General features: G+C 40.0%; 17 pseudogenes; 12 read left to right on the top strand and 5 right to left on the bottom strand.

Moving 5' to 3' along the window:
• Positions 1-9482: 9482 nt before the first annotated feature.
• Positions 9483-9601, bottom strand: LOC128646195 (uncharacterized; annotated as a pseudogene).
• A 360-nt stretch (positions 9602-9961) lies between these two features.
• On the bottom strand, positions 9962-10079 carry LOC128646177 (uncharacterized; annotated as a pseudogene).
• An 833-nt stretch (positions 10080-10912) lies between these two features.
• Positions 10913-11031, bottom strand: LOC128646207 (uncharacterized; annotated as a pseudogene).
• Positions 11032-11799: 768 nt separating this feature from the next.
• Positions 11800-11918, bottom strand: LOC128646256 (uncharacterized; annotated as a pseudogene).
• A 360-nt stretch (positions 11919-12278) lies between these two features.
• Positions 12279-12397, bottom strand: LOC128646245 (uncharacterized; annotated as a pseudogene).
• A 1074-nt stretch (positions 12398-13471) lies between these two features.
• LOC128646204 (uncharacterized) lies at positions 13472-13590 on the top strand (annotated as a pseudogene).
• Positions 13591-15360: 1770 nt separating this feature from the next.
• LOC128646165 (uncharacterized) lies at positions 15361-15479 on the top strand (annotated as a pseudogene).
• A 357-nt stretch (positions 15480-15836) lies between these two features.
• On the top strand, positions 15837-15955 carry LOC128646162 (uncharacterized; annotated as a pseudogene).
• An 816-nt stretch (positions 15956-16771) lies between these two features.
• On the top strand, positions 16772-16890 carry LOC128646194 (uncharacterized; annotated as a pseudogene).
• An 833-nt stretch (positions 16891-17723) lies between these two features.
• On the top strand, positions 17724-17842 carry LOC128646168 (uncharacterized; annotated as a pseudogene).
• Positions 17843-18663: 821 nt separating this feature from the next.
• LOC128646226 (uncharacterized) lies at positions 18664-18782 on the top strand (annotated as a pseudogene).
• A 358-nt stretch (positions 18783-19140) lies between these two features.
• Positions 19141-19259, top strand: LOC128646235 (uncharacterized; annotated as a pseudogene).
• Positions 19260-20078: 819 nt separating this feature from the next.
• Positions 20079-20197, top strand: LOC128646254 (uncharacterized; annotated as a pseudogene).
• Positions 20198-21036: 839 nt separating this feature from the next.
• Positions 21037-21155, top strand: LOC128646160 (uncharacterized; annotated as a pseudogene).
• A 355-nt stretch (positions 21156-21510) lies between these two features.
• Positions 21511-21630, top strand: LOC128646222 (uncharacterized; annotated as a pseudogene).
• Positions 21631-21987: 357 nt separating this feature from the next.
• Positions 21988-22106, top strand: LOC128646413 (uncharacterized; annotated as a pseudogene).
• Positions 22107-22478: 372 nt separating this feature from the next.
• LOC128646259 (uncharacterized) lies at positions 22479-22597 on the top strand (annotated as a pseudogene).
• Positions 22598-60948: the final 38351 nt, after the last annotated feature.

The following is a 60948-nucleotide window of genomic DNA, read 5'->3' as shown; positions in this document are numbered from 1 at the left end:
TATTGTTACAATGTATTTCAAATTGCAATGTCGTACATAATCGTGTAACCTTAAAATATTGTTTTCATGTCTATTTAAAACATGCTGCTTGCTAAATAGTTTAGTTAAAAATCCTCTGCTTCTAATGAAATATCTCCTTATTTTCTATAATGTATTCTATTTCATATATCACAGTATTTCGTTATCTAGCGTGACATTCCTAGATAGCAATATAGACACATACTAGTTACTAAAATATAAATACGTTTCTTATTGATATGCCAAGCCATCAACTGAGTCCTTGTATTGGCTGATGTTTTTCATCGATCTCTGATGCGCCATGTTGCTTAAGACGTCACCTGCCAGGCTGTCCAATGATTCCTTGTATTGGCTGACGTTTTTACGTGATCAAGGATGCACCTTTTATTGGATGGCGTATTTACGCGATCAAGGATGCGCCTTTTATTGGATGGCGTCTTTACGAGATCAAGGATGCGCCATGTTAATTAAGACGTCACATGCAAAGGTGTAAAAAGCGTCTGATTGTATTACGTAGTCCCGCAATATTTGATTTTGCACGTAACACACGTTTGTGAATGAGAAGACAAGTTTAAAACCATGGCGAGTATGGATTGTGTGCATCATGTAACATTGTTGACCCATAGCTGATAAAGAACACAACATTCTCTTTTGATGGATGTCTGGTTGAATAAACGAATGAAAGCAAAAGGTTTTCATGCATAAGATATTTCAAGGCAAGTGCAAATCCCTAAATATAGTCTATCTTGTTTAATATGTTTGTCAACAATATGTTCCTTTTTATGAAAAATGACTGTGTTGTGTTTAATTTTCAACATATCGAATTCATAAATATGCGCTATTGTATTAGAATAAAGTAATCAATATGCATTTATCTTTATCATATGCTAAATATATGAAATGCCGACTTCTTCTAGATGTTATTTCGTCGTACATTTTATTAAAGGGTCATTATACACTCACATGAAAAAACAAATATGTTTTATTATCTCTAGTTATATAGTCCATTTTTTACCAAATACATGTCTACTTTTGCTTATGTTCAAATAACATTTAAGTAATTTTCAGACTCCTCGCCAAGCCTCAAAGTTTGATGTGAGTACCATCTCCAGCTTGCTCCTGTTTGTGTAAAGGGTCTTTTCATATGCTAATGAAGGGGTATTGTCTTGTTTTACACTTGGAATGGGCTTTACAGCTATCTTTTCAATATAGATAAACCGATTTTATTTGAAAGTGTTTAAAGCTTTTTCATATTGATTTTGATATCAGTATATGTTAATCTTGTGGTTTCTAGTAGTGTCTATTACATGCAGTTCTCTTAAAAAGATTGTATACTGTCCCTTTAATGCAAATGTTGATTGTTGTATCATGTATGAGTTCCACATTGGTTAATCTCCAATTATATTATTGTGAGCATATATTTGTTTATTCACTCCTAAAAGGACTTTAAACCATATTCCTTGTTAAAACAAATATATTTCTAAAATAATTCAAACACAATAATGTCTCTTTAAGAAAATAGACTTTATTTAACACGTCAATAGAAATCAGATTCAAATATTTATTGTTTGAACAAGTACATGTAGATATACCAACAATCACCAAATATTAGTATATGTTAGCATATGTAATTTTTTAAAGGGACAGTCTAGAAAACAAATAATGATTTGCATTATTAAAAAAGCAATTTTTAAAATTAAAATGATATCAAACGTTTCTCACCAATTAATCATTTTTCCCTGGTTATTCTTATTTGCTAGCTAAACCTATGAGGTTTGTGTGCTCATTTCTTAGAGCTTGAAGAGTGCATGTAATCAGAATGCATTTTGACCACTAGAGGGCATTTTGATAGCATTTGGATATTGAAAACCTTGAGCTCATACAGCATATTTACCCTGTATTGATCATTGATTGTCTAAAATGTTGTTATGTCAGAACAACAAATAAGTGGTCAGTTTTCATAGGCATAGATACAAGGGTAAGCACATAAGTCACACGTATTTCTCCATGTTTTTGTTTCCAACTTGATCATGCGTAATACAGGGTTTTATTTGGAAACAATAATGTTCTGACTGTCCCTTTAAGCTGTGTTATTGTCATTCAAACAGTAATATGCCATCATGGATAATTGTAATGGTCATTTTGTTTGAGATTAGGGAAACAGTTTGGACATCACATCACAGAAACCAATCAATATCATGAGCAAGGATAGGTATGTGATGATTTGGTGTCCACACACTTATAACCCACACTCTGCAAACAATCTGCCTCCATGGACCCGGTCCCATAGTAGCAGATTATATACAGAGTGTGGTCCACAAGTGTATGAAAACCACATCATCACATACCTATCCATTACACATTAAAGCAGCACAGCAAATCACAATAATAAATCTTACAACATTAAAGGGGCATATTCATGTATATCTGCAAATGTGGTATACATGATACATTGCACTGCATGTGAAATGGGATGCTATATTGGAGAAACAAGCCAAAAACTGCACCTTCGAATGAACTTACACAGACACTCAATCAAAAACCACTGTGAAACAAAATACTGCACCCCTGTTGGTCACTATTTCACCCAACCTGACCACTCCATCCAAAACCTCAAAATCAAAATTCTCAGAGGCAACTTCAAAAACACCATGGAAAGAAAAACCTTTGAAATGAAAATGATAATGCACTTCAACCTGTTTAATTCTGGACTAAATGTGGACTCTGGATTCTTAACACATTATCAAAATTTTTTGTAATGTACTTTCATTTAGTCAATTACATTGTATATTCCACATTCCTTATACATAGGTACACAGGTAAGCCTATGTCCACACTTTTGTCTTTTCTTAACTTTTGTATTCCCCCTGTATATACAATTTCACATCTCTATAGATATTGATTCAATGTTGATATATAACTTTATGTCAGTATATGGTCTATGTAAAGCTAAATATTTCCCCTGTCTGTTCTCCTACACTGGACACTGTCTGCCTGTTACCTAAGCCCCCCTCATGATTTTTACGACACCTCCTCCTCTCCCTGCACTGTCTTCTTAGCTATTCTGTGTTTTAAGATACAATCTGTAAATTCCATTGAATTGGTTAGTATTGCTTCAGACTTGATAAAGGAAGGAACTCTTCCAAAAGCTTGTCATCTTATAAATGTATAGTTAGTCCAATAAAAAAAGTATCATTGCTCAATGCAATACTCTTGTTATTTTGATATCTAAATCTCTGGACTAACATGGCTACTCCAATCAATGTGACTATGGAAGATACTGAATATAGCCACAATAAGAAGCAAATCATGAAACTGATCACAAAAGAAACACAGATCAACAGTGATATATACTTCCTATCATCCTGCAAAAAAATGAATCTCATTCCAAATGGACTGAAAATTAAGAAAAAGAACACAATATTCACACCTGCACCAGGACGCAACACAAAATTGGACAGCTATATTGAAAGCTTCCGGTTGAGAACTGCATCTCTGCTCAACACACAGCAGAAAAAAGTAATGTATAACCTCTCACACTTAGAAAAAAACGCTATAAAAAACTTAAGAAATAATGAAAACATTACCATTAAGCCTGCGGACAAGGGAGGAGCAGTGGTGATCATGAATACACAGGACTACATCACAGAGGGAAATAGACAATTATCAGATCAAACTTATTACAAAAAACTGGAAAAGGACCCCACCCAGGAATATACTTTGCAACTTAGAAAACTAATTAAAACATTCCCTAAACACACGCAACATAAACTGGACAAACTGGTGCCCTCTAACCCAAGCATAGGGACATTCTACATGCTCCCAAAAATCCACAAACCAGGGAACCCAGGAAGACCAATAATAACAGGCATGGACACTCTGACTGAGCAACTATCGGGCCTAGTGGAGAATATTCTTAAGCCCTTAGTTATTAACACCACTAGCTTTATAAAAGACACCACTGATTTTCTTAACAAAATCAGCCAGATAACAGAATTGCCAGAGGATACTATACTTGTGACAATGGATGTGGAATCCCTGTACAGCAATATTCCACATAAAGATGGTATTGATGCCTGCTTAAACTTTCTTTCCTGCAACAGCCTTAACCAGACATATAGTGCTTCTACAGTCAGTAAACTTACAGAATTTATACTTACTCACAATTATTTCATCTTCAACCACTCCATCTACTTACAAATCATGGGAACAGCCATGGGCACCAAAATGGCACCACAGTACGCAAACCTCTTCATGGCTGACTTAGAACAGAGATTCCTAGCCACTCACCCTCACAAACCATTCAAATACTTTCGCTACATCGATGATATTTTCATCATATGGACAGAAGGAGAAAAAAACCTTGAACATTTTCATAAATCATTTAATCTATTTCATGCATCAATCAAGCTTAAAATGAACTTTTCTAGAGACTGTGTCAACTTCCTGGATACAACAATATCCATCACAAATGGCAAACTGCACTCATCTGTATACAGGAAACCAACAGATAGATGCAGCTACCTCCACAGCTCCAGCTCCCACCCCAATCACATTAAAAAATCCATAATCTACAGTCAGGCTACAAGATACCACAGAATTTGTTCAGATACCAAGGACCGTGACAAACACCTCATCACATTGTCCCAATCATTCAAGGAAAAAGGTTACAAAACAAGGATTATAAATAAAAAAATTAACTCTGCCCTCAATACCCCACGTGAACACTTACTACAATACAGGGAGAAGAAAAACATATCACGTATACCACTAGTAGTCAAATACAACCCTGCTGTGGAAGGGATACGAAAAATCATAAAAGACTTACAGCCACTACTCTTAGAGGATCCCACACTCAAAAAAATCTTTCCAAAACCCCCAATCCTGGCATACAGACAAGCACCTAACCTAAAGCAGAAACTGGTACATAGGAAGCTACCCCTTGAGAAAAAGAACACTCAGAATGGAACCAAGTGCTGCTATAAAGCTCGCTGCAAACTGTGTCAACACGTTTGTGAAAGCAGCACAGCAAATCACAATAATAAATCTTACAACATTAAAGGGGCATATTCATGTATATCTGCAAATGTGGTATACATGATACATTGCACTGCATGTGAAATGGGATGCTATATTGGAGAAACAAGCCAAAAACTGCACCTTCGAATGAACTTACACAGACACTCAATCAAAAACCACTGTGAAACAAAATACTGCACCCCTGTTGGTCACCATTTCACCCAACCTGACCACTCCATCCAAAACCTCAAAATCAAAATTCTCAGAGGCAACTTCAAAAACACCATGGAAAGAAAAACCTTTGAAATGAAAATGATAATGCACTTCAACCTGTTTAATTCTGGACTAAATGTGGACTCTGGATTCTTAACACATTATCAAAAATTTTTGTAATGTACTTTCATTTAGTCAATTACATTGTATATTCCACATTCCTTATACATAGGTACACAGGTAAGCCTATGTCCACACTTTTGTCTTTTCTTAACTTTTGCATTCCCCTTGTATATACAATTTCACATCTCTATAGATATTGATTCAATGTTGATATATAACTTTATGTCAGTATATGCTCTATGTAAAGCTATATATTTCCCCTGTCTGTTCTCCTACACTGGACACTGTCTGCCTGTTACCTAAGCCCCCCTCATGATTTTTACGACACCTCCTCCTCTCCCTGCACTGTCTTCTTAGCTATTCTGTGTTTTAAGATACAATCTGTAAATTCCATTGAATTGGTTAGTATTGCTTCAGACTTGATAAAGGAAGGAACTCTTCCGAAAGCTTGTCATCTTAAATGTATAGTTAGTCCAATAAAAAAAGTATCATTGCTCAATGCAATACTCTTGTTATTTTGATATCTGTATCTACAAAACAAACATATCTCAAAAAATACTTACTTCCTCTTCCTTCCCCTCTTCCTACGAGGCTTAGGCTAAGGCTCTGGGAGGGGCAACTGCCCCCTCCGACGAGTTCTCATCGGAGACGTTGTGGGAAGAGTGGAAGGAGGAGTACTGGGATGACCAAGGTGAGGATATGGAGGAGATGGCCCAGGAGGAGATGGCCCAGGAGGAAATGGCCCAGGAGGAGATGGCCCAGGAGGAAATGGCCCAAGAAAAGATGGCCCAGGAGGAGATGGCCCAGGAGGAAATGGCCCAGGAGGAGATGGCCCAGGAGCAGATGGCCCAGCAGCAGATGGCCCAGCAGCAGATGGCCCAGCAGCAGATGGCCCAGCATGCGCCTCCCGGAAGAAATTGAACATAGCTTCTTGTAGCTGGAAACTCCGGTTTTGTCCTTGTTCTATTCTTGTAAGAATCTCTATAATTTGTGTTTGTCCTTCTCTAATGCCACAAAGCTCTTCGATAATCCGAGTTCTCCCTTGGATATTTTCCATCCGGGAGGTACGCATCTGTTCAATGTAGTCAACTAGCACACGCACCTCGGCTATCTCCTCCTGTTGTGCACGGCGGCCTGCCCGTGTACGGTGGCCTGCTGGTGCACGGTGGCCTGCTGGTGCTTGAGGGGCCTCTTCCTCTGCTTCAGGGGCCTCTTCATCTGCTTCAGTGGGGGCCTCTTCATCTGCTTTAGTGGGGGCCTCTGCTTCTTGTGCAGGGGGGGCCTCTTCTCTCCGAGGTGGTGATTCATCCCCACCACTCTCATACCGGGGAAAAGGAGGAGCCTGTAGTTGGTGTGCTGCCTCCTCCCCAGTATATTGGAAAAATAAAGAAATGTATATATTAGCATATTTCCAAATAAAGATGTAAATGATTTTGCTTACAATAGAATTACAAATGCAGCCTCATTAATCCACTTTGAAATCTAACAATCAATACGATTTCCACATTTTCCAAACCGTGTTTCTCTCTGGTCAATCTGAATGTTTTTGCATTTGTTTTCAGTCTGTTTAAATGCACACCTAACCTATAGCCTAGATACTAATGTAATCGCAAAGTAATTTTGAATGCGTTTACGTAATAATGTGTTAAACCGCGTAATAGCATTAATCTTATCCTTAAATACATTCTGATGTTAATAGATTCTTAAATGAGCTTACCGTCAGATGAGAGTGGCAGGTTCCCGGTATCGATTCCTCCGATCCCGACTATGGCCACCTCGGAGATGCTGGGACGCAACATTTCCTCCCATCGGGAGTACTCAACAATCAGTGCAGGCCCGCCACCGGTCCCTGTGGCATGTTGGTACTCCCTGGTTATTTTCTTTTTCAGCTCCATCTTTCAGTCCCGGTAACGATGTTTAATAGAGTCCATATCTCTGTTACGGCCCCCCACTGCATCCCTTATCTCCCACCAGAGTTTCCTCTTGTCACTTGGGGTGGTCTTCTGAGCCTGCAGCCTCTTATACCTGCCCATATAGGCTTCTATGAGGACCTCCTTCTCCTCCATAGTAAACCTCACCTCCCTAGTTGCCTTGGCCTTCCCCTGTGATGGTGCCCTCTGTTTCCCAGACTGTGAAGCCCTACTCTGTCCGCCACTGGGCCCAGCCACTTGTTCATCTTGAACCAAGTGGCTGGGTCCACCCACCACTTCCACCCCCGCTTCCTGCCCCCCTTTATGTCCCCCTTCCTGCCCTGTTCCTCTCCCCCCTCTCCCTCTCCTCCCCCTCTACCTCTCCCCTGACTAATCTCCTGCCTGCCCTCCTCTTCCATCTCTTCCCTAAACTAAGCCCCAACTACTCCAACAAAAAGTGAGTGTGCCCAAATGAAAGGGGGTCAAAATAAAGAACTAAAAAGACCAAAAAAGTGCTGAAAGTGTGAAAGGGATATAAATAAAAGAGGGTAAGGAGTATTTAATCAACCAAAATGTATAAGAAGACTAAAAGGAGGATATGTAAACTAAATGTAACTAGGGGATGGGGATGGGATTAGAGGGAAAGGGGTATGGGAATAGAGGAAATGGAATGAAAGGGAATGGGATGAAAGGGAATGGGGTATGGAGTGTAGTATGAGAGGGTATGGGGTATGGAGTGTAAGTAGTGTTATTGATAAGTGTATGTATGTATTGAATGTGTTTGCGTGTAAATGTGTTAAGTATACAGAAAAAGCACTCGCACACTCACCCAAACCAACTGTCACTCACTAACGCTCTCTTACTAACTCACGCTCCCACTAACTCATGCTCCCACTAACTCACGCTCCCACTAACTCACACTACCACTAACTCACGCTACCACTAACTCATGCTACCACTAACTCACACTACCACTAACTCACGCTCCCACTAACTCACGCTACCACTAACTCACACTACCACTAACTCACACTACCACTAACTCACACTACCACTAACTCACTCACGATAACAATAACTGACTCTCTTACACTAACACTAACTCGCACTAACTCTCACAATAACTCACTAAATCTCAAATCTCCAATCTCCAAAAACCCACCAGCAACACAGTCAAAGAAGCCATGCTTGTGTGGTGCTTATATACCCTGTGTAAATGTTTAATGATGTACGGGTTTGCGTTGTAAATTGTGTTCAGGTGTGCTTTGTTAGTAATTAGTATGCGTGCAATGTGTATTAGTTGTGTGAATTTGCGCATGCTCATTTAGAGTTAGTATTTGTGGAATGTGTAGAATGCGATGATGTCATAGTGCTCGCTTTATATAACATTGTCCCATAGTATTATGTGTGAATGTTAATTTGCGATGGTGTTGTATATGTGAAGTGTTGTATATGTATGTTTGTCCTAATATTTCTTAATGTTGAATGCGAGTATTTTGCTTGTGTATGAGTGTGCATTTATTTTTCCTTTTTGTTATTTTCCGTATTTCCGTATCGTAAAGTATGTGCGTATTCCCTTTATTTTGATTTTATTTTTTGTGAATGTGTAATGCGTGTGTGCTTTGTTTTGTGATTGTTGTTCTGACATTTGCAGTGTGTTATTGTTGTGCATTATGTGGTATACGTCATATGACCGAGCAGTGCGTATTTCTCGCGAGATCGAGTGTTAGGTGCAAAAAGCGTGTTTGATTTGCCATTGATCTCTATGGGAGACTGTCTAACACGGGTGTGATTCCGCGTCTGAAATATACGCGTTAGGAGTAGCGTTAGAAGGTTGTTTATAAACTCTAAATACCAGCGTTAAAAACTCAGTGTGTTAGAAATAAACCACGCGTAGCTAACGCACCCCCTCTAATGCAAAAGTCTAAATCTAGGCGTTAGATGGCAAATATATAAATAAATTAATAAATAGTGCCAGTACAGGCCCAGAATCACTTGCTGACCAATGACAAAAAGTATACACAGATAAAGAGTTTCCTGCCCCTCTTTCTGCCTGCCTGCCTGTCTGTCTTGACAAAAGATCTTTAATACAATGGACATCTATTTTTTAGTATTTGCAAGATACAGTTGTTTCAAAGAATATTGCTATTATCAGTAAATATGAAGCATGCTTCACTGCTTTAAAAATGAAAAAAAAAATGCCTACCGCACATGGTGTTCCCAGGCGGTCTACCATCCAGGTACTGACCAGGCCTGGCCCTGCTTAACTTCCAAGATCAGACGGGATCAGGTGCATTGAAGGCAGTGTGATGGCAGACACTTAGTGCCTCTTCCCAACGTGTTTTGTTCTTGCTCATGCTGTCATTCACAGTCTGTAAAAAATTGAAGAGTTAAAACGGGGTTAAAATTTAGATGGCAAATATATAAATAAATTAATAAATAGTGCCAGTACAGGCCCAGAATCTCTTGCTGACCCATGACAAAAACGTATACACAGATAAAGAGTTTCCTGCCCCTCTTTCTGCCTGCCTGCCTGTCTGTCTGTCTTTACAAAAGATAATTATCTTTAATACAATGGACATCTAATTTTAAGTAATTGCAAGATACAGTTGTTTCAAAGAATATTGCTACTATCAGTAAATATGAAGCATGCTTCACTGCTTTAAAAATGAAAAAAAAGCCTACCACACCTGATGTTCCCAGGTGGTCTCCCACCCAGGTACTGACCCGGTCTGGCTCTGTTAACTTCCGAGATCAGACGGGATCAGGTGCATTCAAAGCAGTGTGGAAGTAGACATTTAGCGCTTCTTCCCAAAGTGTTTTGTTCTTGCTCATGCTGTCATTCGCAGTCTGTAGAAAATTAAAGAGTTAAAACGGGGTTAAAATTTAGATGGCAAATATATAAATAAATGAATAAATAGTACCAGTAGAGTCCCAGAATCACTTGCTGACCCATGACAAAAAGTATACACAGATAAAGAGTTTTCTGCCCCTCTTTCTGCCTGCCTGCCTGTCTTTACAAAAGATAATTATCTTTAATACAATGGACATCTAATTTTTCGTAATTGCAAGATACAGTTGTTTCAAAGAATATTGCTACTATCAGTAAATATGAAGCATGCGACACTGCTTTAAAAATGAAAAAAACGCCTACCACACCTGATGTTCCCAGGTGGTCTCCCATACAGATTCTGACCAGGCCTGGTGCTGCTTAACTTCCGAGATCAGATGGGATTGGGTGCATTCAAGGAAGGTGGCGGTAGACACTTATTTCCACTTCCCAACGCGTATTGTTCTTGCTCATGCTGTCATTCACAGTCTGAAAAAAAAAATTGAAGAGATAAAACGGGGTTAAATTTAGATGGCAAATATATAAATAAATTAATAAATAGTGCCAGTACAAGCCTAGAATCACTTGCTGACCCATGACAAAAAGTATACACAGATAAAGAGTTTCCTGCCCCTCTTTCTGCCTGCCTGCCTGTCTGTCTGTCTTTACAAAAGATAATTATCTTTAATACAATGGACATCTGATTTTAAGTAATTGCAAGATACAGTTGTTTCAAAGAATATTGCTACTAGTAATAAATATGAAGCATGCTTCACTGCTTTAAAAATGAAAAAAAAAAAGCCTACACCACCTGGTGTTCCCAGGCAGTCTCCCATCCAGGTACTGACCAGGCCAGGCCCTGCTTAACTTCCGAGATCAGACAGGATTGGGTGCATTCAAGGCAGAGTGAAGGTAAACACTTAGCGCTTCTTCCCAACATATTTTGTTCTTGCTCATGCTGTCATTCACAGTCTGTAAAAAATTGAAGAGTTAAGACGGGGTTAAAAATTAGATGGCAAATATATAAATAAATTAATAAATAGTGCAAGTACAGGCCCAGAATCACTTGCTGATCCATGACAAAAAGTATACACATATAAATAGTTTCCTGTACCTCTTTCTGCCTACCTGCCTGTCTGTATTTACAAAAGATAATTATCTTTAATACAATGGACATCTAATTTTTAGTAATTGCAAGATAGAGTTGTTTCAAAGAATATTGCTACTATCAGTAAATATGAAGCATGCTTTAAAAATGAAAACAAAAAAGCCTACTGCACCTGGTGTTCCCAGGCGATTTTCCATCCAGGTACTGACCAGGCCTGCCCCTGCTGAACTTCCAAGATCAGACGAAATCTTTCTCATGCTGTCATTCACAGTCTGTAAAAAATTGAAGAGTTAAAATGGGGTTAAAATTAGATGGAAAATACATAAATAAATTAATAAATAGTGCCAGTACAGGCCCAGAATCACTTGCTGACCCATGATAAAAAGTATACACAGATAAAGAGTTTCCTGCCCCTCTTTCTGCTTGCCTGCCTGTCTGTCTGTCTTTACAAAAGATAATTATCTTTAATAAAATGGACATCTGATTTTTAGTAATTGCAAGATACAGTTGTTTCAAAGAATATTGCTACTATCAATAAATATGAAGCATGCTTCACTGCTCTAAAAATTAAAAAAAACATCCTACCGCACCTGGTGTACACAGGCGGCTTCCCATCCTGGTACTGACCAGGCCTGGCCCTGCTTAACTTCCAAGATCAGATGGGATCGATTGGATTCAAGACAGAGTGGAGGTAGACACTTAGTGCCTCTTCCCAACGTGATTTGTTCTTGCTCATGCTGTCATTCACAGTCTGTAAAAAATTGAAGAGTTAAAACGGGGTTAAAATTTAGATGGCAAATATATAAATAAATTAATAAATAGTGCCAGTACATGCCCAGAATCACTTGTTGACCCATGACAAAAAGTATACACATAGAAAGAGTTTCCTGCCCCTCTTTCTGCCTGCCTGCCTTTCTGTCTGTCTTTACAAAAGATAATTATCTTTAATACAATGGACATCTGATTTTAAGTAATTGCAAGATACAGTTGTTTCAAAGAATATTGCTACTATCAATAAATATGAAGCATGCTTCACTGCTTTAAAAATGAAAATAAAAGCCTACAGCACCGTGTTTTTCCAGGCGGTTTCCCATACGGGTACTGACAAGGCCTGGCACAGCTTAACTTCCAAGATCAGATGGGATTGGGTGCATTCAAGTCAGTGTGGAGGTAGACAGTTAGTACTTCTTCCCAACATGTTTTGTTCTTGCTCATGCTGTCATTCACAGTCTGTATAAAATTGAAGAGTTAAAACGGGGTTAAAATTTAGATGGCAAATATATAAATAAATTAAAAAATAATGCCAGTACAGGCCCAGAATCACTTGCTGACCCATGACAAAAAGTATACACAGATAAAGAGTTTCCTGCCCCTCTTTCTGTCTGCCTGCCTGCCTGCCTGTCTGTCTGTCTTACCAGGTGTGGGTAGGCTTTTTTTTTTTTCATTTTTAAACAGTGAAGCATGCTTCATATTTACTGACAGTAGCAATATTCTTTGAAACAACTATATCTTGCAATTACTAAAAATTAGATGTCCATTGTATTAAAGATAATTATCTTTTGTAAAGACAGACAGGCAGGCAGAAAGAGGGGCAGGAAACTCTTTATCTGTGTATACTTTTTGTCATGGGTCAGCAAGTGATTCTGGGCCTGTACTGGCACTATTTATTAATTTATTTATATATTTGCCATCTAAATTTTAACCCCGTTTTAACTCTTCAATTTTTTACAGACTGTGAATGACAGCATGAGCAAGAAAAAAACACTTTGGGAAGAGGTGCAACGTGTCTACCTCCACACTGACATGAATGCACCTGATCTAGCAAGTTAAGCAGAGCCAAGCCTGATCAGTACATGAATGGGAGACTACCTGGGAACACCAGGTACGGTAGGCATTTTTTTTCATTTTTGAAGCAGTGAAGCATACTTCATATTTACTGATAGTAGCAATATTCTTTGAAACAACTGTAACTTGCAAATACTAAAAATTAGATGTCCATTGTATTAAATATAATTATCATTTGTAAAGACTGGCAGGCAGGCAGGCAGAAAGAGGGGCAGGAAACTCTTTATCTGTGTATACTTTTTGTCATGGGTCAGCAAGTGATTCTGGGCCTGTACTGGCACTATTTATTAATTTATTTATATATTTGCCATCTAAATTTTAACCCCGTTTTAACTCTTCAATTTTTTACAGACAGTGAATGACAGCATGAGCAAGAACAAAACGTGTTGGGAAGAGTCACTTACTGTTTACCACCACACTGCCTTGAATGCACCTGATCCCGTCTCATCTTGGAAGTTAAGCAGGGTCAGTCCTGGGCAGTACCTTGATGTGAAACCGCCTGGGAACACCAGGTGTGGTAGGCTTTTTTTTTCATTTTAAAACCAGTGAAGCATGCTTCATATTTACTGATAGTAGCAATATTCTTTGAAACAACTGTATCTTGCAATTACTAAAAATTAGATGTCCATTGTATTAAAGATAATTATCTTTTGTAGACAGACAGACAGGCAGGCACTCAGGCAGAAAGAGGGGCAGTAAACTCTTTATCTGTGTATACTTTTTGTCATGGGTCAGCAAGTGATTCTGGGCCTGTACTGGTACTATTTATTAATTTATTTATATATTTGCCATCTAATTTTTAACCCCGTTTTAACTCTTCAATTTTTTACAGACTGTGAATGACAGCATGAGCAAGAACAAAACACGTTGGGAAGAAGAACTAATTGTCTACCTTTACACTGCCTTGAATGCACCAGATCCTGTCTGATCTTGGAAGTTAAGCTGGGCCAGGCCTGGTCAGTACCTGGATGCGGTAGGCATCTTTTTTTCATTTTTAAAGCAGTGAAGCATTCTTCATATTTATTACTAGTAGCAATATTCTTTAAAACAACTGTATCTTGCAATTACTTAAAATCAGATGTCTATTGTATTCAAGATATTTATCTTTTGTAAAGACAGACAGACAGGCAGGCAGGCAGGCAGAAAGAGGGGCAGGAAACTCTTTATCTGTGTATAATTTTTGTCATGGGTCAGCAAGTTATTCTGGGCCTGTACTGGAACTATTTATTAATTTATTTATATATTTGCCTTCTAAATTTTAACCCCATTTTAACTCTTCAATTTTTTACAGACTGAGAATGAGAGCATGAGCAAGAACAAAACACGTTGGGAAGAGGTGCTAAGTGTCTACCTCCACACATCCTTGAATGCAACCTATCCCGTCTGAACTCGTAAATTAAGCGGGGCCAGGCCTGTTCAGTACTTGGATTGGAGACCGCTTGGGAACACCAGGTGTTGTAGGTTGTTTTTATTTATTTGTGAAGCATGCTTCATATTTATTGATAGTAGCAATATTCTTTGAAACAACTGTATCTTGCAATTACTAAAAATCAGATGTCCATTGTATTAAAGATAATTATCTTTTGTAAAGACAGACAGACAGGCAGGCAGGCAGAAAGAGGGGCAGACAACTCTTTATCTCTGTATACTTTTTGTCATGGGTCAGCAAGTGATTCTGGGTCTGTACTGGCACTATTTATTAATTTATTTATATATTTGCCATCTAAATTTTAACCCCGTTTTAACTCTTCAATTTTTTACAGACTGTGAATAACAGCATGAGCAAGAAGAAAAACGTGTTGGGCAGAAGCACTAAGTGTCTACCGCCCCACTGCCTTGAATGCACCCGATCCCATCTGGTCTCGGAAGTTAAGCAGGCCCTGGTCAGTACCTGGATGTGAGACCGCCTAGGAACACCAGGTGTGGTAGGCTTTTTTTTTTTAATTTTTAAAGCAGTGAAGCATGCTTCATATTTACTGATAGTAGCAATATTCTTTGAAACAACTGTATCTTGCAATTACTAAAAATCCGATGTCCATTGTATTAAAGATAATTATCTTTTGTAAAGACAGACAGACAGGCAGGCAGGCAGAAAGAGGGGCAGGAAACTCTTTATCTGTGTATACTTTTTGTCATGGGTCAGCAAGTGATTCTGGGCCTGTACTGGCACTATTTATTAATGTATTTATATATTTGCCATCTAAATTTTAACCCCGTTTTAACTATTCAATTTTTTACAGACTGTGAATGACAGCATGAGCAAGAGCAAAACACGTTGGCAAGACACGTTAAGTGTCTACTGCCACACTGCCTTGAATGCACGCGATCCCGTCTGATCTTGGAAGTTCAGCAGGGTCAGGCCTGGTCAGTACGTGGATGGGAGACCGCCTGGGAACACCAGGTGCGGTAGTCTTTTTTTTTTCATTTTTAAAACAGTGAAGCATGCTTCATATTTACTGATAGTAGCAATATTCTTTGAAACAACTGTATCTTGCAATTACTTAAAATCAGATGTCCATTGTATTAAAGATAATTATCTTTTGTTAAGACAGACAGACAGGCAGGCAGAAAGAGGGGCAGGAAACTCTTTATCTGTGTATACTTTTTGTCATGGGTCAGCAAGTGATTCTGGGCCTGTACTGGCACTATTTATTAATTTATTTATATATTTGCCATCTAAATTTTAACCCCGTTTTAACTATTCAATTTTCTACAGACTGTGAATGACAGCATGAGCAAGAACAAAACGCATTGGATAGAGGCAATAAGTGTCTACTGCCATACTGCCTTGAATGAACCCAATCCCGTCTGATCACGGAAGTTAATCGGGGCCAGGCCTGGTCAGTACCTGGATGGGTGACCGCCTGGGAACACCAGGTGCGGTAGACTTTTTTTTTTTCATTTTTGAAGCAGTGAAGCATTCTTCATATTTTCTGATAGTAGCAATATTCTTTGAAACAACTGTATCTTGCAATTACTAAAAAGCAGATGTCCATTGTATTAAAGATAATTATCTTTTGTAAAGACAGACAGGCAGGAAGGCAGAAAGAGGGGCAGGAAACTCTTTATATGTGTATACTTTTTGTCATGGGTCAGCAAGTGATTCTGGGCCTGTACTTGCACTATTTATTAATTTATTTATATATTTGGCATCTAAATTTTAACCCTGTTTTAACTCTTCAATTTTTTACAGACTGTGAATGACAGAATGAGCAAGAACAAAACGCATTGGGAAGAAGCGCTAAGTGTCTACCGCCACACTTCTTTGAATGCACCCATTCCCATCTGATCTCGGAAGTTAAGCAGGGCCAGGCTTGGGTGGGAGATCGCTTGGGAACGCCAGGTGCGGTAGGCTTTTTTTTATTTGTGAAGCATGCTTCATATTTACTGATAGTAGCAATATTCTTTGAAACAACTGTATCTTGCAATTACTAAAAATCAGATGTTTATTGAATTAAAGATAATTATCTTTTGTAAAGACAGACAGACAGGCAGGCAGGCAGAAAGAGGGGCAGGAAACTCTTTATCTGTGTATACTTTTTGTCATGGCTCAGCAAGTCATTCTGTGCCTGTACTGGCACTATTTATTAATTTATTTATATATTTGCCATCTAAATTTTAACCCCGTTTTAACTCTTCAATTTTTTACAGACTGTGAATGACAGCATGAGCCAGAACAAAACACGTTGGGAAGAGGCGTTATGTGTCTACTGCCACACTACCTTGAATGAACCCAATCCCGTCTGATCTCATAAGTTAAGCAGGGCTAGGCCTGGTCAGTACCTTGATGGGAGGCCGCCTGGGAACACCAGGTGCGGTAGAATATTTTTTTCTTTTTTAAAGCAGTGAAGCATGCTTCATATTTACTGATAGTAGCAATATTCTTTGAAACAACTGTATCTTGCAATTACTAAAAATTAGATGTCCATTGTATTAAAGATAATTATCTTTTGTAAAGACAGACAGGCAGGTAGGCAGGCAGGCAGAAAGAGGGGCAGGAAACTCTTTATCTGTGTATACTTTTTGTCATGGGTCAGCAAGTGATTCTGGGCCTGTACTGGCACTATTTATTAATTTATTTATATATTTGCCATCAAATTTTTAACCCCGTTTTAACTCTTCAATTTTTTACAGACTGTGAATGACAGCATGAGCAAGAACAAAACACGTTAGGAAGAGGCGCTAAGTGTCTACCTCCACACTGCCTTGAATGCATTCGATCTCGGAAGTTAAGCAGGGCTAGGCCTGATCAGTATCTGGATGGGAGACTGCCTGGGAACCCTAGGTGCGGAAGGCTATTTTTTTTATTTTTAAAGCAGTGAAGCATGCTTCATATTTATTTATAGTAGCAATATTCTTTGAAACAACTGTATCTTGCAATTACTAAAAATCAGATGTCCATTGTATTAAAGATAATTATCTTTTGTAAAGACAGACAGACAGGCAGGCAGGCAGAAAGAGGGGCAGGAAACTCTTTATCTGTTTATACTTTTTGTCATGGGTCAGCAAGTGATTCTGGGCCTGTACTGGCACTATTTATTAATTTATTTATATATTTGCCATCTAAATTTTAACCCCGTTTTAACTATTCAATTTTTTACAGAAAGTGAATGACAGCATGAGCAAGAACAAAACGCGTTGGGAAGAGTCACTAAGAGTCTACCGCCACACTGCCTTGAATGCACTTGATCCCGTCTGATCTTGGAAGTTAAGCAGGGCCAGGCCTGGTCAGTACCTCGATGGGAGACCGCCTGGGAACACCAAGTGCGATAGGCTTTTTTTTTCATTTTTAAAGCAGTGAAGCATGCTTCATATCTACTGATAGTAGCAATATTCTTTGAAACAACTGTATCTTGCAATTACTAAAAATTAGATGTCCATTGTATTAAAGATAATTATCTTTTGTAAAGACAGACACTCAGGCAGAAAGAGGGGCAGGAAACTCTTTATCTGTGTATACTTTTTGTCATGGGTCAGCAAGTGATTCTGGGCCTGTACTGGCACTATTTATTAATTTATTTATATATTTGCCATCTAATTTTTAACCCCGTTTTAACTCTTCATTTTTTTACAGACTGTGAATGACAGCATGAGCAAGAAAAAAACACGATGGGAAGAGAGGCATTAAGTGTCTACCTCCACACTGCCTTGAATGCACCCGATCCCATCTGATCTCGGAAGTTAATGGATGGATCTGGATGGGAGACCGCCTGGGAACACCAGGTGCGGTAGGCTTTTTTTTTTTCATTGTTAAAGCAGTGAAGCATGCTTCATATTTACTGATAGTAGCAATATTCTTTGAAACAACTGTATCTTGCAATTACTAAAAATTAGATGTCCATTGTATTAAAGATAATTATCTTTTGTAAAGACAGACAGGCAGGCAGGCAGGCAGAAAGAGGGGCAGAAAACTCTTTATCTGTGTATACTTTTTGTCATGGGTCAGCAAGTGATTCTGGGCCTGTACTGGCACTATTTATTAATTTATTTATATATTTGCCATCTAAATTTTAACCCCATTTTAACTCTTCAATTTTTTACAGACTGTGAAAGACAGCAATAGCAAGAACAAAACGCGTTGGAAAGAAGCACTAAGTGTCTCCCCCCAAACTTCCTTGATTGCGCCCGATACCGTCTTATCTTGGAAGTTAAGCAGGGCCAGGCCTGGTCAGTACCTGGATGGAAAACCGCCTGAGAACACCAGGTGCGGTAGGCTTTTTTTTTTTCATTTTTAAAGCAGTGAAGCATGCTTCATATTTACTGATATTAGCAATATTCTTTGAAACAACTGTATCTTGCAATTACTAAAAATCAGATGTCCATTGTATTAAAGATAATTATCTTTTGTAAAGACAGACAGACAGGCAGGCAGAAAGAGGTGCAGGAAACTCTTTATCTGTGTATACTTTTTTTCATGGGTCAGCAAGTGATTCTGGGCCTGTACTGGCACTATTTATTAATTTATTTATATATTTGCCATCTAAATTTTAACCCCGTTTTAACTTTTCAATTTTTTACAGACTGTGAATGACAGCATGAGCAAGAACAAAACGCGTTAGGAAGAGGAGGTAAGTGTCTAGCGCCACACTGCCTTGAATGCAAGCTATCCCATCTGATCTCGGAAGTTAAACAGGGCCATGCCTGGTCAGTACCTGGATGGGAGACCTCCTGGGAACACCAGGTGCGGAAGTTTTTTTTTTCATTTTTAAAGCAGTGAAGCATGCTTCATATTTAGTGATAGTAGCAATATTTATTGAAACAACTGTATCTTGCAATTACTAAAAAATAGATGTACATTGTATTAAAGATAATTATCTTTTGTAAAGACAGACAGGCAGGCAGGCAGAACACGGGGCAGGAAACACTTTATCTGTGTATTCTTTTTGTCATGGGTCGGCAAGTGATTCTGGGCCTGTACAGGCACTATTAATTTATTTATATATTTGCCATCTAAATTTTAACCCCGTTTTAACTCTTCAATTTTTTTACAGAAGGTGAATGACAGCATGACCAAGAACAAAACGTGTTGGGCAAAGCAGCTAAGTGTCTCCCGCCACTCTTTCCTTGAATGCATCTGATCTAGAAAGTTAAGTAGGGTCAGTCCTGGTCAGTATCTGGATGGGAGCCCGCCTGGGAACACCATTTAAGGAAGGATTTTTTTTCATTTTTAAAGCAGTGAAGCATGCTTCATATTTACTGATATTAGCAATATTCTTTGAAACAACTGTATCTTGCAATTACTAAAAATTAGATGTCCATTGTATTAAAGATAATTATCTTTTGTAAAGACAGACAGGTAGGCAGGCAGAAAGAGGGGCAGGAAACTCTTTATCTGTGTAAACTTTTTGTCATGGGTCAGCAAGTGATTCTGGGCCTGTACTGGCACTATTTATAAATTTATTTATATATTTGCCATCTAAATTTTAACCCCGTTTTAACTCTTCAATTTTTTTTACAGACTGTGATTGACAGAATGAGCAAGAACAAAACGCGTTGGGTAGAGCCGCTAGATGTCTACCGCTACACTGACTTGATTGCACCCGATCCTATCTGTTCTCGAAAGTTAAGCAGAGCCAGGCCTGGTAAGAACCTGGATGGTAGCCCACCTGGGAACACCAGGTGTGGTAGGCTTTTTTTTTTAATTATTTTTAAAGCAGTGAAGCATGCTTCATATTTACTGATAGTAGCAATATTCTTTGAAACAACAGTATCTTGCAATTATTAAAAATCAGATGTCCATTGTATTAAAGATAATTATCTTTTGTAACGACAGACAGACAGGCAGGCAGGCAGAAAGAGGGGCAGAAAACTCTTTATCTGTGAATACTTTTTGTCATGGGTCAGCAAGTGATTCTGGGCCTGTACTGGCACTATTTATTAATTTATTTATATATTTGCCATCTAAATTTTAACCCCATTTTAACTCTTCAATTTTTTACAGACTGTGAAAGACAGCAATAGCAAGAACAAAACGCGTTGGAAAGAAGCACTAAGTGTCTCCCGTCAAACTTCCTTGATTGTGCCCAATACCGTCTTATCTCGGAAGTTAAGCAGGGCCAGGCCTGGTCAGTACCTAAATGGTAAACCGCCTGAGAACACCTGGTGCGCAAGGCTTTTTTTTCATTTTTAAAGCAGTGAAGCATGCTTCATATTTACTGAAATTAGCAATATTTTTTGAAACAACTGTATCTTGCAATTACTAAAAATCAGATGTCCATTGTATTAAAGATTATTATCTTTTGTAAAGACAGACAGACAGGCAGGCAGAAAGACGGGCAGGAAACTCTTTATCTGTGTATACTTTTTTTCATGGGTCAGCATGTGATTCTGGGCCTGTACTGGCACTATTTATTAATTTATTTATATATTTGCCATCTAAATTTTAACCCCGTTTTAACTCTTCAATTTTTTTACAGACTGTGAATGACAGCATGAGCAAGAACAAAATGCGTTAGAAAAAGGAGCTAAGTGTCTATTGCCACACTGCCTTGAATGCAAGCGATCCCATCTGATCTCGGAAGTTAAGCAGGGCCAGGCCTGGTCAGTACCTGGATGGGAGACCGCCTGGGAACACCAGGTGTGGAAGGCTTTTTTTTAATTTTTAAAGCAGTGAAGCATGCTTCATATTTTCTGATATTAGCAATATTTATTGAAACAACTGTATCTTGCAATTACTAAAAAATAGATGTCCATTGTATTAAAGATAATTATCTTTGTAAAGACAGACAGACAGGCAGGCAGGCAGAACACGGGGCAGGAAACACTTTATCTGTGTATTCTTTTTGTCATGGGTCGGCAAGTGATTCTGGGCATGTACAGGCACTATTAATTTATTTACATATTTGCCATCTAAATTTTAACCCCGTTTTAACTCTTCAATTTTTTTACAGACTGTGAATGACAGCATGACCAAGAACAAAACGTGTTGGGCAAAGCAGCTAAGTGTCTCCCGCCACACTTTCCTTGAATGCATCTGATCCCGTCTGATCTCAAAAGTTAAGCAGGGTCAGTCCTGGCCAGTACCTGGATGGGAGCCCGCCTGGGAACACCTGGTGCGGTAGTATTTGTTTTCATTTGTGAAGCATGCTTCATATTTACTGATATTAGCAATATTCTTTGAAACAACTGTATCTTGCAATTACTAAAAATTAGATGTCCATTGTATTAAAGATAATTATCTTTTTTAAAGACAGACAGACAGGCAGGTAGGCAGGCAGAAAGAGGGGCAGGAAAATCTTTATCTGTGTATACTTTTTGTCATGGATCAGCAAGTGATTCTGGGCCTGTACTGGCACTATTTATTAATTTATTTATACATTTGCCATCTAAATTTTAACCCCATTTTAATTCTTCAATTTTTGTACGGACTGTGAATGACAGCATGAGCAAGAACAAAATGCGTTGGGAAGGAAGCACTAAGTGTCTACCACCACACTTCCTTGAATGCACCCGATCCCGTCTGATCTCGAAAGTTAAGCAGAGCCAGGCCTGGTAAGTACCTGGATGGGAGCCCACCTGGGAACACCAGGTGTGGTAGGATTTTTTTTTCCTTTTTAAAGCAGTGAAGTATGCTTCATTTTTACTGATAGTAGCAATATTCTTTGAAACAACTGTATCTTGCAATTACTAAAAATCAGATGTCCATTGTATTAAAGATAATTATCTTTTGTAAAGACAGACAGAAAGGCAGGCAGGCAGACAGGCAGGCAGAAAGAGGGGCAGAAAACTCTTTATCTGTGTATACTTTTAGTCATGGGTCAGCAAGTGATTCTGGGCCTGTACTGGCACTATTTATTAATTTATTTATATATTTGCCATCTAAATTTTAACCCCATTTTAACTCTTCAATTTATTACACACTGTGAAAGACAGCAATCGCAAGAACAAAACGCGTTGGAAAGAAGCACTAAGTGTCTCCCACCAAACTTCCTTGATTGCACCCGCTTCCGTCTTATCTTGGAAGTTAAGCAGGGCCAGGCCTGGTCACTACCTGGATGGGAGACCGTCTGAGAACACCAGGTGCGGTAGGCTTTTTTTCATTTTTAAAGCAGTGAAGCATGCTTCATATTTACTGATATTAGCAATATTCTTTGACACAACTGTATCTTGCAATTACTAAAAATCAGATGTCCATTGTATTGAAGATAATTATCTTTTGTAAAGACAGACAGGCAGGCAGAAAGAGGGGCAGGAAACTCTTTATCTGTGAATACTTTTTTTCATGGGTCAGCAAGTGATTCTGGCCCTGTACTGGCACTATTCATTAATTTATTTATATATTTGCCATCTAAATTTTAACCCCGTTATAACTCTTCAATTTTTTACAGACTGTGAATGACAGCATGAGCAAGAACAAAAAGCGTTGGGAAGAAGCACTAAACGTGTACCACCACACTGCCTTGAATGCTCCCAATCCCGTCTGATCTCGGAAGTTAAGCAGGGCTAGGCCTGGTCAGTACCTGGATCGGAGACTGCCTGCGGTAGGCTTTTTTTTTTCATTTTTAAAGCAGTGAAGCATGCTTCATATTTACTGATAGTAGCAATATTCATTGAAACAACTGTATCTTGCAATTACTAAAAATTAGATGTCCATTGTATTAAAGATAATTATCTTTTGTAAAGACAGACAGACAGGCAGGCAGGCAGAAGGAGGTGCAGGAAACTCTTTATCTGCGTATACTTTTTGTCATGGATCAGCAAGTGATACTATTTATTAATTTATTTATATATTTGCCATCTAAATTTAAACCCTGTTTTAACTTTTCAATTTTTTACAGACTGTGAATGACAGCATGAGCAAGAACAAAATGCATTGGGAAGAGGTGCTAAGTATCTACTGCCACACTGCCTTGAATGCACCTGATCCCGTCTGATCTTTATTTCAGGCCTGGCCCTGCCTTAGAAATTGGCTCTTTGGAATTGATTTCAGGAGATGGGGAGGATGAGCCGATTGGGCATATAGGATGGTATTGCCGGCAGTGGGTTTTCTATAAGTGCTTGATACAATGGTTCCATCGTCTACCTCTCCTTCAAGTGTCAAGTCCAAAAAGTTAACTGTAGAAGTGTTGGATTCACCAGTGAATTTCAGTTGGCTAGTGTTAATATTAAGATATTCTAAAAAACAAGCAAGTGAGAAGCCCCTTTGCCCCCTATTTTCAATTATGAAAATCATGTCATCGATAAATCTATTGTAAAAAATTATGTGATGTATAAATAAATTTTGATGAGAATAGATGTGTTGGAGTTCCCACCAACCCACATATAAATTGGCATAAGAGGGGGCAAATTTCGCCCCCATTGCCGTTCCACAAAGTTGGAGGTAAAACTCTTTAGCAAACATAAAATAATTGTGGCTTAGTAGGAACTCCAAACAGTCACAGATAAAGATTTTCTCTTCTTGTTTGTAGGCAGTGTCTCTATCCATGAACCATTGTATGGCTCTGACTCCCTGATCGTGGGGGATGCATGAATATAATGATTCTATATCAATGACTACCCAATTAAAGGTGTCCTTCCATTTTATACTTTTTATGTTGTCTAGTAAATGACTGGAATCCCTAAGATAGCTGTACAGGTTCACTACAAGTGGCTGTAGAATGCAGTCTAGTCATTCAGACACAGGCTCCAAAAGAGAGCCTATGCCCGAAACAATGTGCCTGCCAGGAGGGGAGATGACATCCTTGTGGATCTTGGGTATGTGGTGGAAGATTGGTATGACTGGGGACTTAGGTATTAAGAGTTCAATGTCCTTTCTTTGTAAAATTCCCAGAGACAGACCATCCTCCAACAAGTCCCCAAGGCTACTTTTAAAAATATTGGTTGGATCTGTAGGCAGTTTGCGATAGATGGATGAATTCACAAGTTGTCTATTGGCCTCTGTTAGGTAAGAGCTTTTGTTCATAAGAACAATAGCGCCACCCTTGTCGGCATTTCTCAAAATCAAATTTTTATTGAGCTGTAGTTCTTTTAGGGCAATAGATTCTTTACGTGTCAAATTGGTATGGTGATGATGTTTTTTTTCTTTTATACTGTTAGCCAATTCTAACAGATCTCTTTCAACACTTTGTTGAAAGGCATTAATGTATGGCCCTCTAACTTGTATGGGATAAAAATCCCTATTTTTTTGTTATAGGAGGAGTTATAATATGCGTTCCGAGACTATTAAATTGATCCCCACTGCAAGATAAGTCTCTCATAACCTCCAGAGTGCAACAATCTTTAAAGTCTCTCAGTTCTTGATACTGACCCAAAGATGGGTTATGCTCCTGATTGATGTTAATTTGGCTGTTCTCATCAGAAGGTTTGTCTAGGAAGAATTTTTTAAGCGTTAATGTTTTGGACAAATTTATTAACATCCAAGATGGTCTCAAAGACTGAGAACTTATTGGATGGAGCGAAGCCTAGTCCTCTTTGTAGGAGTGATCTTTCTTCATCTGTTAGTTGGTAATCCGAGAGATTGACAATATTCAAATTGTTATCAATTATTTCTTGTTCTTGCGCATGGATTTTTTGCTGACTGTTCCGCCTTTTGGATCTTCTTGTCCTACGCCTAAAGGGCCACTTTTCTTGGCAGCAGTTGGTAATATATTAGTTGATGTTTCTTCATCTGAATCCTCTATAGAGGAAGCTGAGGTAGAGCCGCTTTCAGGTGCCAAGGAGCTAATGGAATTTGATTCCTGTTCTGAGGATTCCTGATCTGTAGAAGAAAAGGACACTTTCTTTTCCTTGTTTTTTTGCTTGTTTTTTAGTATGGACTTTGGAGTGTCTTTATCTTTGACTTCTTTCCTTTGTCCTGTTAGGTGCCTGTATCTTCTATTGCCATATTGAGGCCAAAAGTAGACTCTGTTGTTCTCATAATCTTTGCGGTCTCTATCAAACTTGTTTCTTTTGAACTCAGCCAATTCAGCATCCAACTTTTGTATATGTTCTTTCATTTGAACCTTTAAATTGGTGTAAGCTTCATTGTTTTTATGGCTTTTGAGTGCAATCTTAGCAGTTAAGATGGTGTCTTTTAGTTTGTCCCTTCTTCTCTGCTTATCTTTAATGATAATTTTTATAAGAGAATTAGAGCAGAGGGTAAGGGTGTCATTCTACTCGTCTCTGAGGTCCTGATCTTCCAGCTGGTATGTTGGGAATTTTCTTAGTCGCAGGCCTTTAGGGATTCTATTGGACTCTAGGTAGTGATCAAAAGTGACAATATCCCACATGAGTATTAAGTCTGTGGATAACAGTTTTTCATGGATAGTGAACTGTGATTTAATGTCTGAAGTTGATTCTATTCCATTACTTTGTTTATTGAAAACAGCATTAAAGTATTCCTTTCGATTTTCCAAATCAAGAAAAGTTGCCCTTTAGTCGTAGGACAAGAAGATCCAAAAGGCGGAAGAGTCGGCAAAAAATCCACACGCAAGAACAAGAAATAATTGATAACAATTTGAATATTGTCAATCTCTCGGATTACCAACTAACAGATGAAGAAAGATCGCTCCTACAAAGAGGACTAGGCTTTGCTCTTGGACGTTAATAAATTTGGACGTTAATAAATTTGTCCGAAAATTAATGCTTAAAAAATTCTTCCTAGACAAAGCTTCTGATGAGAACAGCCAAATTAACCATCTTTGGGCCAGTATCAAGAACTGAGAGACTTTAAAAATTGTTGCACTCTGGAGGTTATGAGAGACTTATCTTGCAGTGGGGATCAATTTAATAGTCTCAGAACGCATATTATAACTCCTCCTATAACAAAAAATAGGGATTTTTATCCCATACAAGTTAGAGGGCCATACATTAATGCCTTTCAACAAAGTGTTGAAAGAGATCTGTTAGAATTGGCTAACAGTATAAAAGAAAAAAAACATCATCACCATACCAATTTGACACATAAAGAATCTATTGCCCTAAAAAAACTACAGCTCAATAAAAATTTGGTTTTGAGAAATGCCGACAAGGGTGGCGCTATTGTTCTTATGAATAAAAGCTCTTACCTAACAGAGGCCAATAGACAACTTGCGAATTCATCCATCTATCGCAAACTGCCTACAGATCCAACCAATATTTTTAAAAGTAGCCTTGGGGACTTGTTGGAGGATGGTCTGTCTCTGGGAATTTTACAAAGAAAGGACATTGAACTCTTAATACCTAAGTCCCCAGTCATACCAATCTTCCACCATGTTCCCAAGATCCACAAGGATGTCATCTCCCCTCCTGGTAGGCCCATTGTTTCGGGCATAGGCTCTCTTTTGGAGTCTGTGTCTGAATGGCTAGACTGCATTCTACAGCCACTTGTAGTGAACCTGTACAGCTATCTTAGGGATTCCAGTCATTTACTAGATAACTTAAAAAGTATAAAATGGAAGGACACCTTTAATTGGGTAGTCATTGATATAGAATCATTATATTCATGTATCCCCCACGATCAGGGAGTCAGAGCCATAAAATGGTTCATGGATAGAGACACTGCCTACAAACAAGAAGAGAAAATCTTTATCTGTGACTGTTTGGAGTTCCTACTAAGCCACAATTATTTTATGTTTGATAAAGAGTTTTACCTCCAACTTTGTGGAACGGCAATGGGGGTGAAATTCTCCCCCTCTTATGCCAATTTATATGTGGTTTGGTGGGAACTCCAACACATCTATTCTCATCAAAATGTATTTATACATGACATCATTTTTTTACAATAGATTTATTGATGACATGATTTTCATAATTGAAAATAGGGGGCAAAGGGGCTTCTCACTTGCTTGTTTTTTAGAATATCTTAATATCAACACTAGCCAACTGAAATTCACTGGTGAATCCAACCCTTCTACAGTTAACTTTTTGGACTTGACACTTGAAGGAGTGGTAGACTGTAAGGATTCCATTCCACTTCTTACTTCCTTCCTCCAGTCACCTGACTCTAGCTTTACCTGTATTTAAAGCATCATGTGACCACAAACAGGTGCTTGATTATTAAACTAACCTAGCTAAAGTCTGTAGCTGCTATTTGAATCACCTCTTGAAATTACCTCTGAGAAGCTTTCTAAGTTTTGCCTTTTCCGGAATTGCTGAACTCATAAGGATAATTTCTTTTCAAGCTTAAAACAAATAACGGTCATATCCGTTATTCAATTTAAAGAAACCTTCCTCCTGCAGTCTTATTGTCGTGCACGCTTTAAGTGAATCTGACAACCTGCTTCAGACGCTCAGTCACTCTCTCACCGCTCACTCAGAGCTACTTGGAATTGCTGACAGTTTGTTTCACTGCAGCGTAACCAGACTGCTTTCCCCATCCTCTTGCATACAGTGCTGAGTTCTCCTGCCCACTATCCGGAACCTCTGAAAGGTACTGTGTGCGCAACCTGTTGTATCCTGACGAAGGGGGTAAGAACATCTGATATTACAAGTAGCTGGACTGTTTGCTTTTCACATGTGTTGATAACATTTGCATGCTTACTACGCTACACTGCTAATGCACTAAGACTTCACTCTGCCTGCATCATAATAACAATACTGGTTAATGACAATTGCTACTGTGCTTATATTTGATTTATACCTAAGAGACTGCCATTTCAGTTTATCCTATTCTTCTTGTTGTGAAGTTTAACAACAATTCTGACTTTGTTTTCTGTTGCGTGACAAACCTTATCTCTGCAACGAATTGTTTCCTTTATAATAAATTCACTGAGCGCAGCTTGGTTTATGCTACATAAATACTCCAATTGCCAAAGTGATACATCCACTTTATACAGACTCTCTGCAGTTGTGATCCTTTGCAACCTAAGCTAAATCATTACAGAATAATCAAGCCCACCTATGGATCCAGCAGAGCTCCCACAGTTCGTCTATAGTCTGTCTAAGAGAGTAGATGAACTTACTCAGGGTCTTAGAGACCTAAAGGTTGAGAATGAGACTTTAGGAAAAATAATTAAAGATACTACCTTACCTAAATCACAACCTACTTCTACTTTTCTGGAACCTCAGATAGCAGCACCTGACTTATTTAATGGTGATAGGAATGTTTATCGCCAATACAAGAATGCTTGCCTTCTCATGTTCAATTTGAAGCCATTAACCTATCCCAATGAGAAGATTAAAATACTCACTATGATTAGCTATCTAAGGGGTGAACCCCGAATTTGGGCTGACACTCTGTTTGAAACTAATGACCCCATATTATCCTCTTTAAGTTCCTTTTTGGCGGTCATGGATGAACTTTATTCTGATTCTAACCTACAACTGACCGCTGAAAGTAAGATGAGAAAACTCAGACAAGGTGTCATGAACTCCTCAGTTCCACCTTAACTTATGTTACTACATCTCACATACCACCTTAAGAATCAATTATCTGGCTCTCTTTTCCTTTAAAAGCTTTCCATTTCCCATACACCTTTGCTGGTTTATTGAAGGTTGATACCCACTCACTCTCCAGCCTTTCTTGTTACTTGTATAAAACAGAGTATCACTTGTTCTGTGATTAGCTCTGTCTCCTTCAACTGAAGCTACCTCTCATCTAAAGCAGAAGTCACCTGTTGCAACTGCAGCACGCACACCGCTCTAACAACTTCCAGCTTAACAGACACAGGCCGCAATCTGCAGAGAGGATCAGAGAAGCTGCACGCACACAGCTGCTAGAGCCAGGTTCCGTATACAAGTGTTAGCATTGCCGTTAAGACTGTGAACTTATCTTTACCGTATGGTGTAATGTTTAACAGCACAGCAAGCTGATACAGTATTCTTAACACTGCTTACAAATCTTTACTGCAAGGTGTATTATTTAAAGGCCCAGCAAGCTGAAACAGTAAACTTAACACTGTGAACTTATCTTTACCACAAGGTGCATTATTTAAAGGGCCAGCAAGCTGAAACAGTAAACTTAACACTGTGAACTTATCTTTACCACAAGGTGTATTATTTAAAGGGCCAGCAAGCTGAAACATTATACTCCACACTGTGAACTTATCTTTACCGCAAGGTGTATTATTTAAAGGCACAGTATTACCTTAAAGGGGACCTCACTTATCTGTCACAAACCTATATAAACTGCTACTTATTATCTAAAAGTTTACATAGTACAAACTTATCTCTGGACCCAGATATAATTCACCTGATCTTACTACTTATAATTTTGAGGTGAATATTCCAGGCTACATTAATCCAGGTGATTAAGACTCTGTCTCCTCACTAGCAGACAGACTTAATCACATGATACATACAAACTATTTACCAGAGAATACTCATAATCAGACTAAAGAAACAGCAATCGAATTGCTGATCATTACATAATAAACCAGCCATAAAATCTATATTTTATAATGGAGCCCAGTGACCTGACATCACAAATCCATACCCTAAATCAGCGTTTGGATAGTCTGACACAGGCTTTTAGAGAGCTGCAGGTAGAAAACCAGAGTCTCAAAGCCTGTTTAAGGGAAGCATTGTCAAATAGGAACTCTGGAACTGATCATCAAGCAGAACCCCAAGTCTCCTACCCGGAGAAATTTTCTGGAGATCGTTTCACATTTAGGCAGTTTAGGAATGCATGCCTCTTGCTTTTTGACCTTCGTCCTAGGACATATGTAACTGATAGGTCCAAGGTTCTAACCATACTCTCCTATCTCAGGGGAGAACCCAGGGCCTGGGCCGACTCCTTTTATGAGACCCAGGACCCCATTCTAAATTCCCTGGATGCTTTCCTAAAGGCATTATCAGGCCTCTACGATGACTCCTACCGTCAAATAACTGCAGAAAGTAAACTCAGGAACTTAAAGCAGTCTAAAGCACCGGTAGAAGAGTACATTACCAGATTTAGAATCTGGGCTAGAGATTCCCTCTGGAATCAGGTATCTCTAAAAAACCAATACCGTCTCGGACTTGCAGAGGAGATCAAGGATGAGCTCGCCAGGATTGGTATACCGGATCGTCTTGACGACCTTTATGCCCTCACGATTACAATTGACAGACGCCTTAGAGAGAGGAAGCAGGAAAGAAGCCCATCTACAGCACCTGTTCGCAGGGTACTGCCAACTCCTCCAACCGTTGGTCCACCGTCCGACCAACCCATGGACATCAGTTTTATTAGGGGTCCACTTTCCCCGCAGGAAAAGGCTAGACGCTGAACTGCGAATTTATGTATGTACTGCGCAGGTACTGATCATGCAGTTAAGGAGTGCCCTCTATTACTAAAGCAGAAGATAGGTAAGATCCATAACATAAAACATTGTTTCCACACAAAAACCACTGCTACAGCTTACCTTACCATTCCCTTGCTTTTGCAGTGGGACCGACACAGGATAGAGTGTAACGCAATCATCGATACAGGCGCTTGCGCCAACTTTATTGATTTACGTTTGGTTGAATTAAATAAAATACCCTTTCAGTTTAAAAGCACACCTTTGCCTATAAAAGTCATTGATGGTTCGCATTTAGCATCTGGTCCAGTGTCTCAACAGACTATTCCTTTACTCGTTTCCTCTCCACCTGGTCACACTGAAACTATCTCCTTTGATATTATTTCTTCTCCCATTTACCCTATTGTTCTGGGAATCACTTGGCTTCAACTACACCAACCTGTGGTACATTGGGATACCCTCACCATTTCATTCTCCTCTCCCTACTGTGTCTCAACTTGTTTTCCAAACACTCACTTGTTCACTACTTCCTCATCTCCTATTCCTACACAATATCTTGACTTCTCTGCTGTCTTCAATAAAACAGAAGCCAAGTCGTTGCCCCCACATAGGCCTTACGATTGCCCCATAGACTTACTTCCCGGGGCAACCATTCCCTATGGCCACATCTATCCTCTTTCTAGACCTGAATTGGCTCATTTAAAAACCTATATCACTGATAATCTCAAAAAAGGTTTTATTCGCCCTTCCACCTCCCCTACCGGTGCCGGCATTTTTTTCGTGAAAAACAAGGATGGGTCTTTACGTCCGATAATAGATTATCGGGAATTAAACAAGCGTACTAAAAAGAACAGGTACCCTTTGCCTCTCATTCCCGAGTTAATTGAGAGGTTAAGAGGCGCCACTATTTTTACTAAACTTGATCTTAGGGGTGCCTACAACCTTGTAAGAATAAGGTCCGGAGACGAGTGGCTGACTGCATTTAGGACCAGGTATGGTCTTTTCGAATATACAGTTATGCCATTTGGGTTGTGTAATGCTCCGGCAACATTCCAGAATTTCATTAATGATATCTTTAGGGACATCCTCGACACCTTCCTGGTGGTCTATCTAGACGATATTCTTATCTACTCTTCCTCTTTCTCTGAACATGTCAAACACGTCAGGTTAGTGTTATCCAGATTACAGACACATAAGCTGTATGGCAAGTTAGAGAAGTGTCTCTTCCATGTAAATGAAGTATCATTTCTTGGCTATCGCATTAGCAATAGCAGGATATATATGGAGGATAGTAAAATCTCTGCCATCACCACTTGGCCTATACCTTCCAACATAAAAGAAGTCCAGCGGTTCTTAGGCTTCGCCAATTTTTACAGGCGCTTTATCTGCAAATTTGCAGCCATTGCTAGGCCACTCACTAACCTGACTAGGACCTCTAAGCCATTCATCTGGACTCCAGAAACTCAAAAGGCATTTGAACTCCTTAAATCTCTATTTGTTACTTCCCCAGTACTGCACATTCCCAACAGCAAAGCACAATTCGTATTGGAAGTGGATGCGTCTGAATACGCCATCGGATCTATTCTATCCCAGAGACTCTTACCAAAAGATCCTTTGCACCCAGTGTGTTACTTCTCCAGACTCCTTACACCTGCTGAACTCAACTATCCAGTGGGGGAAAAGGAGCTTCTCGCAATTAAGACTTCATTTGACCAGTGGAGACATTTGCTGGAGGGCGCAGAACATCCAATAGTAATTTATACGGACCATAAAAACCTACAATATCTTCAAACTAGTCGTACTTTGTCAGCTCGTCAGCTCAGGTGGAGCTTGTACTTTTCACGATTCAATTTCACCATCACATATCGACCTGGTTCAAGAAACGGTAAGGCGGACGCTCTGTCTCGAAAAGATATTAAGCCTTCCACTGCTCATCCCAACTCAACAATAGTTCCCGTTACATCCATAATTGGTGTACTCTCACCTGATAGCACTGAATTAAAGAACCAACAACAACTGGATACAACAAAGGCTACTTACCCTCTCACCCCTGATCAAAACGGTATCCTCTGTAATAAGTCAAGATATTACATACCACCATCTCTCCGGACAAAAGTGTTATCTATAACTCATGATTCCTCCTTAGCTGGTCATTTGGGAATACATAAGACCTATGACCTTCTACAAAGGCACTTCTGGTGGCCTTCTATGAGACACTCAGTAAAACAATATATAAGTTCCTGTTCCACCTGTAAACCATCTCATCAACTCCCTCGGGGCCTATTGCAAAACATACCCTTACCAGACTATCCGTGGGCATACGTCTCTATGGATTTTATCGTTGATCTTCCAAGCTCCTGTGGCATGACTGTCATCTTTGTCGTAGTTGACCTGTTCTCTAGAATGGCCCACTTCATTCCTACAGCTTCACTTCCTACAGCACAGCAGACTGCAGATCTATTTATCAAAGAGATTGTTCGACTGCATGGCCTTCCAGTATCTGTACTCAGTGACAGAGGGTCGCAATTTACATCCAAGTTTTGGAGATCCCTATGTCAATCTCTTGGCATTCAGCAACACCTGACTACATCGTACCACCCGCAAACAAATGGGCTATGTGAACGTACCAACCAATGGTTGGAGCAATACCTGAGATGTTTTTGCTCCCATAAACACGACTCTTGGGCTTCGCTCCTTCCCCAGGCTGAATTTTCTTTCAATAACACTACTAATTCATTCACAGGATTTTCACCCTTTTATGTCAACTCAGGAAGGCACCCTCGTTTTCACCCACTACCTCCTGCAAACAGTCCCTGTCCACAAGTAAATGACTTGTCAACTCCATTAAACAGACCTATACTGTCATACAAGAGAACATCAAGCAAGCACAAGCCACCCAGAAACGATACTACGACCTACGCCATCGTCCCCAACCCGCCTACAAAGTGGGTGACTTAGTTTGGCTCGCCACCAAAAATCTTAAATTACCTACACCCTGTAGGAAATTCAATAAACTGTTTGTGGGACCCTTCCCGATAGTGGCTATAAGCAACCCTGTCACTGTTACCCTACAACTTCCAGCAACTTACCGTATACATCCCACATTTCATGTGTCACTTGTCAAACCCTGTGATCCCTCTACCCATGTCTCTCCATCTCCTCCGGAATCTCCTACACCTGACCCCGAATACGAAGTACATTCTATAGTCGACTCCCGAAGGTATCACGGTGAACTCCAATACCTTGTCCGCTGGTCGGGGTATGACTCATCTGAGGATTCCTGGGAGCTGGCATCCAATCTATCGGCTCCCCGTCTGGTGTCTGTGTTCCACCGTAGGCATCCTGATCGTCCAGCGCCTTGAAACCTCCTTGAGGTTCTTTTGAGGGGGGGATGTGTCATGAACTCCTCAGTTCCACCTTAACTTATGTTACTACATCTCACATACCACCTTAAGAATCAATTATCTGGCTCTCTTTTCCTTTAAAAGCTTTCCATTTCCCATACACCTTTGCTGGTTTATTGAAGGTTGATACCCACTCACTCTCCAGCCTTTCTTGTTACTTGTCTAAAACAGAGTATCACTTGTTCTGTGATTAGCTCTGTCTCCTTCAACTGAAGCTACTTCTCATCTAAAGCAGAAGTCACCTGTTGCAACTGCAGCACGCACACCGCTCTAACAACTTCCAGCTTAACAGACACAGGCCGCAATCTGCAGAGAGGATCAGAGAAGCTGCACGCACACAGCTGCTAGAGCCAGGTTCCGTATACAAGTGTTAGCATTGCCGTTAAGACTGTGAACTTATCTTTACCGTATGGTGTAATGTTTAACAGCACAGCAAGCTGATACAGTATTCTTAACACTGCTTACAAATCTTTACTGCAAGGTGTATTATTTAAAGGCCCAGCAAGCTGAAACAGTAAACTTAACACTGTGAACTTATCTTTACCACAAGGTGTATTATTTAAAGGGCCAGCAAGCTGAAACAGTAAACTTAACACTGTGAACTTATCTTTACCACAAGGTGTATTATTTAAAGGGCCAGCAAGCTGAAACATTATACTCCACACTGTGAACTTATCTTTACCGCAAGGTGTATTATTTAAAGGCACAGTATTACCTTAAAGGGGACCTCACTTATCTGTCACAAACCTATATAAACTGCTACTTATTATCTAAAAGTTTACATAGTACAAACTTATCTCTGGACCCAGATATAATTCACCTGATCTTACTACTTATAATTTTGAGGTGAATATTCCAGGCTACATTAATCCAGGTGATTAAGACTCTGTCTCCTCACTAGCAGACAGACTTAATCACATGATACATACAAACTATTTACCAGAGAATACTCATAATCAGACTAAAGAAACAGCAATCGAATTGCTGATCATTACACAAGGTAACCGTCCTGTTGAAGTCTACATAACGGAATTTAAACAACATGCCATAGATTCCCAATGGAATATGATTGCTTTGAGGAATCAGTTCCGCTTAGGACTCTCTGAATCAGTTAAAGACGAATTGGCACGTACCAATCTACCTGATAACCTGGACGGTCTCATGAAATGATCGATGCATATCGATAGAAGGCTTTGGGAAAGGAAGTCTGAATGACAACCAGGTGATTCCACATACAGAAGAGCCCCACATCCTATGCCTGCTGCTCCATCTCCAAGCACTCCTGAACCTATGGATATCGGGTTTTTTCGGGGTCCTTTGAGTTCAGAAGAAAGATTCAGGAGAAAATCCAAAGGTCTTTGCATGTACTGGGGAAGTCCATCCCATTCCCTTCGTGGATGTCCCTCTCTACGTAAAAACAAGAATAGTAAGTCTTTCACTCATATGACTACTTTAATTGTTCATGATAAACCGATTCACTGTACTTTAAATCTCTCTTTACAGTGGGACCACAATCGCTTGACGAGAGAGGCCATTATTGACACCGGTGCCCAAGGGAATTATATTGACAAATCTATTGTGTTGGAAAATAAAATACCCCTTATCACTAAGTTGTGTCCTGTTTCTATTCGAGTAGTAGATGGCTCTGAAATTTCTTCTGGTCCTGTTACACAGCATACCATTCCCTATACTTGTATCTGGCAGAATTTGCCTACAACAACTCTGTTCATTCCTCAACCAAGGTCTCGCCTTTTTATGCTAACTACGCTTATCATCCCAACTTTACCTTACAAAATATGGAAATTCCAATATCTCCTTGTGTTGATGATCTACTACAAACCTTAGCCGAAAACTTTCATTTCTTGAAACGGAACATCCAACAAGCCCAGGACTCCCAGAAAAAATATTACGACCTACGTAGAAGACCTTCTCCTGCATACACCGTGGGCAGTAGAGTTTGGCTCTCGACAAAGAATATCAAAATACCACTACCTAGTAAAAAATTAGCAGGCTTATACATCGGTCCTTTCACTATCACTCGGGTTGTGAACCCAAATGCAGTCACTCTGGATTTACCCAGTTCCTTACCCATACATCCAACTTTTCATGTCTTGCTTCTGAATCCAGCTTCTAATGATCCTTCACTAAAACCCATTTTACCTCCTGCACCTATACCCCTGGATTCAGATACTTATGAGATCCATGATATCCTAGATTCCAGACGTCATAATGGATCTTTGCAGTATTTGGTACGATGGAAAGGATACTCACCTGATGATGACACATGGGAACCTTACACGCACCCAGACTTCTCTCACGTTTCCATCGTAGATTTCCTCTTCGGCCCAAGCATCAAGCCGAGAATCGGCTTGCTTGAGGGGGGGCATATGTAAGGATTCCATTCCACTTCTTACCTCCTTCCTCCAGTCACCTGACTCTAGCTTTACCTGTATTTAAAGCACCATGTGACCACAAACAGGTGCTTGATTATTAAACTAATCTAGCTAAAGTCTGTAGCTGCTATTTGAATCACCTCTTGAAATTACCTATGAGAAGCTTTCTAAGTTTTGCCTTTTCCGGAATTGCTGAACTCATAAGGATAATTTCTTTTCAAGCTTAAAACAAATAACGGTCATATCCGTTATTCAATTTAAAGAAACCTTCCTCCTGCAGTCTTATTGTCGTGCACGCTTTAAGTGAATCTGACAACCTGCTTCAGACGCTCAGTCACTCTCTCACCGCTCACTCAGAGCTGCTTGGAATTGCTGACAGTTTGTTTCACTGCAGCGTAACCGGACTGCTTTCCCCATCCTCTCGCATACAGTGCTGAGTTCTCCTGCTCACAGTATACAGCTCCACTATCCGGAACCTCTGAAAGGTACTGTGTGCGCAACCTGTTGTATCCTGATGAAGGGGGTAAGAACATCTGATATTACAAGTAGCTGGACTGTTTGCTTTTCACATGTGTTGATAACATTTGCATGCTTACTACGCTACACCGCTAATGCACTAAGACTTCACTCTGCCTGCATCATAATAACAATACTGGTTAATGACAATTGCTACTGTGCTTATATCTGATTTCTACCTAAGAGACTGCCATTTCAGTTTATCCTCAGTCTGCTAGTGTAATCTTATTGCAGTTGCCTGCCTGCCAGCGTGTGTGCCAGGCCCACTTGCCAACTAGTGCCACCACTCATATCTGTTTTAACAGTAGTGTAAATTTAAAAAAAAAAACTTTTTTGACTGTGAAACATCAGTCTGCTTGTGTAATGTAATAGCATTTGCCTGCCTGCCAGCGTGTGTGCCAGGCCCACTTGCCAACTAGTGCCACCACTCATATCTGTTGTAACAGTAGTGTAAATTTAAAAAAAACAACTTTTTTGACTGTGAAACATCAGTCTGCTAGTGTAATCTAATTGCAGTTGCCTGCCTGCCAGCGTGTGTGCCAGGCCCACTTGCCAACTAGTGCCACCACTCATATCTGTTGTAACAGTAGTGTAAATTTTTAAAAAAAAAACTTTTTTGACTGTGAAACATCAGTCTGCTAGTGTAATCTAATTGCAGTTGCCTGCCTGCCAGCGTGTGTGCCAGGCCCACTTGCCAACTAGTGCCACCACTCATATCTGTTGTAACAGTAGTGTAAATTTAAAAAAAAAAAACTTTTTTGACTGTGAAACATCAGTCTGCTAGTGTAATCTAAACTGATGATTCAGAATAACAATCAAACAATTTTTAATTTTAAATATTAACAATACTTTTACAACAATTATGATTGGTGTAACTAGTTGGCAAGTCGGCCTGGCACACAGAGTATTGTTATTCTTTAAAATTAAAAATTGTTTGATTGTTATTCTGAATCATCAGTTTGCTCATGCCATTGAATTGCACTTTCCTCCTGCCTGCCAGCCTGTGTGCCAGGCCCAACCAGCCAATTAGTGCCACCCATCATATTTCTTTTAACAGTCTTGAAATTTTTTTAAATCATCACTGTTTTGACTGTGAATCTGCAGTCTACTAGTGCCCTTGAATTGCATTTTCCTCCTGCCTGCCAGCCTGTGTGCCAGGCCGACTTGCCAACTAGTTACACCAATCATAATTGTTGTAAAAGTATTGTTAATATTTAAAATTAAAAATTGTTGGATTGTTATTCTGAATCATCAGTTTGCTCGTGCCATTGAATTGCACTTTTCTCCTGCCTGCCAGCCTGTGTGCCAGGCCCAACTAGTCAATTAGTGCCATCAATCATAATTCTTGTAACAGTTTTGAAAAAATTGTAAATCATCACTGTTTTGACTGTGAATCTTCAGTCTACTAGTGCCCTTGAATTGCATTTTCCTCCTGCCTACCAGCCTGTGTGCCAGGCCGACTTGCCAACTAGTTACACCAATCATATTTGTTGTCACAGTATTGTTATTCTTTAAAATTAAAAATTGTTTGATTGTGATTCAGAATCATTAGTTTGCTCGTGCCATTGAATTGCACTTTCCTCCTGCCTGCCAGCCTGTGTACCAGGCCGACTTGCCAACTAGTTACACCAATCATATTTGTTGGTACAGTATTGTTAATATTTTAAATTAAAAATTGTTCGATTGTGATTTTGAATCATCAGTTTGCTTGTGCCATTGAATTGCTCTTTCCTCCTGCCTGCCAGCTTGTGTGCCAGGCCCAACTAGTCAATTAGTGCCACCAATCATATTTCTAGTAACAGTATTTAAAAAATTGTAAATCATCACTGTTTTGACTGTGAATCTGTAGTCTACTAGTGCCCTTGAATTGCAGTTTCCTCCTGCCTGCCAGCCTGTGTGCCAGGCTGAATTGCCAACTAGTTACACCAATCATATTTGTTGTCACAGTATTGTTAATATTTAAAATTAAAAATTGTTAGATTGTGATTCTGAATCATCAGTTTGCTCGTGCCATTGAATTGCAGTTCCCTCCTGCCTGCCAGCCTGTGTGCCAGGCCCAACTAGCCAATTAGTGCCACCAATCATATTTCTTGTAACAGTATAGAAAAAATTGTAAATCATCACTTTTTGGACTGTTAATCTGCAGTCTACTAGTGCCCTTGAATTGCATTTTCCTCCTGCCTGCCAGCCTGTGTGCAAGGCCCAACTAGCCAATTAGTGCCACCAATCATATTTCTTGTAACAGTATTGATAAAAATTTAAATCATAACTGCTTTGACTGTGAATCTTCAGTCTCCTATTGCCATTTAATTGCAGTTGCCTGCATGCCAGCGTGTGTGCCAGGCCCACTTGCCGTTTCCTACTAGTGCCACCAATCATATTTGTTCTAACAGTATTGTCAATTTTTTTTCAAAATACATTTTTGGACTAAGAAGCATGACTCAGCTAGTTTAATCTTATTGCAGTTGTCTTTCTCCCAGCGTGTGTGCCAGACAGGCCCATTTGCCAACTATTGCCAAAAATCATATTTGTTGTCACAGTACTTCTAATATTTAAAAAATTTACAATCTGTGACTTTTAAACATCTGTCTTTTTTTTGTTGTCAGTCTCACAGTGTATACTGTGCCCACTTGCCCAGTGCCACCACTCATAATTTGTTTAATAGTATTGTCAGTGTCCATTTAAAAAAAAATGACAGGCAGAGGCAGGCCACCCCGCAGGTTCCATGGTCGTGGTCGTGGTGCTGTGATTCCTTTAGACCCTACAAATATGCCAGGGGGGACACGAAAAGTTCTGAGGAGGACCTAGTTGAATGGCTAACACAGGACACCCAATCTTCTACAGCTTCCGCTCCTAGTTCTCCTAACCTTGACGCACCATCTACATCCAGCTGTGCTTTGGGCAGGTCTCAAGTGACCAGTGCCACTCGCCCGCATGTCGCCACCACCAACACTAGCACCACAGCTGCTTCACTTGATCCATCACAGGAGTTATTGACACATCAGTTGGAAGAAATGAGTGATGCGCAACCAAATGAGTGATGCGACAGCCCGACACGGTGGAATTCAACGCTCCTAATGTTTGACCGCCTGCTCCAACAAGAAAAAGCTGTTAATGAGTATTTGTATGACCGGGGTGCTAGGACAGCCTCTGGGGAGCTGGGAATTTTTTTGCCAAATTACTGGACGCTCATGCGCAATGCCTGTAGGCTAATGCGTCCTTTTGAGGAGGTGACAAACCTTGTCAGTCGCACCGAAGGCACCATCAGCGACATCATACCATTTGTTTTCTTCCTGGAGCGTGCCCTGCGCAGAGTGCTGGATCAGGCCGTAGATGAGCGTGAAGAGGAAGAGTTGTGGTGTCCATCACCCCCACAAACAGCCTTATCAGCATCGCTTGCTGGACCTGCGGCAACGCAGGAAGAGGATTGTGAGGAAGAGGAGTCAGAGGAGGAATGTGACTTTGAGGAGGAGGAGGAGGAAGACCGAGCACAACAGGCATCCCAGGGTGCTCGTTGTTGTCACCTCTCTGGTACCAGTGGTGTTGTACGTGGCTGGGGGGAAGAAGATACCCTCAGTGAGATCAGTGAGGAAGAGGAACGGGACATGATTAGCTCGTCATCCAACCTTGTTCAAATGGGTTCTTTCATGCTGTCGTGCCTGTTGAGGGACCCTCGTATAAAAAAGCTGAAGGAGAACGACCTGTACTGGGTGTCCATGCTCCTCGACCCCCGGTATAAGCATAAAGTGCCTGAAATGTTACCAAATTACCGCAAGTCAGAAAGGATGGAGCATTTTAAAAATAAATTAAAAATATGCTTTACACAGCGTATAAGGGTGATGTCACAGCACAACGGGAATGTAACAGGGGAAGAGATGAAAGTAATCCTCCTCCCATGACCACGGCGGCAAGGACAGGACGCTTTCCTGACGTCTTGTTGATGGAGGGCATGCGTACCTTTTTAACTCCCATGCATCCCCAGAACCTTTCGGGATCCAGCCTCAGAGAAAGACTCAACCGACAGGTAGCAGACTACCTAGCATTAACTGCGGATCTCGACACTCTCAGGAGTGATGGACCCCTTGACTACTGGGTGTGCAGGCTTGACTTGTGGCCTGAGCTATCCCAATTTGCAATGGAACTTCTGGCCTGCCCCGCTTCAAGTGTCCTGTCCGAAAGGACCTTCAGTGCAGCAGGAGGTTTTGTCACTGAGAAGAGAAGTCGCCTAGGTCAAAAAAGCTTTGACTATCTCACTTTTAATAAAATGAATGAGGGATGGATATCGAACGGACTGACATTGGGCGATACATTTCAGTAAAAAAGGCCTGATGATGAGATGAGCTGGCTTGGGCTACAACTGGTACACACGCTGGCTTTTTTTTCTTATAATGCAGGATGACTTGCTTGACTTATCCGCCAACAACTAGTGTTCAAGCCACAAGCTTTTAGGGCACTTTCTAAATGTTTTACAAACATCAATTTTTCTGGCCGCTGCTATAGCAGTGGCTACAACAATACCCAATTTTTCAGTCATTTGTATATGCCTAATTATTCTGGCCTCTGCTGCTGCTCTGTGGGTACAAAACTCAAATAAAAAAATAAGGCACATAACAGTGATTAAACTGTTAAGAATAGTACAACTTAACACACCACTCATATCTGGTGGATCATTAAATTGCACGCGCAGTGCCCCAAATGTGAAGGAGGAGGACCGACCAAGCATCTTTATCCATCTCTTGGTTGCTCTAAATTATCTCCGGGTTCCATCTATGCCATACCTGTACTCTATTGTGCAAAAGGGTGGCATATGTGGTGTTTCATGCTGTTGTGCCTGTTGCGGGTCGTGGCCCATGGTATAAAAAGGCTGAAGGAGAACGACCTGTAATGGGTGTCCAAGCACATTTTTTGAAAAATGTTCCCGGTTCCTCTCAATTATCTCCGGGTTCCTAAAATCAATTGCATACCTGTACTTGATTGTGCAAAAGGATGGCATATGTGGTGTTTCCTGCAGTTGTTTCTGTTGAGGGTGCTGGACCCTCTCATAAAATGGCTTAAGGAGAACAACCTGTACTGGGTGTCCAAGCATGTTTTTTTGGCCAATTTCACGTTTCCAAAAAATTGTTTGAAAAATGTTCCCGGTTCCTCTCAATTATCTCTGGGTTTCTAAAATCAATGCCGTACCTGTACTATATTGTTCAAAAGGATGCCATATGTCCTCTTTCCTGCTGTTGTTTTTGTTGAGGGTCCTGGACCCTCTTTTAAAAAGGCTGAAGTAGAAAGAAGTGTCCTGGGTGTCCAATCATTTATTTGGTTCAATTTCCCGGGTTGCAACAAATTATCTCCGGGTTTATAAAATCAATGCTGTACCTGTACTCTATTGTTCAAAAGGATGCCTTATGTTCTCTTTCCTGCTGTTGTTTCTGTTGAGGGTCCTGGACCCTCTTATAAAAAGGCCGAAGTTGAAAGAAGTGTACTGGCTGTCCAATCAATGATTTTTTCTATTTCCCGTTTCATAAAAATTATCTCTGGGTTTCTAAAATCAATGCTGTACCTGTACTCTATTGTTCAAAAGGATACCATATGTCCTCTTTCCTGCTGTTGTTTTTGTTGAGGGTCCTGGACCCTCTTTTAAAAAGGCTGAAGTAAAAAGAAGTGTCCTGGGTGTCCAATCATTTTTTTCGTTCAATTTCACGGTTGCAACAAATTATCTCATGGTTTCTAAAATCAATGCCTTCCCTGTAATCTATTGTTCAAAAGGATGCCATATGTCCTCTTTCCTGCTGTTGTTTCTGTTGAGGGTCCGGGACCCTCTTATAAAAAGGCTGAAGTAGAAAGAAGTATACTGGGTGTCCAATCATGTTTTTTGGTTCAATTTCCCGGTTGCAAGCAATTATCTCCGGGTTTCTAAAATCAATGCTGTACCTGTACTCTCTTGTTCAAAAGGATGCCATATGTCCTCTTTCCTGCTGTTGTTTCATATGAGGGTCCTGGACCCTCTTATAAAAAGGCAGAAGGAGAAAGAAGTGTACTGGGTATCCAATAAATGTTTTTTTTCTATTTCCCTGTTCATAAAAATTATCTCAGGGATTCGATAATCAATGCCTTACCTGTAATCTATTGTTCAAAAGGATGCCATATGTCCTCTTTCCTGCTGCTGTTTTTGTTGAGCGTCCTGGACCCTCTTATAAAAAGGCCTAAGGATAAAGAAGTGTACTGGGTATCTAATCAATGTTTTTTTCGATTTCACAGTTGCAAAAAATGATCTCTTGGTTTCTAAAATCAATGCCTTACCTGTACTCTATTGTTCAAAAGGATGCCATATGTCCTCTTTCCTGCTGCTGTTTTTGTTGAGGGTCCTGGAGCCTCTTATAAAAAGGCCTAAGGATAAAGAAGTGTACTGGGTGTCCAATCAATGTTTTTTTCTATTTCCCTGTTCATAAAAATTATCTCAGGGATTCGATAATCAATGCCTTACCTGTAATCTATTGTTCAAAAGGATGCCATATGTCCTCTTTCCTGCTGGTGTTTTGTTTGAGGGTCCTGGACCCTCTTATAAAAAGGCCGAAGGAGAAAGAAGTGTACTGGGTGTCCAATCAATGTTTTTTTCTATTTCCCGGTTGCAACAAATTATCTCAGGGTTTGTAAAATCAATGCCTTACCTGTAATCTATTGTTCCAAAGGATGGCATATGTCCTCTTTCCTGCTGTTGTTTTGTTTGAGAGTCCTGGACCCTCTTATAAAAAGGACGAAGGAGAAAGAAGTGTACTGGGTGTCCAATCAATGTTTTTTTCTATTTCACGTTTCCTGAAAATTATCTCCGGGTTTCTAAAATCAATGCTTTACCTGTACTCTATTGTTCAAAAGGATGCCATATGTCCTCTTTCCTGCTGCTGTTTTTGTTGAGGTTCCTGGACCCTCTTCTAAAAAGGCCTAAGGATAAAGAAGTGTACTGGGTGTCCAATCAATGTTTTTTTCTATTTACCGGTTGCAACAAATTATCTCAGGGTTTCTAAAATCAATGCCTTACCTGTAATTGATTGTTTCAAAGGATGGTCCTGGACCCTCTTCTAAAAAGGCCTAAGGATAAAGAAGTGTACTGGGTGTCCAATCATTTTTTTGCTTCAATTTCCCGGTTGCAACAATTTATCTCAGGGTTTCTAAAATCAATAACTTACCTGTAATCTATTGTTCAAAAGGATGCCAATGCCATATGTCCTCTTTCCTGCTGTTGTTTTGTTTGAGAGTCCTGGACCCTCTTTTAAAAAGGCCTAAGGATAAAGAATTGTACTGGGTGTCCAATCAATGTTTTTTTCTATTTCCCTGTTCAGAAAAATTATCTCAGGGATTCTAAAATCAATGCCTTACCTGTAATCTATTGTTCCAAAGGATGCCATATGTCCTCTTTCCTGCTGTTGTTTCGGTTGAGGGTCCTGGACCCTCTTATAAAAAGGCCTAAGGATAAAGAAGTGTACTGGGTGTCCTGTCCAATCAATGTTTTTTTCTATTTCCCAGTTGCAACAAATTATCTCTGGGTTTCTAAAATCAATGCCTTACCTGCAATCTATTGTTCAAAAGGATGCCATATGTCCTCTTTCCTGCTGGTGTTTCGGTTGAGGGTCCTGGACCCTCTTCTAAAAAGGCCTAAGGATAAAGAAGTGTACTGGGTGTCCAATCAATGTTTTTTTTATTTCCCAGTTGCAAAAAATTATCTCTGGGTTTCTAAAATCAATGCCTTACCTGTAATCTATTGTTCAAAAGGATGCCATATGTCCTCTTTCCTGCTGGTGTTTCGGTTGAGGGTCCTGGACCCTCTTCTAAAAAGGCCTAAGGATAAAGAAGTGTACTGGGTGTCCAATCAATGTTTTTTTTATTTCCCAGTTGCAAAAAATTATCTCTGGGTTTCTAAAATCAATGCCTTACCTGTAATCTATTGTTCAAAAGGATGCCATATGTCCTCTTTCCTGCTGGTGTTTCGGTTGAGGGTCCTGGACCCTCTTCTAAAAAGGCCTAAGGATAAAGAAATGTATTGGGTGTCCAATCAATGTTTTTTTCTATTTCCCGTTTCCTAAAAATTATCTCTGTATTTCTAAAATCAATGCCTTACCTCACCTGTACTCTATTGTTCAAAAGGATGCCATATGTCCTCTTTCCTGCTGTTTTTTTTTATCAGTATTTTTGTTTATTTTAGAACATTTAAAGTTATAATGCACTTATAGGTTCACTAAGATTATGACTTTGCACACTGCCATTTTTGATGCAGCCTTTTGACATGTTGTGTGATATGAATACAATAATGGTATGTTTTGAATCTGCTGAGCCTAATAAAAAAAAAAAAAGATATAATTTAACTTGAGTTACTAACTGAAGCATGATTTACAATAGGGGTTAGATCTATAAGCAGCAGCATAAAAAATTTGCTTCACACAGCGGTTAGGCTTAGAAGTGAAGGGGTTAAACACTGATAAAGTATTCCTTTAGGGGCGCAAAGAGATGGCTACCGGAACACTCCAGGAACTTCCCAAGAGTCGCTGTCTTGTGTTTCGGGTGATGTTGGAGACATCTGTGTAGTGTACAGGGAAATCAAAAATCCTCTCCATCTCTGTGCACCACAGGACATCCTCCTTGTCATCCATAAGCACAGGAAACTGCTGGCATTTCCCTTGCTTCAAGGAGTTCAGTTTTTGTGGTGATAGTACAGACTTTACTAGATTTGCTTTCCTACCATACTCAAGACAATCTTGTAGTTCCAGCTTATGATTTGCTGTGGGAAACAGTGGCCTGTCCATACCAGGAAGATTTACCCAGAAGTATTGAGCTCTGCTTGCAGGTGACACATGTTTAGCGTCAATCATCACAGGGCTTGCGTGCAGAATATGGCAGATGGCCCTCTTCTTCACATGTTTGTCCATAGCCACATTTTCAAACAGCCAGAAGAAAGGTCGGTTCTCACCAGCCTTAAGTCGTGCTTTTGTCACTGAGAAGAGAAGTCGCCTAGGTCAAAAAAGCTTTGACTATCTCACTTTTAATAAAATGAATGAGGGATGGATATCGAACGGACTGACATTGGGCGATACATTTCAGTAAAAAAGGCCTGATGATGAGATGAGCTGGCTTGGGCTACAACTGGTACACACGCTGGCTTTTTTTTCTTATAATGCAGGATGACTTGCTTGACTTATCCGCCAACAACTAGTGTTCAAGCCACAAGCTTTTAGGGCACTTTCTAAATGTTTTACAAACATCAATTTTTCTGGCCGCTGCTATAGCAGTGGCTACAACAATACCCAATTTTTCAGTCATTTGTATATGCCTAATTATTCTGGCCTCTGCTGCTGCTCTGTGGGTACAAAACTCAAATAAAAAAATAAGGCACATAACAGTGATTAAACTGTTAAGAATAGTACAACTTAACACACCACTCATATCTGGTGGATCATTAAATTGCACGCGCAGTGCCCCAAATGTGAAGGAGGAGGACCGACCAAGCATCTTTATCCATCTCTTGGTTGCTCTAAATTATCTCCGGGTTCCATCTATGCCATACCTGTACTCTATTGTGCAAAAGGGTGGCATATGTGGTGTTTCATGCTGTTGTGCCTGTTGCGGGTCGTGGCCCATGGTATAAAAAGGCTGAAGGAGAACGACCTGTAATGGGTGTCCAAGCACATTTTTTGAAAAATGTTCCCGGTTCCTCTCAATTATCTCCGGGTTCCTAAAATCAATTGCATACCTGTACTTGATTGTGCAAAAGGATGGCATATGTGGTGTTTCCTGCAGTTGTTTCTGTTGAGGGTGCTGGACCCTCTCATAAAATGGCTTAAGGAGAACAACCTGTACTGGGTGTCCAAGCATGTTTTTTTGGCCAATTTCACGTTTCCAAAAAATTGTTTGAAAAATGTTCCCGGTTCCTCTCAATTATCTCTGGGTTTCTAAAATCAATGCCGTACCTGTACTATATTGTTCAAAAGGATGCCATATGTCCTCTTTCCTGCTGTTGTTTTTGTTGAGGGTCCTGGACCCTCTTTTAAAAAGGCTGAAGTAGAAAGAAGTGTCCTGGGTGTCCAATCATTTATTTGGTTCAATTTCCCGGGTTGCAACAAATTATCTCCGGGTTTATAAAATCAATGCTGTACCTGTACTCTATTGTTCAAAAGGATGCCTTATGTTCTCTTTCCTGCTGTTGTTTCTGTTGAGGGTCCTGGACCCTCTTATAAAAAGGCCGAAGTTGAAAGAAGTGTACTGGCTGTCCAATCAATGATTTTTTCTATTTCCCGTTTCATAAAAATTATCTCTGGGTTTCTAAAATCAATGCTGTACCTGTACTCTATTGTTCAAAAGGATACCATATGTCCTCTTTCCTGCTGTTGTTTTTGTTGAGGGTCCTGGACCCTCTTTTAAAAAGGCTGAAGTAAAAAGAAGTGTCCTGGGTGTCCAATCATTTTTTTCGTTCAATTTCACGGTTGCAACAAATTATCTCATGGTTTCTAAAATCAATGCCTTCCCTGTAATCTATTGTTCAAAAGGATGCCATATGTCCTCTTTCCTGCTGTTGTTTCTGTTGAGGGTCCGGGACCCTCTTATAAAAAGGCTGAAGTAGAAAGAAGTATACTGGGTGTCCAATCATGTTTTTTGGTTCAATTTCCCGGTTGCAAGCAATTATCTCCGGGTTTCTAAAATCAATGCTGTACCTGTACTCTCTTGTTCAAAAGGATGCCATATGTCCTCTTTCCTGCTGTTGTTTCATATGAGGGTCCTGGACCCTCTTATAAAAAGGCAGAAGGAGAAAGAAGTGTACTGGGTATCCAATAAATGTTTTTTTTCTATTTCCCTGTTCATAAAAATTATCTCAGGGATTCGATAATCAATGCCTTACCTGTAATCTATTGTTCAAAAGGATGCCATATGTCCTCTTTCCTGCTGCTGTTTTTGTTGAGCGTCCTGGACCCTCTTATAAAAAGGCCTAAGGATAAAGAAGTGTACTGGGTATCTAATCAATGTTTTTTTCGATTTCACAGTTGCAAAAAATGATCTCTTGGTTTCTAAAATCAATGCCTTACCTGTACTCTATTGTTCAAAAGGATGCCATATGTCCTCTTTCCTGCTGCTGTTTTTGTTGAGGGTCCTGGAGCCTCTTATAAAAAGGCCTAAGGATAAAGAAGTGTACTGGGTGTCCAATCAATGTTTTTTTCTATTTCCCTGTTCATAAAAATTATCTCAGGGATTCGATAATCAATGCCTTACCTGTAATCTATTGTTCAAAAGGATGCCATATGTCCTCTTTCCTGCTGGTGTTTTGTTTGAGGGTCCTGGACCCTCTTATAAAAAGGCCGAAGGAGAAAGAAGTGTACTGGGTGTCCAATCAATGTTTTTTTCTATTTCCCGGTTGCAACAAATTATCTCAGGGTTTGTAAAATCAATGCCTTACCTGTAATCTATTGTTCCAAAGGATGGCATATGTCCTCTTTCCTGCTGTTGTTTTGTTTGAGAGTCCTGGACCCTCTTATAAAAAGGACGAAGGAGAAAGAAGTGTACTGGGTGTCCAATCAATGTTTTTTTCTATTTCACGTTTCCTGAAAATTATCTCCGGGTTTCTAAAATCAATGCTTTACCTGTACTCTATTGTTCAAAAGGATGCCATATGTCCTCTTTCCTGCTGCTGTTTTTGTTGAGGTTCCTGGACCCTCTTCTAAAAAGGCCTAAGGATAAAGAAGTGTACTGGGTGTCCAATCAATGTTTTTTTCTATTTACCGGTTGCAACAAATTATCTCAGGGTTTCTAAAATCAATGCCTTACCTGTAATTGATTGTTTCAAAGGATGGTCCTGGACCCTCTTCTAAAAAGGCCTAAGGATAAAGAAGTGTACTGGGTGTCCAATCATTTTTTTGCTTCAATTTCCCGGTTGCAACAATTTATCTCAGGGTTTCTAAAATCAATAACTTACCTGTAATCTATTGTTCAAAAGGATGCCAATGCCATATGTCCTCTTTCCTGCTGTTGTTTTGTTTGAGAGTCCTGGACCCTCTTTTAAAAAGGCCTAAGGATAAAGAATTGTACTGGGTGTCCAATCAATGTTTTTTTCTATTTCCCTGTTCAGAAAAATTATCTCAGGGATTCTAAAATCAATGCCTTACCTGTAATCTATTGTTCCAAAGGATGCCATATGTCCTCTTTCCTGCTGTTGTTTCGGTTGAGGGTCCTGGACCCTCTTCTAAAAAGGCCTAAGGATAAAGAAGTGTACTGGGTGTCCTGTCCAATCAATGTTTTTTTCTATTTCCCAGTTGCAACAAATTATCTCTGGGTTTCTAAAATCAATGCCTTACCTGCAATCTATTGTTCAAAAGGATGCCATATGTCCTCTTTCCTGCTGGTGTTTCGGTTGAGGGTCCTGGACCCTCTTCTAAAAAGGCCTAAGGATAAAGAAGTGTACTGGGTGTCCAATCAATGTTTTTTTTATTTCCCAGTTGCAAAAAATTATCTCTGGGTTTCTAAAATCAATGCCTTACCTGTAATCTATTGTTCAAAAGGATGCCATATGTCCTCTTTCCTGCTGGTGTTTCGGTTGAGGGTCCTGGACCCTCTTCTAAAAAGGCCTAAGGATAAAGAAATGTATTGGGTGTCCAATCAATGTTTTTTTCTATTTCCCGTTTCCTAAAAATTATCTCTGTATTTCTAAAATCAATGCCTTACCTCACCTGTACTCTATTGTTCAAAAGGATGCCATATGTCCTCTTTCCTGCTGTTTTTTTTTATCAGTATTTTTGTTTATTTTAGAACATTTAAAGTTATAATGCACTTATAGGTTCACTAAGATTATGACTTTGCACACTGCCATTTTTGATGCAGCCTTTTGACATGTTGTGTGATATGAATACAATAATGGTATGTTTTGAATCTGCTGAGCCTAATAAAAAAAAAAAAAGATATAATTTAACTTGAGTTACTAACTGAAGCATGATTTACAATAGGGGTTAGATCTATAAGCAGCAGCATAAAAAATTTGCTTCACACAGCGGTTAGGCTTAGAAGTGAAGGGGTTAAACACTGATAAAGTATTCCTTTAGGGGCGCAAAGAGATGGCTACCGGAACACTCCAGGAACTTCCCAAGAGTCGCTGTCTTGTGTTTCGGGTGATGTTGGAGACATCTGTGTAGTGTACAGGGAAATCAAAAATCCTCTCCATCTCTGTGCACCACAGGACATCCTCCTTGTCATCCATAAGCACAGGAAACTGCTGGCATTTCCCTTGCTTCAAGGAGTTCAGTTTTTGTGGTGATAGTACAGACTTTACTAGATTTGCTTTCCTACCATACTCAAGACAATCTTGTAGTTCCAGCTTATGATTTGCTGTGGGAAACAGTGGCCTGTCCATACCAGGAAGATTTACCCAGAAGTATTGAGCTCTGCTTGCAGGTGACACATGTTTAGCGTCAATCATCACAGGGCTTGCGTGCAGAATATGGCAGATGGCCCTCTTCTTCACATGTTTGTCCATAGCCACATTTTCAAACAGCCAGAAGAAAGGTCGGTTCTCACCAGCCTTAAGTCGTGCTTCATTTACCAAATGCTGAAAGTCAAAAAATAGTCAAACAGTGCCTTCAAAAAGACCTTTGCGATATGGATTCACCAGAGCAAGGTCATTGCAAGGACTTCCCCCGATAACCAAATCAAAATGCCCCAACTCCTGAATCTTCCCCTTCACATTATTATTGTCCCACTCCCTTGCACTCCTATGCTCAGCTCCCTGCTGTTGTTTTTGTTGAGGGTCCGGGACCCTCTTATAAAAAGGCTGAAGTAGAAAGAAGTGTACTGGGTGACCAATAATTTTTTTGGTTCAATTTCACGGTTGCAACAAATTATCTCTGGGTTTCTAAAATCAATGCATTACCTGTAATGTATTGTTCAAAAGGATGCCATATGAACTCTTTCCTGCTGTTGTTTCATATGAGGGTCCTGGAGCCTCTTATAAAAAGGCCTAAGGATAAAGAAGTGTACTGGGTGTCCAATCATTTTTTTGCTTCAATTTCCCGGTTGCAACAATTTATCTCAGGGTTTCTAAAATCAATGACTTACCTGTAATCTATTGTTCAAAAGGATGCCAATGCCATATGTCCTCTTTCCTGCTGTTGTTTTGTTTGAGAGTCCTGGACCCTCTTTTAAAAAGGCCTAAGGATAAAGAATTGTACTGGGTGTCCAATCAATGTTTTTTTCTATTTCCCTGTTCAGAAAAATTATCTCAGGGATTCTAAAATCAATGCCTTACCTGTAATCTATTGTTCCAAAGGATGCCATATGTCCTCTTTCCTGCTGTTGTTTCGGTTGAGGGTCCTGGACCCTCTTATAAAAAGGCCTAAGGATAAAGAAGTGTACTGGGTGTCCTGTCCAATCAATGTTTTTTTCTATTTCCCAGTTGCAACAAATTATCTCTGGGTTTCTAAAATCAATGCCTTACCTGCAATCTATTGTTCAAAAGGATGCCATATGTCCTCTTTCCTGCTGGTGTTTCGGTTGAGGGTCCTGGACCCTCTTCTAAAAAGGCTTAAGGATAAAGAAGTGTACTGGGTGTCCAATCAATGTTTTTTTTATTTCCCAGTTGCAAAAAATTATCTCTGGGTTTCTAAAATCAATGCCTTACCTGTAATCTATTGTTCTAAAGGATGCCATATGTCCTCTTTCCTGCTGGTGTTTCGGTTGAGGGTCCTGGACCCTCTTCTAAAAAGGCCTAAGGATAAAGAAGTGTACTGGGTGTCCAATGTTTTTTTCTATTTCCCAGTTGCAAAAAAAAAAAGGATGCCAATGCCATATGTCCTCTTTCCTGCTGTTGTTTTGTTTGAGGGTCCTGGACCCTCTTTTAAAAAGGCCTAAGGATAAAGAAGTGTACTGCATGTCCAATCAATGTTTTTTTCTATTTCCCAGTTGCAAAAAATTATCTCTGGGTTTCTAAAATCAATGCCTTACCTGTAATCTATTGTTCAAAAGGATGGCATATGTCCTCTTTCCTGCTGGTGTTTCGGTTGAGGGTCCTGGACCCTCTTCTAAAAAGGCCTAAGGATAAAGAAATGTATTGGGTGTCCAATCAATGTTTTTTTCTATTTCCCGTTTCCTAAAAATTATCTCTGTGTTTCTAAAATCAATGCCTTACCTCACCTGTACTCTATTGTTCAAAAGGATGCCATATGTCCTCTTTCCTGCTGTTTTTTTTTTATCAGTATTTTTGTTTATTTTAGAACATTTAAAGTTATAATGCACTTATAGGTTCACTAAGATTATGACTTTGCACACTGCCATTTTTGATGCAGCCTTTTGACATGTCGTGTGATATGAATACAATAATGGTATGTTTTGAATCTGCTGAGCCTAATAATTAAAAAAAAAAAAAGATATAATTTAACTTGAGTTATTAACTGAAGCATGATTTACAATAGGGGTTAGATCTATAAGCAGCAGCATAAAAAATTTGCTTCACACAGCGGTTAGGCTTAGAAGTGAAGGGGTTAAACACTGATAAAGTATTCCTTTAGGGGCGCAAAGAGATGGCTACCGGAACACTCCAGGAACTTCCCAAGAGTCGCTGTCTTGTGTTTCGGGTGATGTTGGAGACATCTGTGTAGTGTACAGGGAAACCAAAAATCCTCTCCATCTCTGTGCACCACAGGACATCCTCCTTGTCATCCATAAGCACAGGAAACTGCTGGCATTTCCCTTGCTTCAAGGAGTTCAGTTTTTGTGGTGATAGTACAGACTTTACTAGACTTTGCTTTCCTACCATACTCAAGACAATCTTGTAGTTCCAGCTTATGATTTGCTGTGGGAAACAGTGGCCTGTCCATACCAGGAAGATTTACCCAGAAGTATTGAGCTCTGCTTGCAGGTGACACATGTTTAGCGTCAATCATCACAGGGCTTGCATGCAGAATATAGCAGATGGCCCTCTTCTTCACATGTTTGTCCATAGCCACATTTTCAAACAGCCAGAAGAAAGGTTGGTTCTCACCAGCCTTAAGTCGTGCTTCATTTACCAAATGCTGAAAGTAAAAAAATAGTCAAACAGTGCCTCCAAAAAGACCTTTGCGATATGGATTCACCAGAGCAAGGTCATTGCAAGGACTTCCCCCGATAACCAAATCAAAATGCCCCAACTCCTGAATCTTCCCCTTCACATTATTATTGTCCCACTCCCTTGCACTCCTATGCTCAGCTCCCTGCTGTTGTTTTTGTTGAGGGTCCGGGATCCTTTTTTAAAAAGGCTGAAGTAGAAAGAAGTGTACTGGGTGACCAATAAATTTTTTGGTTCAATTTCACGGTTGCAACAAATTATCTCTGGGTTTCTAAAATCAATGCCTTACCTGTAATGTATTGTTCAAAAGGATGCCAATGCCATATGTCCTCTTTCCTGCTGTTGTTTCATATGAGGGTCCTGGAGCCTCTTATAAAAAGGCCTAAGGATAAAGAAGTGTACTGGGTGTCCAATCATTTTTTTGCTTCAATTTCCCGGTTGCAACAATTTATCTCAGGGTTTCTAAAATCAATGACTTACCTGTAATCTATTGTTCAAAAGGATGCAAATGCCATATGTCCTCTTTCCTGCTGTTGTTTTGTTTGAGAGTCCTGGACCCTCTTTTAAAAAGGCCTAAGGATAAAGAATTGTACTGGGTGTCCTGTCCAATCAATGTTTTTTTCTATTTCCCTGTTCAGAAAAATCATCTCAGGGATTCTAAAATCAATGCCTTACCTGTAATCTATTGTTCCAAAGGATGCCATATGTCCTCTTTCCTGCTGTTGTTTCGGTTGAGGGTCCTGGACCCTCTTATAAAAAGGCCTAAGGATAAAGAAGTGTACTGGGTGTCCTGTCCAATCAATGTTTTTTTCTATTTCCCGGTTGCAACAAATTATCTCTGGGTTTCTAAAATCAATGCCTTACCTGTAATCTATTGTTCAAAAGGATGCCATATGTCCTCTTTCCTGCTGGTGTTTCGGTTGAGGGTCCTGGACCCTCTTCTAAAAAGGCCTAAGGATAAAGAAGTGTACTGGGTGTCCAATCAATGTTTTTTTCTATTTCCCAGTTGCAAAAAATTATGACTGGGTTTCTAAAATCAATGCCTTACCTGTAATCTATTGTTCTAAAGGATGCCATATGTCCTCTTTCCTGCTGGTGTTTCGGTTGAGGGTCCTGGACCCTCTTCTAAAAAGGCCTAATTATAAAGAAGTGTACTGGGTGTCCAATCAATGTTTTTTTCTATTTCCCAGTTGCAAAAAATTATCTCTGGGTTTCTAAAATCAATGCCTTACCTGTAATCTAGTGTTCAAAAGGATGCCATATGTCCTCTTTCCTGCTGGTGTTTCGGTTGAGGGTCCTGGACCCTATTCTAAAAAGGCCTAAGAAAAAAGAAGTGTACTGGGTGTCCAATCAATGTTTTTTTTATTTCCCAGTTGCAAAAAATTATCTCTGGGTTTCTAAAATCAATGCCTTACCTGTAATCTATTGTTCTAAAGGATGCCATATGTCCTCTTTCCTGCTGGTGTTTCGGTTGAGGGTCCTGGACCCTCTTCTAAAAAGGCCTAAGGATAAAGAAGTGTACTGGGTGTCCAATCAATGTTTTTTTCTATTTCCCAGTTGCAAAAAATGATCTCTGTGTTTCTAAAATCAATGCCTTACCTCCCCTGTACTCTATTGTTCAAAAGGATGCCATATGTCATCTTATCTGCTGTTTTTTTTTTAATCAGTATTTTTGTTTATTTTAAAACATTTAAAGTTATAATGCACTTATAGGTTCACTAAGATTATGACTTTGCACACTGCCATTTTCAATGCAGCCTTTTGACATGTCGTGTGATATGAATACAATAATGGTATGTTTTGAATCTGCTGAGCCTAATAAAAAAAAAAAAAAAGATATAATTTAACTTGAGTTACTAACTGAAGCATGATTTACAATAGGGGTTAGATCTATAAGCAGCAGCATAAAAAATCTGCTTCACACAGCGGTTAGGCTTAGAAGTGAAGGGGTTAAACACTGATAAAGTATTCCTTTAGGGGCGCAAAGAGATGGCTACCGGAACACTCCAGGAACTTCCCAAGAGTCGCTGTCTTGTGTTTCGGGTGATGTTGGAGACATCTGTGTAGTGTACAGGGAAACCAAAAATCCTCTCCATCTCTGTGCACCACAGGACATCCTCCTTGTCATCCATAAGCACAGGAAACTGCTGGCATTTCCCTTGCTTCAAGGAGTTCAGTTTTTGTGGTGATAGTACAGACTTTACTAGACTTTGCTTTCCTACCATACTCAAGACAATCTTGTAGTTCCAGCTTATGATTTGCTGTGGGAAACAGTGGCCTGTCCATACCAGGAAGATTTACCCAGAAGTATTGAGCTCTGCTTGCAGGTGACACATGTTTAGCGTCAATCATCACAGGGCTTGCGTGCAGAATATGGCAGATGGCCCTCTTCTTCACATGTTTGTCCATAGCCACATTTTCAAACAGCCAGAAGAAAGGTCGGTTCTCACCAGCCTTAAGTCGCGCTTCATTTACCAAATGCTGAAAGTCAAAAAATAGTCAAACAGTGCCTTCAAAAAGACCTTTGCGATATGGATTCACCAGAGCAAGGTCATTGCAAGGACTTCCCCCGATAACCAAATCAAAATGCCCCAACTCCTTAATCTTCCCCTTCACATTATTATTGTCCCACTCCCTTGCACTCCTATGCTCAGCTCCCTGCTGTTGTTTTTGTTGAGGGTCCGGGACCCTCTTATAAAAAGGCTGAAGTAGAAAGGAGTGTACTGGGTGACCAATAAATTTTTTGGTTCAATTTCACGGTTGCAACAAATTATCTCCGGGTTTCTAAAATCAATGCCTTACCTGTAATGTATTGTTCAAAAGGATGCCATATGAACTCTTTCCTGCTGTTGTTTCATATGAGGGTCCTGGAACATCTTATAAAAAGGCCTAAGGATAAAGAAGTGTACTGGGTGTCCAATCATTTTTTTGCTTCAATTTCCCGGTTGCAACAATTTATCTCAGGGTTTCTAAAATCAATGACTTACCTGTAATCTATTGTTCAAAAGGATGCCAATGCCATATGTCCTCTTTCCTGCTGTTGTTTTGTTTGAGGGTCCTGGACCCTCTTTTAAAAAGGCCTAAGGATAAAGAAGTGTACTGGGTGTCCAATCAATTTTTTTTCTATTTCCCTGTTCATAAAAATTATCTCAGGGATTCTAAAATCAATGCCTTACCTGTATTCTATTGTTCCAAAGGATGCCATATGTCCTCTTTCCTGCTGTTGTTTCAGTTGAGGGTCCTGACTCCTGGACCCTCTTATAAAAAGGCCTAAGGAGAAAGAAGTGTACTGGGTGTCCAATCAATGTTATTTTCTATTTCCCTGTTCATAAAAATTAACTCAGGGATTCTAAAATCAATGCCTTACCTGTAATCTATTGTTCCAAAGGATGCCATATGTCCCCTTTCCTGCTGTTGTTTCGGTTGAGGGTCCTGGACCCTCTTATAAAAAGGCCTAAGGATAAAGAAGTGTACTGGGTGTCCTGTCCAATCAATGTTTTTTTTCTATTTCCCGGTTGCAACAAATTATTTCTGGGTTTCTAAAATCAATGCCTTACCTGTAATCTATTGTTCAAAAGGATGCCATATGTCCTCTTTCCTGCTGTTGTTTTGTTTGAGGGTCCTGGACCCTCTTTTAAAAAGGCCGAAGGAGAAAGAAGTGTACTGGGTGTCCAATCAATGTTTTTTTTCTATTTTCCTGTTCATAAAAATTATCTCAGGGATTCTAAAATCAATGCCTTACTTGTAATCTATTGTTCCAAAGGATGCCATATGTCCTCTTTCCTGCTGTTGTTTCGGTTGAGGGTCCTGGACCCTCTTATAAAAAGGACTAAGGATAAAGAAGTGTACTGGGTGTCCTGTCCAATCAAGGTTTTTTTCTATTTCCCTGTTGCAACAAATTATCTCTGGGTTTCTAAAATCAATGCCTTACCTGTAATCTATTGTTCAAAAGGATGCCATATGTCCTCTTTCCTGCTGTTGTTTCTGTTGAGGGTCCTGGACCCTCTTATAAAAAGGCCGAAGGAGAAAGAAGTGTACTTGGTGTCCTGTCCAATCATGTTTTTTTCTATTTTTTTCTATTTCACGTTTCCTAAAAATTATCTCTGGGTTTCTAAAATCAATGCTGTACCTGTACTCTATTGTTAAAACGGATGCCATATGTCCTCTTTTTCCTGCTGTTGTTTTTGTTGAGGGTCCGGGACCCTCTTCTAAAAAGGCCGAAGGAGAATGACCTGTACTGTACTGGGTGTCTAATCATGGTTTTTTTTCAATTTCACGGTTCCTAAAAAATATCTCTGTGTAACTAAAATCAATGCCATACCTGTACTCTATGGTGCAAAAGGATGGCATATGTGGTGTTTCATTCTGTTGTGGCTGTTGAGGGTCGTGGCCATGGGCCATCGTATAAAACGGCTGAAGAAGAACGACCTGTACTGCCTTGCTGCTCCTTTTAGGCAGGCCAGCTCTTTGCATTCATGCCCACAGACTCTGTAACGCATGCCTCTTTTAGGGAGAGGTGCAGCCATAATGCAGGGTCAGAACCTCTGCCTGCAACTGTTATACTCGATTTTGCGAAAGGAAGTAACCTTACCATGGTTCCCTGCCCGCACGTCTTGTTGTTATATTTTGTTGAGGGTAATCATGATGGCCATGTAGACCACCCCCGAGAGGCCTGGAAGTAAGGGATGAGATGAAAGTGCTAAAAATAGTACAACTTGAAACAACCGTATTAGCCATGGGTGTTAGTCCAAGACCGCTTGGCTTTTTTTTTATTTGGGTGCGGCTAATCATGCAGGCCATATAGAGCTGCCACCATTCGGTGTTGTATCAGGTATTAAACTAATAAGAACAGTACTACCAAAATACAGCCAATTAAGGGCCTATCAAGACTGAGAAAAGGTTGGATTGTAGTATTTTGTTAGGCTAATCATGATGGCCATGTAGACCACCACCGAGAGGCCTGGAAGTAACAGGGATGAGATGAAAGTGCTAAGAATAGTACAACTTGAAACAACTGGGTTAGCCATGGGTGCTAGTCCAAGACCGCTTGGCTTTTTTTTGGTTTGGGTGCGATTATAATGCAGGCCATATAGAGCTGCCACCATTCGGTGTTGTATCAGGTATTAAACTAATAAGAACAGTACTACCAAAACACAGCCAATTAAGGGCCTATGAAGACTGAGCCAAGGTTGGCTTGTAGTATTTTGTTAGGCTAATCATGATGGCCATGTAGACCCCCACCGAGAGGCCTGGAAGTAACAGGGATGAGATGAAAGTGCTAAGAATAGTACTACTTGAAACAACCGATTTAGCCATGGGTATTAGTCCAAGACCGCTTGGCTTTTTTTTGGGTTTGGGTGCGGCTAATCATGCAGGCCATATAGAGCTGCCACCATTCGGTGTTGTATCAGGTATTAAACTAATAAGAACAGTACTACCAAAATACAGCCAATTAAGGGCCTATGAAGACTGAGCCAAGGTTGGATTGTATTATTTTGTTAGGCTAATCATGATGGCCATGTAGACCACCACCTAGAGGCCTGGAAGTAACAGGGATGAAAGTGCTAAGAATCGTACTACTTGAAACAACCGAGTTAGCCATGGGTATTAGTCCAAGACCGCTTGGCTTTTTTTTGGGTTTGGGTGCGGCTAATCATGAAGGCCAGATAGACCTGCCACCATTCGGTGTTGTATCAGGTATTAAACTAATAAGAACAGTACTACCAAAATACAGCCAATTAAGGGCCTATGAAGACTGAGCCAAGGTTGGATTGTAGTATTTTGTTAGGCTAATCATGATGGCCATGTAGACCACCACGAGAGGCCTGAAAGTAACAGGGATGAGATGAAAGTGCTAAAAATAGTACTACTTGAAACAACCGAGTTAGCCATGGGTGTTAGTCCAAGACCGCTTGGCTTTTTTTTGGTTTGGGTGTGGCTAATCATGCAGGCCATATAGAGCTGCCACCCTTCGGTGTTGTATCAGGTATTAAACTAATAAGAACAGCAGTACCAAAATACAGCCAATTAAGGGCCTATCAAGACTGAGCCAAGGTTGGATTGAAGTATTTTGTTAGGCTAAACATGATGGCCATGTAGACCACCACCGAGAGGCCTGGAAGTAACAGGGATGAAAGTGCTAAGAATAGTACTACTTGAAACAACGGAGTTAGCCATGGGTATTAGTCTAAGACCGCTTGGCTTTTTTTTGGGTTTGGGTGTGGCTAATCATGCAGGCCATATAGAGCTGCCACCATTCGGTGTTGTATCAGGTATTAAACTAATAAGAACAGCAGTACCAAAATACAGCCAATTAAGGGCCTATCAAGACTGAGCCAAGGTTGGATTGAAGTATTTTGTTAGGCTAAACATGATGGCCATGTAGACCACCACCGAGAGGCCTGGAAGTAACAGGGATGAGATGAAAGTGCTAAGAATAGTAGAACTTGAAACACCCAAGTTAGCCATGGGTGTTAGTCCAAGACCGCTTGGCTTTTTTTTGGTTTGGGTGTGGCTAATCATGCAGGTCATATAGAGCTGCCACCATTCGGTGTTGTATCAGGTATTAAACTAATAAGAACAGCAGTACCAATATACAGCCAATTAAGGGCCTATCAAGACTGAGCCAAGGTTGGATTGAAGTATTTTGTTAGGCTAATCATGATGGCCATGTAGACCACCACCGAGAGGCCTGGAAGTAACAGGGATGAGATGAAAGTGCTAAAAATAGTACTACTTGAAACAACCGAGTTAGCCATGGGTGTTAGTCCAAGACCGCTTGGCTTTTTTTTGGTTTGGGTGCGGCTAATCATGCAGGCCGTATAGAGCTGCCACCATTCGGTGTTGTATCAGGTATTAAACTAATAAGAACAGTACTACCAAAATACAGCCAATTAAGGGCCTATGAAGACTGAGCCAAGGTTGGATTGTAGTATTTTGTTAGGCTAATCATGATGGCCATGTAGACCACCACGAGAGGCCTGAAAGTAACAGGGATGAGATGAAAGTGCTAAAAATAGTACTACTTGAAACAACCGAGTTAGCCATGGGTGTTAGTCCAAGACCGCTTGGCTTTTTTTTGGTTTGGGTGTGGCTAATCATGCAGGCCATATAGAGCTGCCACCATTCGGTGTTGTATCAGGTATTAAACTAATAAGAACAGCAGTACCAAAATACAGCCAATTAAGGGCCTATCAAGACTGAGCCAAGGTTGGATTGAAGTATTTTGTTAGGCTAAACATGATGGCCATGTAGACCACCACCGAGAGGCCTGGAAGTAACAGGGTTGAAAGTGCTAAGAATAGTACTACTTGAAACAACGGAGTTAGCCATGGGTATTAGTCTAAGACCGCTTGGCTTTTTTTTGGGTTTGGGTGTGGCTAATCATGCAGGCCATATAGAGCTGCCACCATTCGGTGTTGTATCAGGTATTAAACTAATAAGAACAGCAGTACCAAAATACAGCCAATTAAGGGCCTATCAAGACTGAGCCAAGGTTGGATTGAAGTATTTTGTTAGGCTAAACATGATGGCCATGTAGACCACCACCGAGAGGCCTGGAAGTAACAGGGATGAGATGAAAGTGCTAAGAATAGTAGAACTTGAAACACCCAAGTTAGCCATGGGTGTTAGTCCAAGACCGCTTGGCTTTTTTTTGGTTTGGGTGTGGCTAATCATGCAGGCCATATAGAGCTGCCACCATTCGGTGTTGTATCAGGTATTAAACTAATAAGAACAGCAGTACCAATATACAGCCAATTAAGGGCCTATCAAGACTGAGCCAAGGTTGGATTGAAGTATTTTGTTAGGCTAATCATGATGGCCATGTAGACCACCACCGAGAGGCCTGGAAGTAACAGGGATGAGATGAAAGTGCTAAAAATAGTACTACTTGAAACAACCG

This window comes from Bombina bombina, chromosome 1 (genome assembly GCF_027579735.1).
Source record: "Bombina bombina isolate aBomBom1 chromosome 1, aBomBom1.pri, whole genome shotgun sequence".
Taxonomy (NCBI): Eukaryota; Metazoa; Chordata; class Amphibia; order Anura; family Bombinatoridae; genus Bombina; species Bombina bombina.
The sequence above is the reverse complement of the archived record's forward strand: the minus strand, read 5'-3'. Positions and strand labels throughout refer to the sequence as shown.